The following is a 68,703-nucleotide window of genomic DNA, read 5'->3' on the forward strand; positions in this document are numbered from 1 at the left end:
CCATATGGTCAAGGACTGTCCCAAGTCTTCTTCTCACACGTTGTAACAGGGAATTTATCCCAATGTCACACAGGCTCACAGGGGGGACAGTAATCTCCTGCCTGCCTCTCTCAATCTCACCAAAGGTCCTTGTGGTACGGTGCTGTATAGTTGTGGCTGTGCAGTCATGGGACTACCCCAACTACACTCGCCAATGTATGTACATGAAAGAATGAAAGAGCACTGTTTTGTAGTGCAAGGGTTTATCCCTGCAACAGCATCTAAGGCCCGTTCGGCCCAGACCGAGGAGCAAGGATCTGCTTCCACAGAGGCAAAAAATTAGTCCACACCCCCATGGACTCCACATGGACCAGGGGTTGCAATTCTTCCCTCCATGCACTCAAAGAAGTGCGTTTAAATGCGTCTTCCATCTCCGACTTATCCTCCCTCCATATTCCCATTTCCTTTTCTCTTTCAAATGGTCTATTTTCTCCTCTCAATGTTGACCCTTCAGTTAATGTTCTACCCGTTGTAGATAGTGTTGCTGATGTACCACTCTCTCCTCCTCCCCCTCCGACTACTTCCGTAGATCGATCCACCTCTCTTTGTTTCTCTTCTTTATCTTCTTTCTCTTCTCCTGTCTCTTCTTCTCCTCTGTCCAATGATAGGACACAAAATAAACTTTTCCGCACCTATGAGAACATACCCACACTCATAGACTCTGGGTCTTCAGACTGCTTCATCGATGACATATACGTAAAGAAGTTGGCCTTGAAGACATATCAGATTCAGCCCCTACAACTATGCCTTTTTGACAGTAGCACCAACTCAATCATAACCCATGCTGTTGATATTCCCCTCCACTTCGCTTCCGGAAACATCACCCCCATGACTTTCTTTGTCACATCACTGGATGGATCATGTTCCCTAGTCCTAGGACACAACTGGCTTACCCACTACAATCCATTGATTGACTGGGTCTCAAGCAGTATTACGTTCCGAACTTCCGAACCTACCAAGACAGTTACTTGTCAGGGATCAGCAATGACCCTGGACCCTATGCCAGCTGCACATATGCGCATGGGAAGTATGCCGGTAATTCCCGTCTACTCCGCTTACCTAAGCCCCGGTGACCCGGATCATCTCCGGCATTGTTCTGGAACATTCTATGATCACGTGATTCTATCGGCAATCCGTTTGGTTTCCTTATTGCCGGACTCTACATGTATATAGCTGACCCTAAGATGGGGACATCCCTTTCCCCCAGCTTTAATCACAACTAGGTTATTGGAGCATCTTGCACAAGCATGCACATCCCCTGACATTACTCCAAGCTCTCCCCCGTCGTTTCCGGTACCATTGCCGTCATCTGACATCCAACCATCTGATGTTCCGCCAGCACCTCAGTCACAGGCTCCCATTCCTCCGTTACCATCTATTGAGTTCATCAGCCGTTCCGCATTCGCGAAGGCTTGTCGACTTGAAGGATCGGTATCCTTCAGCCTAACCATCCCTTCCGAGGACAGCCGCTTGAGGGCTGCCTCATCCCACATCGGTTCCGTTGACCTCTCGGCCATTCCGAAGGAGTATCACGAGTTCGCAGATGTGTTCAGTAAGAGCAAAGCCTCGACGCTGGCACTGCACCATGAGCACAACCTGAAGATCGACCTTGAGGAAGGCACTTCACCACCCTTGGGTACTATGTACTCTCTCTCTACTTCGGAACTCAAGGCCCTCCGGGCGTTCTTAGATGAACACCTAGCCTCCGGGTTCATTCGTCCCGCTACTTCCGCTCATGTGGCACCAGTCCTCTTTGTCCGCAAGAAGGACGGATCCCTCCGTCTTTGCGTCGACTTCCAAGGGCTGAACAAGATCACCAAAAAGGATCGCTACCCACTCCCCCACATCTCAGACCTCCTTGATGCACCTAGCCATGCCACAGTCTATACCAGACTCGACCTCCGGCATGCCTACCACCTGGTTTGCATTGCAGCAGGCGATGAATGGAAGACTTCTTTCCACATGCGCTATGGTTCCTACAAGTGGCTTGTCATGCCATTCAGTCTCACGAATGCACCTGTGGCCTTCCAGCGATTCATTAACACAATCTTTGCCGACCTCTTGGACATTTCTGTGGTAGTCTACCTAGACAACATCCTTACCTACTCGGAAGACATGGCTTCACATCAGGAGCATGTCCAAGAAGTTCTTAGGAGACTCCGCAAACACGGCCTATATGCCAATCCGAAGAAATGCGAATTTCAGACGGACACTACAGAATATCTCAGATACTGCCTTTCTCCCTCCAGACTCACCATGTCCATCAAGAAGGTTAAAGCTGTCCAAGATTGGCCCGAGCCCCGTAAAGTCAAGGATGTCCAGTCCTTCCTTGGCTTCGCTAACTTCTATTGGCGTTTCATCCACCAATACTCCGACATTGTGGTCCCCTTGGCGTGCCTTACATGTAAAGGAGCCCCCTGGTTATTCTCTGATGACTGTCGCTCTGCTTTCAACACCTTGAAAGAAGCCTTCACTTCTGCTCCCATCCTGACACATTGGGTACCCGATGCCCCCCTCATTGTAGAAACCGATGCCTCTGAATACACGATCTCTGGAATCCTGTCCATCTGTTGTGATGACGGAGAGATTCGCCCCATCACTGTCCGCTCTAGAACACTCTCGGCACCGGAGCTCAATTATGACACCCATGATAAGGAACTGCTCGCCATCCATGATGCGTTCCAATCGTGGTGTCACTACCTTGAAGGTTCAGGAACTCCAATCAACGTCGTCACCAACCACAAGAACCTCGAGTATTTTTCCACCACCAAACTCTTGACCCAGCGGCAAGCCCGCTGGTCAGAGTTCCTCTCCCAGTTCCACATGACTGTCCGATTTCATCCCGGAAGACTCAGAGTAAAACCAGATGCGTTGACTAGACGCTGGGACATCTATCCCAAAGAAGGGGATATGGACTATGCTCGCGTCAATCTGCAGAACTTCCGACCAGTCTTCACTTCAGAGCAGCTCACTGTGTCCCTACGAGCCACGTTCCTAGCTGCCACAGTAATCCGAGCAGCTGTACTCGTCGACAGAGGCTCTCCATCGAGACATTCTAGCCTCCCTCTCCTCCAATACCACAATCTCTCCTCATCTCGCTTCCCCCAACCTCCCCAATTCCTGCTGGTCCGTTGATGCTGAAGGCCTGTTAAGGCTGGACAACCGCATTTACGTTCCAGATTCAAACGATCTCTGTCTCCGCATTTTGCAAGACAAACACGACCACCAACTTTCTGGACACTTCGGTCAAAACCGGACTCTGGATTTAGTACGTCGTGAGTATACCTGGCCGGGCATCCGTAGCTTCATCAAGAGCTACGTTTCCTCCTGCACTTCTTGTGCCCATGCCAAAGTCCCCCGTCATAAGCCTTACGGCTTGCTCAAACAACTCCCCATCCCCGAACGTCCTTGGAACTCCATCTCCATGGATTTCATCGAACAGCTACCCTCCTCTTCCGGATTCACTTCCATCTTGGTTGTCGTGGACCACCTGTCCAAACAGTGCATTTTCATTCCTACCCACGATACCATCACCTCTCCGGAACTGGCCAAGCTCTTCCTCCTCCATGTGTTCTCCAAGCACGGAGTTCCTTCCCATGTCACCTCCGACAGGGGTCCGGAGTTTGTCTCTCATTTTTTCCGTTCACTTGGTAAGGCCCTCGACATCTGCCTCCACTTCACCTCCGGTTATCATCTGGAAGGAGACGGTCAGACCAAACGGATGAACCAGACGCTCAAGCAGTACCTGTGCATCTACAGTAACTACCAGCAGGACAATCGGTCCGAACTCCAACCTCTCGCGGAGTTGCATACAACAACGCTCCGAATGCCACCACAGGCGTCTCTCTGTCCTTCGCCAACAAAGGCTACCATCTGAACATCACTGTTCACCTGGAGCGAGACCTAACATCAGTACACACCCAAGAGTACTCTGTAGATCTCGACTCCCTCCATCACTTCCTTCGCAAGGAAATGCACCTCGCTCAGATCCGTTATCAGGGCCTGGCAGACTCCTGTCAGACTCCTGCCCCAGCTTTCAAGGTAGGAACTTCGGTCTATGTAAAGGCCAAGTATTTCCGCTCCACCTGACCTTCCAAAAAGCTCTCTGAGAAAAACCTCGGCCCATTCAAGATCATTGCCTGCATCGGAACCCACTCCCTCACCCTCTGCCTGCTGGAAAACATGCAAGCCATTCACCCAGTATTCCATGTCTCGCAGATCGAACCCTCTGTCCCGAACATCATTCCAAACCACCACCAGCCACCTCCGCCTCCCATAGAAATCGAAGGCGAGTTCAAGTTCAAGATCAAAGAGATACTTGACTCCAAGATCAACTGACATAGACTCAACAAGTTGCTCTACCTGGTCAAGTGGCTAGGCTATGAAGGGACCGATGAGGAGACACAATGGCTCCTTGCCAGCGAACTCGATCACGCCTCTGACCTCGTTGAAGCGTTCCACTCTCGGTGTTACGGGGATGGGGGGAAATCCCCATTCCTCGATCTGTTCTTATAGCGGGATGATGAATGTCGTATCTAGTCTGTACCATAATGGGATATGTAATCGATGAATGATCCCAGTCTTGCATGGGAGTGGACGATCGAATTCCCATCGATCATGATTGGTGATGTAGTGAGCTATTAAGGGATTGATGGTAGGTAGTCAGAGACGTCAGGATGGATGGGTCAGCCACGGGTACTTGGCACTCCTCAATGGAGCGTACCATGTGCGAGGTTGCGACTCGTGAGGTGGGTGAGAACTTTGTATAACTGCCATCGGGTACTTGGCGTTTGCAGCGCGAACATACCGGTAGCAGGTTGATATCATGAGCGTGCAATGAGGATTGACTAACAGGGCCTTCAGTGACTTGGCGTTCCCAAAGGGAACATACCGTTGGTGGGGGAATATGATGACTGACGAAGGAGGGAACAGACGGTGGATGGACGGCTACTTGGTGTTCGCATAGCGAACGTGCCGGCATCATGGGAAAGTGGACCTCAGAGTATTCACAATCTCCAAGATCGTGATGTGACATCGTCTGTCGAGCATTGGGGGGAGAGTGGAGCGACGAAGTCCTGTAGGGTACAGATTCCATAGGATGATACACATGTCAAGAGTCTTCGACTCGCGACCTCGAGTTCTCACGGCGAGGACCGTTAGAGGACTCGACATAACCAGACTTATAAGACATGTTGTGAGTTGTACAGTCACACAGGTTCAGTTGAGTCACAGGAAGGGTTGTTACAGAAGACGACACACAAGACAGTTGTAGAGAGTAGTTGTTAGTTAGCGGGAACCGCCTTCAGTGGTTTCCATACAAGACATGTGACTATCTACAAATGGTAAGGTTGCGGGAAATCCCGCAAAACACAAGTAACCTCGGCCAGCACCAAAACCCCAATGGGGAAAGCTTTGCACGAGGGGGGGGAAGGGGTAGAACGAGTAAGGAGGGTAGGGTATTGGGATAGAGGGTGAAAGGGAGAAAGAGGGGGAGCGATAGAGAGGAGAAGTCTTTGACTATGCGACAGATATGGTCGTTGGAGACTCCGTATCCATAACACTCGGTATCCAGACAAGCCTGGACCCGAAGCTCCTTAGGAACCCTGACTCCTCTCCCATCTCTCCCTTTCTCTCCACTCCTCACTTCCGTCTTCTTTTTTCTTTTCTGTAAGTACAGCTCCCCTCACCTTACTAATTCTGGGCCTTCAAGGGTTCAGGCCTAAGAAGGGGATACTGTCATATCCATCCATGGCCATTGACTTCCACTACCTCCGATCTCTCTGGACTACCTCTGCTCCTTCTCCACTAACCTTGGAGCTCCCATATTCCGCTATCACCTTGGTATCCCTTGATGGTCACCACCCCCTCTTTTCAATTTATTACCTACACCTCCCTAAGTACGGAGCCCCGAAGGCTTCCAGACAGCTCCAACATCCGCTAGCGCACTCCCACCTCCGCTGGGCAATACATTCACTTGCCCTGCAAGCCCACCTTTGGGCCTATCCCTCCTTTCCGTTTCTGGGTTATCACCTACCATTCCGCTAAACCCGTAACCCAGTTTGTCGGTAATATTCAATCAGCTAATGTTTAACTCCATTAGCTCTGCTCCGCTTGGCCCCGCCATTTACAGGCCCACCCTCATTGTAACTATATATACTCAACTTGTACATAGGTTACACCTCTGTAATAAAATCGACTAGAGTTTACCCCCTTTTAGTTCTGGTTGCCAGTTAGTAAGTTAGGGCACAGACGTGTTACTTGGCACAGCGCTCCTGGCATAAGTCGCTGAGGCTGAAGCCCTCCGCCACAGAGACCTTCCTTCATCTTGACCTGGTCTCTGACACATAGGTAATATATTGAAAAGAGGGGGTGGTGACCATTGAGGGAGGCGGAGGCGATTGCAGAATACAGGGGCTCCGAGGTTAGTGAAGAAGGACCGGAGGTAGTGGAAGATGATGGCCATGGATGGATATGACAGCGGACTCAAGTACATATGCTTCGAAAAGTTGAACATGCTGGCAAATACTACTTGGGAAGCAATGAGGGCATTGGGCATGGGTTAATACTTAACTGAGTTATACCGATGCACTAAACACCTGAGAACTTCAGGTACGATGATGGCAAGGGGGGATGACCATAACACAATGATATAATATAACAATAAATTTGGACAACTCCACTACAATACAGCTAAGGTCATAACTGAAAAGCTAGACCTCATTGACCAATCAAATCTTAACCAAAACACCAAGAAACAACTCGATGATCAAAACCGGTGATGAACCAAACCACCACCAGCTGCCCTCTGAACATGCCCCCATATATGACCAGCCAAATGGATAAATGCAATGTGCCAGATATGAGACAAAGCAATCACCACCCTATCTGGAAGTGATGGGAAATCCCGCTTTAATAATGGAGTATGGCCCAAAAACCATCTATTCCACCCATGGGGCCAGGATAAAGCGGAATTGTCAGATAGGAGTGAAGGAATTGCCTGACACACCCTGCCACGAACAAGTAAAGGGATGTCCTCCTGTGATGAACATGTGATGTCAGCCAAAGTGGACACTTGATAGGCCTTGAAAATAGGGCAGTCACAGAACAAATGATGAGGAGATTCCAAACAATTACAACCATTCCAACACTGCCCACTTCGACTCAGTCCCCTGAAAAACATCAATGAATTAGAGGGCAACTGATCAGATCGAAGGTACAACTGGACAGCAGCAGAGTAGCCAGCATTGGATCTCACATATGGGAATGGTGGGCATGATGGGAAGTTGGGAAGTTGGGATTGGGCAGGCAAAACTCGGGTGTCGCAGACAATGCATGGTGGGACATTGACACAAACCAAGATGAGAAATAAGAGAGCAGGTTTGAATCAACGTAGCCATGACCTGGATGCCACACCACAAAGTCATCCATCGAAAATGAAGGTAGAGAGCCAGTGGTGACTGCAATGGGTCGAAATGAGCTTGAGCTGCCAAGCAATCAGCAGCATTGTTCAACCTCGAAGCGACATCAAGCTCCTGAGTATGAGCCTTCACATGATAGATGGAGAAATTCTGGTTGTTTGCCACAATTTGTTCCAACCACCGATACCAAGGTTGAGCAGGCTTGTATGACCAAAAATTTGGAGGCAAAGTGCCTGCATGAATATCTTGTATTCAACAGATCAAGTGCAGGTGGTCGGAGAAAACCGCAACAGCAGTGGGAGTGGGGTGTGACAAGACAGCTGCCATAATAAGAGCCATTACCTCACCATGGAGGCCTGAACCATCACACCCAGTGATCCAAAGCAATAATGACAGAGGACCCACCACTGCACAAGAAATTGAAGGGCACAAAGAGCTGAACCATCAGTGGCCCAACAGTTGTCACTTGAACACTCCATCAAAGACTGCTGGCCAAAAGTCCAGGCAGCTGCACAAATACAATGATACATAATTTTGTTGAATGGTCACATGCTATTGGGAATCACATGAGAAGTAAATGTAATATAAACACATTTTTCCCACGCAATTGTGGGTTTGGAAGTGACCTTGCAAGCAAGGTAATCACATGAGAGGAGTACAAGGTCTCTGATTCTGTCATTTGCTGACACGCATTTCCTCTCAATCCATGACGGTTCAGACACCAAATTTGCCTCGCTCCTGTCACTAATGTCCCCTGCATCAGCAAAAAATTGTTATGCTCCTGAGTGCTCTGGAGTATCGAGAGCACTGGGAGAATCAGGAGGAGATTGGCCGGTCCAGGAACAGCCCATTTCCTCCAGAGTTGGCTAGGTACTCCAGGGCACTCCCAGGAGGGCCTGGAGCATTGCTTTGTGCACAAACATATCCAGTAAATACAATTTAAATGCTTCAAAGTGTATAAGGGTGAGAAGCTTCTGGGAGCTCCTGGAGCATTTGAAAATGAAAAGGAAAAAAAGAGGGAAGATCCCCCATGAATACCTCCTACCACAAGACTAACACAACAAGACACTGCTTAACATTTAGATCAAACACTATACTATATATCAAGGGCACTGAGACTCACCAATACACAATCAAAATTTATGGCCTGATATATGATTAATCTGGCAACTTAATCACTTTTGGGCTGGCAGAATATGGGGGAGGGGGAAATGGGGGAGAATGAGGGGGGGAATGAGGGGGGGAATGAGGGGGGAATGAGGGGGGGATATAGAGGGAAATGAGGAAAATTTGAAAAATAGGGACTTCTAAAAAGTTGAAAAAAATAATTAGGGAAAAAATCAAAAAAAAATCAGGAACTGTAGTGCCTTTGAAGTGCTTTCAGGATATATAATTATTTGCAAAATCGAGGAAGAAATGATGGAGAAAAATGGAAAATACTTTCGGAGACCCAAGAAATAATGAGAACTGAATTGATGGGAAAGTCTGAAAATTGAATAGGGAAGTGAGGGGAAGACTTGTAGCATTGTTATTTTCTGCTGTTCTAATTTCTCCTGATTGTTCTTGGTCTCACTCCCAGCTGCTACTGGATACTTGTCACGACCATGCATTCCGGCCCGTTAGCCGCCCGTCCCGATGCCACCCGAGCCTATTCCCGCTGTGCAAGTGCGAGCGCGAGCCCCGACCTCAGCCCTATCCTCCCTGAGGGCTCCCTGCTCACTCCCCCACTTGCCCCTAGGCTCCCCTACACTTGGCCGACTCCCCCACAGCCACACCGACCTCCCTGCCCCGAGTCCGCCTCTGGTACCGACCTAGCGTGACTCCGCGACATCGCCTACTCCGCTATTGACACCATCGCCGCTATCGCGGCCCTACACCCCTTCGTTATTTATCTGTTATTGTTTGTTTTGACCCTCGGTCATTGCCAGCCGCGGTGCGGCCAACCCCGCTCTTTGTTCCTATTTGCTTCCGGACCCTTCGGCCTTCGGCCCGGGTCCGCTTCTATTCATTCCACCTTCATATATATATCCTGTATACTACATTATAGTACCTTAGCTCTAATATCGATGTGACCACGACCCCTAAGTCCTGACCCCAACAAGGCAACCCCAGTGAGTCCGAAATGAGGGCCAAGAGACAGCTAGGGGGCACAGCACTCCCTTTAGAGTTGCTGAGGCCAAATGCCCTACCCCCGGGCCTTGTCTGAGGCATCGCGGCCATTGCGGCCAATAGCGGCCCGCATCGGCGACCTTTGGTGCCGACCCTGGACCAGTGTCTAACAATACTCCTGGATACTCCTGGAAGCTCCTGGGAGGGTCCAGGAGCAGCTAATGGAAAATACTTTTGGAGACCCAAGAACTGAATTGATGGGAAAGTCTGAAAATTGAATAGGAAAGTGAGGGGAAGCCTTGTAGCATTGTTATTTTCTGCTGTTCTGATTTTTCCCGATTCTTCTTGGTCTCATTCCCAGCTGCTCCTCAATACTCCTGGAAGCTCCTGAAAGCTCCTGGGAGGGTCCAGGAGCAGCTGGGAGTGAGACCAAGAACAATCAGGAAAAATCAGAACAGCAGAAAATAACAATGCTTACAAGGCTTCCCCTCACTTTCCTATTCAATTTTCAGACTTTCCCATCAATTCAGTTCTCATTATTTCTTGGGTCTCCAAAGTATTTTCCATTTTTCTCCATCATTTCTTCCTCAATTTTGCAAATAATTATATGTCCTGAAAGCACTTTAAAGGCACTATAGTTCCTGAATTTTTTTTGATTTTTCCCTAAATTTTTTTTTTCAACTTTTTAGAGACCAAAATTTTCCTCCCACTGCTCCTGGCACATTACATACTCCTCACCACTCCCAGCTGCTCCTGAACCCCCTCCCAGGAGAACACTATTGGCTCCAGGAGTGCCCAATCTGCTGTTTTGTCTCCCACATGCTCCAGCCACTCTTGATGCTCCGGAGCATAACGGACTTTTGCTGATGTGCATCCCCCGATTCTCCAGCTGTCATGTATGGCAATGAAGACACAGATTGATGTATATTTAATCCATGTGTTCGGTTCGCGTCTGTGCTCAGGGCGATCTATCTGTATTATCTGCGGGTCTATGTGAAGGCCGCTCAACTGGGAGTGCCACATTTATTTATTTTATTTTATTCTATTTTCAGGAGGTTCACGGTACCATTGGGTCCGCCGACTTCCTTAAAAAAGCTCAAAATGCTGCCAGATTCGGCAAAGAAGGGGTTCCCTCGATCTCTCTTGATGAGATCCAAACGGCAATTTTTTTTGGAATCGGCTGTAGCACACACTGTAATTCCTACTTGAGTTGCAACATGCCAACTGCCCCAGATCCTGAGGCCAACTTCCCTTTCTAGTTGCACAAGCTCGACGCACACCACACCCAATCGGAATATATACAATTTTCGTAGGGTTTATTCGAGCACGCCGTGATGACCGCGGCCGGATAACAAAGCCCGGTTTCCCCATCCGAGCTGCGCCATGTTTGGTTGTTGAGAACCGTAATCCAAGCACCGCAAGCCGTCATAGTCATTCCAGGTCCAGGTTGCACGCCCTGACCAAAGTACGAGGCCGTTGCACCTACACAACCGTCTATTGGAAACACATCGGTTTACCAAGAACAAAATTCATTTCAGATCTCGACTCACCTAGGTTCCACGGGATGATGACCCCAAACTCGGCTTCCTGAGCCGCAGTGTTTGGCAGGGACAGCGTGCAACGGGCTGAGCCAACGTGGAAATCAGCTGCAGCTTTGGGAAGTAGAGAGATTGTGAAGGCAAAGACACTCCAGAATCGCATCGGGACTTCTGGAGAACTGCTGAAGCTACTGGGGGGCGGTTGTACGTGGCGGTGTGAACAGAGCACGGGTCAAGGAATTCCGACCTAATTCTCGAATGCATGCCCCTATATAGAGGGCCGAGAAGAAAAGGAAGCCCAGCCCTCTGTAGTCCCACAGAGGTATAGAAAGCTGGTGTTGGGTTCTTGATCTGATCGCGCCCGAGAGCCCTGGTACTATGGTTACAGGAATGACCCGAATGGCCAATGGCGAAGAACATCCCGGGAGCCCACGTAACGGAAGGTCTCACCTTCATGCACCGCCGTGCTAACCAGGACATCAAGTAACGAAGAACAAAAAGAGGTGGACATGCGAAGACAGCAGGCAGGAAAAACCTACGTGATCAGCCCGAGAAGATCCGCGACAGCAGACGATCACTAAATCAGCATGAGCGCGGCGTATCAGTAATGTGAACAGGCCAACAGCGGGTACGGCACAGAGAGTGAAACACATCACGTCAAAGCGTTCAGCAAAAGGCAAACACATAAGTGCCAGGGCTCCTGGCACACAGCCTAAGTCTAACTTAATCTCGCACCTCCATTAAATCGCAACCCATTATGGGCACACTTTGGTTCTTATTCCATGCTCCCTGTAACACTCCTGCATAACCCGCGATCGCAGGAAAACGGCAATGTCCACTGCATTGCAGGTACATCTGTCTACACCCCAAGGCCATATCTCTTCATACCGCATATAATAGGCTACATTATAATGTAACACATGAGGGGGGTGGCTAAAGAGTGGACACGCTGCCAACACGAAAATTAAACTTCATGCGCACGAGGATGGGCTAGCGCTCAGGTCGCAAGCATGAGTAAGGGTGGACGACATTTATACGTGATAGAACACAGCAGCACAGAGCGCACAGTGTGAGGTTGCTAATCCCACCGGGGATGATAGCCCTAACGGCAGCCAGTGTAGGCCAATACTTGGACCTGCTTCCCCCCAAGAGGGCAGCCGCAGCACCAGCAGTATCGCTGGGCGATACAGTAGACGTTCCAATCGTGGGTGTGGGCACCGTATTGCTACCGAGTTCACGGGCTGCCGAGGAGAGCTGCGCAAAGCCTACCGAAGGAGACTTGAACACAGACATGACGTTCTTCTACGGAGTTGAACGCAACGCCCATGTCGAAGGGCGAAATCAGCATTTCAGCCTCGCATCATAAATGAAGTAAAGTAGAGTGTAAACATACGTATTGCTGATGATCCAAGGGGGTGACGATCCAGTTGGATCGATCTCAAAAAAGGCGCCGAGACAGTCCGAGTTCAAAATTTGCTGCAGTTGGAAATCGGCGGGAGCCATCGACCAATCCTTCCCACCTCCAAACGCAAATGTCACATTGACGGGCATACTGCATGCTACAGGAAACGTCAATTCCATAAAATCGTGCGGGAATGCACGATAAATCCGGTATCCTTGGTAAGAGTCCGATCCTCGGGTGGAACCCGGAATTTGGCTGAATATTCGCAATGTCGCTTGGTGGCGTTGTACCAGTGTCGATAGCCGCCGACACAGTTTCGTTCAGGACTGAATTTCTTTGCACCTTTATCGCTATGCACGAAGCATGATTATCATCAGCGAACAAGTAAAGATGACAAGGACTATAGTCGAAGGCAGTCGAGGATGAATGAGAGATGACCCACAAGTGAGATCAATAACGCCGGATCCTCATTTATATTCGGGTACTCGATATCACCCGTGTACAGCGATGAATTCAAATATACCATAGTGAAAGGTTCAAGCCTCTGCGCCGTGGTGTCATCCAGAAATAAAACACAACACATCCCGTGTCATTCACGAAACAATAAACTTTGTAAGGACGAATGACATAAGGGGACTCGTCCAGCTTCCACCAGCCACTAGCGCCTGCCAAAATGGTGTGCTTCCCGACGCAGCAAGTGACTTCCACGCAAGACCCATCAGTCCTGATATCGGACTAAATAGCAAGTCTTTCGTCATTTGGTTGCATGAAGCTGCAACAAACATCATAAAATACATTGCGAGATTCAACCCTCAAAAACAAGCACTGCGAAAATAGCAACAATAACAAAACACTCACCAAAAACCTGCTTAGGGTTCGAGAAACCAGCCATTTGAACGCTGTCCTGAACAAGATGCCCCCCCGCAGCGCCCGATCCGTATGTAACGAATGGTCGTAAGGTTCTTCAATGTAGAAGAGTTGAGGATGAAAACGTTGAGAGACCGTCGCAACCTGTCTGACACTTCGAGTCGGCTAGTCAAAGGTCACTGCTTCCACTAAGAAATAAACATGATGAGATGTACAAAACATGTACGGGATTGCTCACGTATCAAGAATAATATTGTATAAAGCCGGTGGAGTATCAATCGCCACCGAACCAAAATATGATGTATCTCGGTCCTAATTGCGCCAGAGGAGGACTTAACATGGGACCAAAAGATAAGCGGTACGCACGATGTTGACAAGGAGATTCAAACCTTCAGCGCGCTTGGAAGTCGCACCATCCGAATGAGCCAAGCCATACTTGGATCGAGCACCTTGTTCAGCAGCCCATGCTCCTACTTCGGGCTCCGCATTGAAACGTCTTGGTGCACGATGAGCAAGAAGTATAGTGAGCTCCCGTTGGACAGAACCATCTGTAGGATGACCGGTAATAAGTAGACGGAATAGATTCGAGCAAGAGAGTAGTGACGATGACAGGGAGAGCAACAATAAGTAAAGTATAATCCACAAAGAGCAGGCTGGCTGCGTCTCCCTCTTGGACTCCAGTAGATCCAGTGCAGTGTGCAATGCTAGGGACGTCACGGCTACATATGAAGGGAACGGCAGGTATTTAAGTCTGAAATATTTCAGGGCAGGACGCGACCGATGAATGCATCGGTAGTTCCCGGTGCAATTGGCGACGACACAACACATGTGTTCAGACGTTTTCTTGCACTTGCAGGGCGCTGCTTTTGTGGGGCGATCATTCCGGACCCGACTTTAGAATGGTGTTGGACAGGGGGAGTGGAGGGGGGTTAATGCGCCCCACTGAGATGTCGGAGACCGCCTATTGGTTGGGTATCCGCATCTGCAAGCTTCGCCCTTAAATACATGCGTAAGTGGCAACAGTGATACGTGAAAGACAAAGGGAATAAAATGAGACAAACTACAAAGGTAACTGGACGCTTTGTGGTCCAGTGCCAAGTTGCAGGGGCGCCCCGACGCCTCTCCCAAAGCTCAACTTGTCCGGTCCGAGCTCCTTCAATCCGGTGGCGACGTGCCGGGTGGATTACCGCCCCTGACCGCCTGTGGCGTTGGACTGCTAACGCACGGCAGTGATTCTCAGTTACCTTCCTCCTGGACCGGGGGACACAACCCATGGGACGCTAAATGAGCTGTCGACGGCAAGGGCGCCCCATCGTTGCGTATCAACTCTGAGACTTGTGAAAATTCACTCATGCTCCAGCTTTCTTCTTGCCCTGGGCCGCTGCATCCTGTTCTGTTAAGTGAGATCCTGCGTCAATCTATCATCATGGTGTGGTTCTGCCGTGTCGGAGTTTGGCCCCGGTCAGGAACCACCACCTCCTGTGGGTGCAGTACTCGGCAGATGAAATTAACCTCACATGACTTCGTCAACAACAATGCCCGGTCTATTCGCTCTAGTAGATCTGCCAATAGATAGTGATTCAATTATCAAGAGGCCCGCGTGCAGTGTCGCCCGACAAACTGCCTATCGTCATCATCGTGATGGTTAGAAAGCTTGTCCGAGGTCCCTAACGAGGTTAGCCATCGCGGCTGCCGTTTTGACTATCGTCGGAGAGTATCAAAAACATTGACAGTAGGTTGTATATCGATAGTCTCGTACCTGCCGCACATTCGCACGCGGTAGGGCCAGGGTGGCAGTTATCGGTGCATCAAGCGGTGTCTTCATGCGTCTCGTTGCAGAACTTGATCCTTACCGCGTGCGCTGGTGGAATGCTTGACTGAGGATTCGGTCATTGTCGCTCGAGGTATTATCGTTCACAGTGGGGCCCATCATCGGGAGACTTTACGTACAGCATTGCTCTGCGTCACAAATCGTAATGGTAGATGAAGTGATTATGCACCGGCCGTGAATGATGTCCTTCGAGTGAAGGTAGGCTGGTCCTGCAACATCAACCTAAGCAAGAAATGAGGCTCCTCCATCCAATTCAGCTCCAGCTTCAATCCCACCAATCCATGCCCATCCGCAGTTGTACATTCTCACGTTTCCTCCATCACACCACTCTGAAATTAAGCCCGCACGAATGACATCGCCAACATTCACTCATGAACTCGACAATGTCCAGATGACTTGAATTGTAACAAAGAGTCATTTCGTGCTTGATTCGCAAAAATACTGCAGACGATTCATATACACAGGATATGCTATACTCGGAGGCCCTGACGCAGGCGTCCTTATGTGAGGCTACGACACTGCAAATCACATCAGAGTTCTATTGGGCAGTTGTCAATGCAGCCAACACGATAATTAAATGCCCATGAAAACTACGCCGAACGGACGCCCCCCCCCTTGGGATGTTTCGCGAATCCACGCTAAGGAGCTCGCTCATCCAAGAGTTCCCCCAGATGAAATAGCTGCAAGTCAGAGTCGTCAGGCTTAGGAAGTTTAAACCAGAGCTGACGCGGATCGCCACCTGTGAAGGGTTTCCACTGCGTTCCCGTCTAGCCCCCAAACTACCGCGCTCCCGCCACATTCGATCAAAAGGCATGCCCACGATTAGCACGGCACCAGCAATGCTCACTTTGACAACCGCTCAGCGGAGCCAGGGATACTATCATTGTAATCTCAGATGCAGGATGCAAGTACTCGATAAGATAGGAGAAATGATAGATGGGTAAAGAGATATATGCGAGCGGTGTCAAGCGGGGAACATGCGAAATGCGTACCAAGTGCAAATTAGAGGACGGAGTGCTTGTACATAGTTTGTTTTTCTACGAGGATGGTGGCGTAAAACCTTTGACACGGAAACTCGTCCGTAACCGCACGCAAGATGTCCTACGAAAGATGAAGCAATGCTGACGACCCAGTGTTCTTGCTTCGTCTCCCCCCACCACCGATAGTCATGTTCGGTGGTCGTGATATATGAAAATTCATTAAGAGACGAACAGGTCATGATTGCCCTCGTGTAAAATTCATACAACGCGACTCCTAGATCGGGGAGAGAAGCTCTGGCCGACATCCGCTAAGCTGGACACGCCTTTAAGTTCAGCTGTCAGTCCCTCATTCCTCAAGGCAGGCCCAGTGGGACAACACACTGTTCTGCGTTTAATTTAATCCGTGAGATAGCGTTACAGCTGCTTTCAAGATAATCAACCGTTCCGATCCCAGAGAAAGGGATCCTCTTCATACCAAAATCATTTTGACCTCTGACTCAATAGTAACACGGAACTCATTAAATAGATAGATAAGAAGTAGGGCTCGTCCATTTGTCTTGTCAAGTGGGCATGTTTGAGCCTGCGGGAAACGATAGCTTGATCTTTAGGTTCTCAAGAATGAGTCTTGGGGAAATTGCTCACATCTTGGAAGCGCCTGTTAGACAACTGCTAGCCGCTCCAGCACTACTGAGATGAAACACGAACGTGTCGAGCGCTTCGATTGACGCGGCTTCCGGATGCCGATGACCTAGGCAGGCTTAGTGCATTCTCACACGCTGTAATTTTTGCTAGGGTCACAACGTGCCGACTCCACCAGATCCTGAGACCAACTTCCCCTTCTAGTTGCACAAGCTCGACGCGCACCACACCCAATCGGAATATAGGCAATTTTCATAGAGTTTATTCGAGCACGCCGTGATAGCCGCGACCGGATAACAAAGCCCGGTTGCCCCATCTGAGCTGCGCCATGTTTGGTTGTTGAGAACCGTGATCTTAGCACCGCAAACCGAGATGGTCATTCCAGGTCCAGGTTGTAGGCCCTGACCCCAGTACGAGCTCGTTGCACCAACGCAACCATCTATTGGGAATGAATCGGTTAAGCAGGAGCAAATGTGATTATAGGCCTCGGTTCGACGGGATGATGACCCCAAACTCGGCTTCCTGAGCCGCGGTATTTGGGAGGGACAGGGTGCAACGGGCTGAGCGGGAAGCACATGGATTGTGAAGGCGAGGACACTCCAAAATCGCATCGCGACTTTTGGAGAACTGCTGCTATTGGCAAGTAGTTATAACTAGCTATGAACATAGCATGAAGCGATGAACACCGACTTTGGTCTCGAGCGCACGCGCTTGGAGGACTGGAGAGAAAAGGAAGGGAAGGGAAACCCAGCCCTCAGAAATTACATAGACATAAAAAACCTGTGTCTCCGTGATCTGATTGCGGCCTTAGTTACAGAAGTGAGCGTCGGGAAGAAGACCCCGATCACCGCACTGCTAACGGTGTGGGCAGCCGGCCCAAGAATCTTCAACCGTCAAATGGTCCTCAAGTAGCAGACTCGAACCCAGTCGTCTCCGCTTCGTGAACGCGCAACTGCACAATGTTTAGAAGTCCCCTTTGTATTACAATTCAAAAATCACGTTCTCCGAACGAATCCGCAATCAAAACCGACTTGCTCTTGGGCTTTCTCCTGTGTTCAAGTGCGGAGTTTACCCTGCGTATAGCCTTGGTGCACTTATGTTTCCTATATCTCCGACACTCGCAATGAGAAGCGCCAGTGTATGCATGTATTGCTATAAAGTACCATGCCACATGAATGTATTATGATTCACTATGAAAACAGGCTATCAATAACTTCCAGGCCATCCTGTCAGTTCTTCCGGGGTACCCTGTCAGACTGCGCATGTTTGATAGGAAGCCCCGGCACTCGAACTCTGATGGTTTGCCCGGTCAGATAGTAATGGGGCTCCCTACTACCTAGCAGGGCCGGTACCGGGGCAACCCTATACCATCCACCGGGGTTACTTCCCACTGTGATTTGCTGCGTCATACATACATTCCTAGGATCTTGGTCATCAATACCATGCACGTACATACAATTCATCATTTTCTCCACTTCACTGGTTCTTGAAGGCCATCAAAGAACGGTCTTAAGTTTTCAAACGCCTGCAAACATTCCTCGTCTCCTGCCCGAGGAAAGTCCTCAACAATAGTCTGAGCCGAGAGGATAGACTGGTACTGTGACTCGACAGCCGATGGAATCGCCGCGAAAGTCTCCGATATGCAACCGTGAGCGACAATTTCATAATGATGGTCGTCCCTGTGTAATTTGCTGGCAGAGCTGCGAGCGTCGTGAGGTATGTCTTTAGTAACGGTCACAAGTCCAGGCTCCCCTATCTTCCTGGCTCCAAACTCGAAAATGATGGATATTACTGCCACCTTTTCATCTGGAACAGTGGTCTGGCGAGGTACGCGGCAATATTTGGCCTCTTTCCGATTCCTGAATTGCAAGTTAATCGCTGATGTCGATGCCGGCGAGATAGACTCGGTTGGGTCACCCATATGAACAGGGATAACGGCATCGATCGACTCCTGATGATCTTTGGCTTGCAGAGCCATGCCACGCAGTAGAGCTACCGCCAAGTTTCGAGCAGAGAGCATCTCGGAATTTTTGGCCAGAGCGAAATGGGAAAAAAAGATGTAAGCATTCGCAAATGCTGTTTCCAAATTAGGGATACCCTCCCTGGCCGTCACCGAGTTGGCTTTCAATATCACAGTTTCGAATTGCTTCGCAAATAGAGCCCTGAGAAAGTCGAGGACATGGACAGGTCGATGGAAATGTGGGTCAGGTGAGTAAAGATCTGGCAAAGAGTGCTTTTGTCGGACGGCGATATCATGTGCAATGGTCACAAGAAGTCGGCCGCAGATTTCCCCACGCACTCCCTTCGCAAGAAGTCCCTTTGTGCAAGCCTGAGCTAGGATTTCTGGGCCTTGAATTTCTATTCCATTGCCATCCGAAGGGCCATTCAGACGCCTCGCTGCTGCCTCAGCCAGTATAGGCTCAGAGGGCGATCCGGCACGCATAAACTCACGATGCTCGGGGATGGCATAAACAACACGCATGTGCGATTCGACGAGTTCTGATTCCATGGTCTTCGAGGCTTGAGTGGTAGTGTCGAAAGCTATCCCGATGCGAACCCCCAGAGCAGCGATTAAAGAGTGGAATACTCGCGCTTTGTTCCCTTGCGCGAACAGTTTCTCTCCGGCGAACGATATAACGGGAAATCCTTGATGATCCAACCAGGCTTTGTGGTGGACATACCATCTATTACGAGTTTAGTCGATTTTGCCACAGATATAGTGGGCACCTACAGGGCCCGTCCAAATCCTGCCATCACACTCGTTTGGCCCACGTTTTCAAGGCTGAAAAATTTCCCCTGGCTTTTCAAAGTTTCAAATACTTCGCCCACAAAGATGTCGAACGGCAGCTCGGTGAAAGGAGGGAGGCCCTGAGCAATGCGAACTGAGGGATGGCTGGCGGGCGAGGGAGCGAATGTCTGGAGATGAGAGCTCGTAGATAAGAAAATGAAGAAAACGGGGAAATCGATTAGCTCAGATAGCACTATGCCAAGGTTGTGATAGGGTGAGCGACTCCTTGCGTCGGTCTTCCTTCCCGGTGGGATGGGTTCGGTAAGCTGGTGAGCTTCGTCAAAATATACGATGCCTTTGACTTCTTTTGCTCTCCCTTCGTAACTAGAGATGGCCTTGACAAACTTGCGGCACGAGTCCTGCATTCGGTTTATGGAGTCGTCCAGTTTCGTTTGGGCTGTTTTTTGATCTTGCTGTAGAAGGCCTAGCTCCACTAATTGAAGCTTCCCAAGAAAATTCAGCATGTGGCAGCAATTACTAACGCATCTAGACGTCACCTGGTATGCCCGATTCGCCACAGAATCCAGAAACTCGTTCCTATTCGTACCAGCTTCGATATCAGTCTGTCCATCGTCGAGATAATCAGCCCATTGGCTCGCTAGCGCCGCTCCTGTTTCATGTTTGAAAATGGGTTTCTCAAGAAGTTCGGTGGCCTTCGTGAACAGCACGCTCAATAGAATTGCATACTCTGCCTGCAGCCGAATATCGCTTTTTACGTCGTGTCCGTGAAAATAGTCGCGAAACTGCCTGTCCGGAGGGGGATAGGCTAGCGGTAAAAATTAGCATCGTCGATCGCAAATATGGGATTCACGATGAACTTTTGAGATTAGGGCCCAGCTCCTCACGAATATTGATTGGAATCGTAAATACGGAGAGCGCGGCTTCATTGACCATTCTGGATTTCCCCATACCCGAAGACTGGATGACTGATAGAGACCAATTGTATGGTCTCTGGCTTGGTTCGATCCCGACACTCGACTGCCAATACTTGTTCAATACCTTGATAAGCAGCTTGTGCGCCTTTCCTCGGTAGGGTTCTTGAAATGCTGATTGAAGACCTGACGCAACTTTTCAGGCAGATGAAGAGCTCAAGATGAAGAGGCGCTTACCGCGAACACTACGATTGGTTGGAAGCCCGCCACTCTGATGACGGTTAAGACCCATTAGAGGCCGCATATCAACTAGTAATGAAATCATGTACACGATAATACTGCCACAGAGCGAACATAACCTACCATCATACAACAACTCGAAGAAAGAGTTGTCGCGGTATGCTTCGGCAAGCTTGGACGATAAACTTGGGGTAACCCAAATATATTTACCACATGCCTCCTCATCAGGAACGTTGGTACCAGTGGGTAGAAAAGTTGAAAGCAATATTTGTAGCAATTTGGGTAGTGCCTGAACTCCTTCGAAAGCTTGAGTGCCGTAGTCATCGATCGCCTGGATGACACGACTATTGAACGTTTGCGGATCGTCTGTGGCAGCCCCGCCTTTCGGGTCAACGTCCATTGGAGTACTCATGAGGAATCGATGGATATGGATGGAGTCTATTGCAGTCGGAGGAACCAACTACAGTGCAACTGTCAGAAATCCCCGTATCAATATTATTTTGGTCTGAACGACTGAATGGTGGAAGGAGTTGGCGACCCAATTGAATGGGCACACCCGGCTGGTTTCGCCGCCTTCGCCGTTCAGTTTCGATCAGTGGTCCATTTCGGTTCCGACGAAAAATAAGACGTAAATTTAATTAACTTACGTACAAACTGCCACCACGCACGTCTAGCCAACTCAAGTACGTTGCCTCCGAAAACCTCGGAGAAATCATGTGGGTCACTGAAAACCATGAAACCGACTTCTTCTTATCACCTGGCTGTACTATCCTAGGAAACGTGGCGCTTCGATGGATGGAGACGCATCACATTTCAAACTCGCTGCACCGCACTCGAGACACGTAACGCTCGTTCATTACGCGGGCGTCACGTCATCGACCCTATGAGCTCACTCGCCTCTCCTCACCCTAAACAAGTAACAAGCTATGCCGTGTTAGCGAAAGCACTCGTCAGCGGTCCTTCCGCGCTACATATCAAGTAGGCAAGTTACTAGCCTCTATTGGAATACAGCTATCAAGTCATCTTTACGTCTGATTTCACTTTTTGTAATTTCTGTTATTCTGTAGCGGGTTTTGTGGGCTTAGACTTCTGCCGCGTCAGGCGGCGTCCACCAGTTATATACTACGTATACGTATATGTATATACTCGTCGGTAAGTTATTGTATGCACAATCCCACCGCCGCGCTCCTTCACTCCCCGTTCCCCTCTTAACATAGGGCATATCAGGCTTCTGGCCTCTCCCGGCTACACAGCAATGGCTACAACCGTGTATACATCACCATCTCATCTTTAACTTACCTCTCCCTGTAAATAAAACATTTCCACTTTCAACAAGTCCATCCATTCCTCTCCGATCTCATTTCGCCATCGGAGAGCTCTTACTTATTCCATTCTTATCCCTATACAACCAGCATCAAGACAGAATAACGTGGACGTGGACAATCAGTGAGAGAGTCTCATCAAGGAGGACATGGATCGACTCGGAACGATCATCTCTGTATTCTCCTTCTCTCCTTCTCATCCTCTGACGCCTCATATATACTCGCGCTACATACCATCCACATCCACATCTTCCCCAGCTTCTTCATATTTCATGTCTGCTTCTACCACCCAGTTTGAACGGCCCCGGCGCGTGGATGTATGGGGGGACGGCTTCGCCTGGAATTGCATTGCCGACTTACTTGCTCCCTGATCCCGCCTCTCCTTTCACTACTACTTTCCATGACGAAGAAGAGGAGACTATACTAGGGCACCACCATTCATCTCATCCATCGACTACTACTGCCAAGGCTCAAGGTAATAGGCGGACGTCAATGATCCGTCTCGCCCGGCAGAACTTGGGTCCTTGATCTCGATGAGGAGGGGAATTCGATGGGTTTGGGAGTGATGTTGAACACCAGGCACAGCAGGCGTGAGTTATTGTTTCTTTTATTTTCCGTGATATTCTACTTCGCCTCTCCCTACTTCGTAATCACTTAAATCGACATATTCAAACCATCTCTTTTCGATTTTAGATCAAGCTCTGCAGAGTCTGCACGGAAACGGTGGGATCTGTTTTCCGTGCGAGTTCATTTGGGCGTTTTCCACGCGAAGAAAAATCTAAAGCAGGGCGGTTCTTCTGTGTCATCGTCATCAACTTCTACTGCATCTCCGACGATACCTAGCTCGAATCCGGCAGGGCTGCGGTCGCCCAAGTTGGCGCCTAGTTTTCATGTCTCCTCCATCCAAGTTACTTCATTTCTAGAAGGGAGATCTCGCAAAGATGCCTATCATACTCTGCGAGCTGACTTCAAGGATGTTGACTACTAATCGCGTCGTATCTTATCGATTTGCGATGGGATATCGTATCCATCCATCTTTGACTTTTCGACCCTCAATCCCTTATCTCTTGTTTTCTTTCCATGGAGGTATGGCATGGATTTTATGCGATCTCTCGCGCTGAAGTCCTTCATATATTGCATCACGACACCGCACCCACGAAGCAAGAGCATGAACATTACGACAAGCACGAACGGCATTGTATTATCAAGCTCAAAATTTCCTAAATTACTGTATTACTAGCAGATGAGCTCGTCCTTCGTTCTTCGGATGCCTGTCCGCAGTGCAACATCTGCACTGTATCACTGATGTTCCTCTGCAACAGATCTCGGAGGGAAAACCCGATAATTGAGCTATACACTTATCATTTTCCCCTCGCGTTTCCCTGCCACTCGTCAGAGATTTGGGTATTTTCCATCCGAAGTTTCAAAGTGATCCTTCTTCTCGCTTTATATCCAAGTTCCTCTTACAATTCGATTCTGTTGTATCTTTCCTCTATCCATCCCATAGGTTCGTGCGTCTATCATGACTTTTCTAAAGTGGTTTCCTTCCCGTCACACTTGATGCCGTCTCTTCTATGCTTCCGACCTAGTTGCCCTTCTCTCCCTTTTCCATTCCCCTATTTGTTAATCTGTTGGAGTTGTTCACTGGTGTGTGGGTCACTCGAAATTGTTTTTCCTTGACGAGTCGAGTGTATACCCACCGCCACTGGTTTTAGTTTATTTGGATTGGAATGCTCAATGCAATCTACTTTGGATACCCCAACGATTAGTCGCTTTTGTCTAACTGATCACGATGAGAGAGCCGCAGCACACTCACTTGGATATGAATGATAAGGAAGTTGTATTCAGAGGGAGCCCGGGTGTGAGTGTGGTGACTCTGAGAATGGTTTGTGGGTATGCGGGGATGTGGGGGAGACATTAGGATGAACAGGCAATATGCCTGCGCACGACATCAGAGGACCAGGGATAGCGCGTTAGATCCAAGACGATAGGGTGACGATGTCAGTCCCTAATCGTGATGTGGTGGGGCAAGCGGCGGAGCAGCGCTGCCGCTCGGTCCTATGATGACATCCGTGACGCAATCAATGTCAGGAACGTTAAAGTGTATTAAGTGATCGTGGGGCGCCCCGCTCTCTCTCGGCCATACCGTTAAGTGGAGTGAAGATGGTGAATGTCAGACGGAGCAATTGGCGCGCCTGCGAGCGGACGTCACTGGAACCAGACCAATAGCGGCCAGGATTGTTTCGAATCATGAAACGTCGATCGCGAATGTGGTGTTGACCTGAGCAGGCAGATGCGGACTTCGGAGACCAGACAAAGATGGCTTTGATGGATGAGATTCCCACTGAAGCAGACATCGCAACGGCCAGATGGATCCCCCCAGCTATCATTCCGCGATTTCTATGTGCCTCTTTGTCATCGTACTTGGGTATTGTGAGAAGCTAGCATGAATATGTGAGGAAGATCGAGAGACGATCTTTGGCAGGAGTCTGTGCACAAAGTTCTGTCATATCGCAGCCAGGGTGACATTCAAAACCACAGTCGGTCCCTGAACCCAAGTCACAGAGTACGAGATTGTATTTTACACATGTACTGGCTCCTCATTTAGACCGTCGGGATGGGCGCCTGTGTGGATGCGAAGAACTTCCTGTTTAGTGTTGTGCACGAGGTTGCAACGTGTTGATCGTGTCATTGTCAATCGTCCGTATAGTCTGTTCAACATGCGAAAGTTCCTCAAAAAATTAAAGGGGAAATTCTCGACGAAGGGAGCTACATCGTCGCCGGTTCCAGGTGCTTCCTCTGCTGAACCCGCACCACGGTCTTCCTCTGTTGAGTCAATAGTGACACCCGCACCTGCACCCGCAGTGGTAGCCGAACCTGAAGTGGCAGCGGCACCCTCAAGTAATGCGGGTTTCAGTACCGTTTGGAACGGTGTTCTGGACGTGCTGCGTATTGCCCAAGCAAGTCTAGATAGTGTCCCTGTTCCTGGGCTCAAGAGCGCGATTGGAGGCTTCCTTGAAATAGTTCGCCAGTTGGACGTAGGTTCTGTAACCGCCGCGGCGGGGACGTAACGCTAATAGTTGCGCTCACAGACAGTCGGCGCAAATGTGGATGCGATTCGTCAGCTTGAGGACACTGTCAAATTCTTCAATCAGTCAGTATCGAAGCCGCTTGAAACATACGAAGGGAAACCCTCTGTTCCTTCCGAGCTAAGCGAAGCCATCGACGCTTTATCGGGGTATGTTCAGATATCCTGAGAGTCAGAGTAGTCTGACTGTCCCTTTTAGTGAATTCGTAACGGCTACTTCGCCTTTGGAATCGTACAGGGACAAGAGCGGTGTCTACCGATGGGCGAATCATCAACAAATTGCAGCCGAGGTGGGGAAGGCTGGGGGAAGGATACACAATGCTGTAGCGGCCTTTAATGTAGATATCCTTCCGCTACATTTATGTATCACACCGGAAGCGCTAATCTATGGACATAGGTTGCACAAGGGGTCCGACATTACTTACAGATTGAAGTACGGTACAGCTTTCACTGGCTTTCTCAGAGCTCCAAGCTGACTAATACCCTAGCAACTTCGCGAGGGGATCGAGGAGATTAAGGTAGTTTTTCGACCGTGTACGCATCATAGGTGCTGACTATTTCCAGGCGCACAAACGCGACGAAGCCTCGGCCGAAGAAGCGAAGCAGTTAGATTCTCTTCTCAACACGCTTCCGCGTACTCTCAATGCCGGCTATGACACCAACCGGCCTGGTGCTCCGTCTAACTGTTTTCCCGGAACGCGAAAGGCAATTATTGAGGAGGTTAAGCAATGGTTGCACCGACCTATCAGTGATACAACAAAGCCGGTGTTCTGGTTGAATGGTCTAGCTGGGATCGGCAAGTCGACTATTGCACGCACCATTGCGGAGTATGCCAAAGAGTCTGACCTCCTTGGATCAACCTTCTTCTTTGTCCGTCAACATGCCGAGTTGTCTAATGCGAAGCTCTTCTTTGGGACGATCGTGCGGGACTTTGCCAAGAAACTTCCGAAATTTGGTGCAGCTGTCGCAGAGGCATTGAAGGAGGATGACAAGCTTTCTCATGCCTCCCTTGCCACCCAATATTCCACCCTCCTCTTCACCCCCCTGAAAGACCTCAAACTCTCTTCACCCCTCCTCTTGATAATTGATGCCCTAGATGAGTGTGAGCGAGATGAAGTGGATGGAGCAAAAGAGTTGCTCCGCCACATCCTTCGCTGTTCTGGCATTCCTGGTCTCCGTATACTCATAACAAGCCGACCAGAACGTCATATCACTACAAGTTTCGACCAAGCCGTGAATATTGACAAGATTGTGATTCATGAAGTTGATAAGCTTGTTGCTTCAGATGACATCAAGTTATATCTTCAGTATGAACTCCAGTCTATTTGTGAACGATTTAGGGACACTCTTCCAAAGGGGTGGCCTTCTCCAGATATGATCTTGGCTCTTGTGGGGAAAGCTGGCCGGCTTTTCATCTGGGCTGCCACTGCCATCAAGTTCATAAATGATGATGATGAGGGTCCTGTTTATCAACTGGACTCCATCTTGAAAGGCAGTCAGGAAGCCGATGTGGGTCCCCATGCTGAGCTTGATAAGCTATATGAAACTGTTTTGTCTGCCTGTGTTGCCAAAATCCGGCAAGACAGGCTTGTGGAGCTCCATTGTCTTCTACAGACCATTGTCCTGCTCAAGGATCCATTGACCCTGAAAGGGCTGGGTGCTTTCACTGAGGTCTCTGATCCCAAGTTACTCCTTGCACGCATCCAATCCATTGTGCCACTACCACCACATCCAGAAGACAGAGTTAAAGTCTATCACCCTTCCTTTCCTGATTTTGTCTTGCAGCGATGCAAGAATCCTCAGCTCAGGGTTGATGTGGAGAAGCATGAGCAGTGGATGGCTCTTCGTTGCCTGAACCTTCTCATTGCTGAGCTAGGACCAGGGAGTTCACTCAAGGTGGACATGAAGGATCTAAGTGTCAGGCCCACTTCAGTAGTTAAGGAGGAAGTGCAGTATGCATGCTGCTTTTGGACATCCCATCTATGCAAGCTGCAGTCAGTTGATGAAGAAGTCAGGGATACACTGGAGAAGTTCACTGGTCAAGGTGGTGGAGTTGAAGGGGGAGTTTTACTGCAATGGATGAAAGTCCTACGGGTGATTGGGAAAGTGGATCATATTGTTCAAGGATCAAAGGAAACTCTTCTCTTCATGGTAATGATCATGCTGTTTACATCAGGTTCTTAACATTAACCTTTAAGATAGGGAGCTAGCTGCTTAGCCCACATTCAGCCTGTTGTGCATGATGCCTATTCAAGGCTTTCCTGGCTTAGTGACATCCAGCAGTGGCAGCGGCGGTGGCAGCGGCAGCAGCAGCAGCAGCAGCAGCTGCAGCTGCAGCAGGAGGAGCGGTGGCAGCAGCAGCAGTGGCAGGAGGGGTGGTGGCAGGAGGGGTGGTGGCAGGAGGAGTGGTGGCAGCTGCAGGAGTGGCTGCAGGGGCTGCTGCAGCAGCAGCAGCAGGGGCTGCTGCAGCAGCTGCTGCAGCAGGTACAACACCAGCCACAGCTGGTGGAGCGGCAGCCACAGTTGGTGGGCTGGCTGCAGCTGCTGATGGAGCATGAGGAGCTAGAAATAGATCAGGAGGAGCTGAAAAGAGGAGTACAGGAGTGGTGTGATGAGCTACAGCAAGTGTGGTGGCAGGACATGGAACAGCACAGCTACACTTTGCCTAAATAACACTGATCAGAATTTTCCTCACATATGTATTCATGACCAATCTGCATGTTCAATTGGCAAATGATGTTGAGGATGGAGTGAGAGCATGAGTGGAGTAGCCTTGGCCTCAGTGACTCAGAGCAGAGCACTGTGCCAACATTCAGTATGCTGGTGTGTGGCTCTTAACTTACTGTCAAAGAACACAAGTCTGTATGTGTGAGGTCTCAGTGGGTAGCTCAGTGTTAGAACTGGGCAAGGGCAGACAATTCCAGAGGGGAACCGGAGACTTAGCAAGGAGGGACCTTGGCCTCAGCGACTCAAGTGGAGCGCTGTGCCATTGCTGTTTGTCCATTTGGTCCTTAATTTCATAGGCAGCGAGCAGGAAGTCTCTAGGGGGCATTTCAGGTCGATTTTAGACTAAGGCCTAAAACGAGTATGTACAAGCACTGATATATATAATGGAGAGGGCAGAAGCACAAGGAAACAAAGGGGATCCAAATGGGAACAAAGGGATGACAGAAGTGGAGTGGTACTGAAGGTCATAGGGCTGAACCTGTGGTACATCCGAAAGGAGGTAAGGGGGGCGAAGCCCAGAGGGGCAGGAGGATGAGGGGAAGTGGGGATGATGACTAACTGGCTAGAATGGGAAGAAGCAGCAGTCCAAATAGGGATGAGGGGGAAACGTGAAAGATACATTCACTGCATTCAGAGCCAAATTATCCCGTGTACTATTCTGCACTGTAATAATGCACAAGCTGTGTCATCCTGTGCTATTCCCTGAAAAATCCCAAGCCTCTGAGCAGGCACCAGTTTAACTTACGAGATGTGCAAAATCACGCCTGGGTATTTGCCAGGAATATAGCAGGGCTGAGCATGTGCCTGCACTATCCTCTGTCCTATTCCTTGTTTCTGCAAAATCCGTGTTCTATCCTGCATCAAGCACTAGCTCAGGCCTATTCACTATTAATATTTGTTTTAATGATGTTTGGTTTTGTGGTGAAAATCTTACTCCGAAGGTCTTTCTTGTCTGCGTCCACAGCTGATGCTTGCTCCAGATTGATGAGGATAATCGACTCCATCTCATCCTTACTTGCACCAACCTTACTGTCAGAGACGGGCCAGACCAGGACCACACTGGAGCCTCTTTGCCAAAAGGCTGACGTTGACTGACCACTCAGTCAACTTGGATCCTGGTATTTATACAGGTGCTAAGATGCCACTTTTGCACTAAGGACTCCGCACCTAACAACCTTTGGCCTACGACCGGTCTTCACCTAGGATTTTCGCCGCGTCGTCCTGTCAACCACCGCACCGCTTTAGCCTGGAGCAAGCCCGTGCGTGACGACGATCCTCCCTCACCACCTGGACATCACCCCTACCCACTCCCGACCCTTGGTGCCTGAGCGTACACCCCTACAGTCCTCTCCCGACCTCATAGGTCAGTCATTGCAGAAGGCCTAGTATGGCCGACTCCTGCACTCAACCCCCAATGACCCTTGAGTCTGTATCTGCTGATACAACACCACCGGTTCCGTACCCACCTGGCCGGGTCCTCATAACCCAGTTGAGGACGAGTTGTCCTCCTCCACCCGCGCCTAGGTACCCCGCTCCGAGCCTGTTTGGCTCCCCCAGTTGACTCCGATTCCCCAAATGGCCATAGGACTCCTTCCTGTCAATCCCGCTATCGCCGCCTTTGCCGTAATCAACATAGCGACATGGAGTACCTCCCTGTGCCATCGCCGAATGGGATCCCGAGTCCTTCGTCCCCGTTCTCCTGGTCACGCCGTTGCCACTTAGCCGAGTTTTCATACTAGATGCCGCAAATCAGCGCATTCCTGGCTCTTGGCAGGCTAACCACCTGAACACCCTGAGCGAGTCTACCCTCGGCCTGTGCTCCAGCACCCTGAGGACCTCGTCTCAACTTCACCATTTCCTTCCGTGATGAGTTCGCACCATGCCACAGCAGTACCACACCTTGTACTGCCGCACCGCTGGGAACTTTATCACACTCTGTTCCTTCGGGCACTATGAGAGTCACTTGTGTGGTCTCCCATGTGTCATCATTTGACCCTTCTGCTTGCAGCTGACTTGTGAGTTGACTTCTGTCCTCCTTGCGCCGCATCCCCGAACTCTGCGGTCATGTTGAGTGGACTCCTGTCCTCCATGCACCGCACCTCCAAACCTTTGGACATGATGTGAGTTGCCCAACCAGCCTCCATCTGTCGCCTCCGCACCTCGGGCCGATTAGGCCACTTCACTTCCGCCACCCGGACCCCTGGACTCATAGGAAGCATGGTAGGAAGGTCAAGTTTGAGTTAAGAGACAAGTACACCAGCTTGTTCTCCTCTGACCTTCTAACCCATCGTCACCGACTCCTTCTCCGACTTCCATTTTGAGTACCACACCAATCCCGTGCCGACTTGATCACGACCCTAAGCCCTGACCCCAACAAGGCAGCCCCAGTAAGTTCGAAATGAGGGCCAAGAGACTACTAGGGGGCACAGCACTCCCTTTAGAGTTGCTGAGGCCGAATGCCCTACCCTCGGGCCTTGTCTGAGGCATCGTGGCCATCGTGGCCCTTAGCAATCCGCATCGGCGACCCTCGGTGCCCGACCCCGGATCAGTATCTAACACTTACCCTCTAACCCTTTATGCCTCCTGGTGGCTTTCTAGCACAGAGAACCTTAATCAATATTACCAATCATCAGGCAATGCACTGCTCTCAATCGCACCATAATCGCACTTCGCACTTGCATATTTTTTTAGGAATTGTCGAACTGTGATCTGGTCCACTTGGCTTTGAGCAAGGTGAAGTACTGCTCCACGGCATCACGAACGTTGTTCTCATCAATCATTCCTTTTTTGATGTGGATCTTAATTGTTTGTGCCAGGAATCAGCGGTTTTGCAAAGGTGTGTCCACTTTCATGTACCAGTGTTCCTAAGCTAATTCTCACCACCTCACTGCCTCACTAACCACTTATTGGCGCCTTGAACCCCAACCACCAGTTTGGGGTAAGGCCAGGCTCTCCATCTGCTCTGAGTTGCGGTTGGAGCATCATCTGGCAAAGGCGATGGTAGAGGGTTTTCACATCAATGCTTTCTATGTTGAGTCCTGGGCATTCAACACTAGATCAGTAAGCCTGACCCACATTCCATGTTATGGGGCATGCGACTCACACATGCATTGGCAGGCCACTTGTTCTTTGTCTTACCTCTCACACTGTTTCTGCCGTTCAGGTGAGTGTCTGCAGTACTATTAGCAGATTTTAGCTGCACTTATTGAGTCATCTGCCCTATGGGAAGACTATTGCTACTTTGGCCAGTGGAGTAGTGTTCCATCACTTCAAGTCTGATGTTGTGGGTGTGCTGAGAATGCTGGTTCTGATTGCATTACCATGGAGATCTAGCTGAGGACCAGATGGAGTTTTGCACATCAGCGAGGTGGACAGCATATCGCCTTCAGGACCTTGAAGTCCATTGGGTGTATTTATTGTTCTTACAGCACTACTATCTGAATTTGCTCTAAAAGTATGAAGCACAAAGAGGATGCGGAAAATGAGTGGAAAATGAGCAGTACTGAATATTGTTGGATTTAAGAGTCGTTTGTATGTGCATGCAATGGACCTCTATTCTGTGTGCAATATTCTGTGAAATATTCAGTAACGGATACTGCCAGGACCTAGCTGGTGCCCTGCAAATCTGGTCAGCGAAATCCCTGTGCTATTCTCTGTCCCAGTGTGTGGGAGTTCTGAACTATTCCTGACATATCCTGCGATCATTCTAGTGTGCAATATAACAGAGAATATCACAGATATCCCTGTACTATTTGGCTATGGATAATCTTTCTCTAAACACAGTGATTACAAGTGGCGAAAGTGCCGAAGATGATCCGTGGAGCTTGGAGGTTGCAGAGCTTATGGAGGTTATGGAGGTGGGGTTGAAAGTCCGAGGAATATTGGCAATGGTGTTTACGTAGTATGAGGTCACCAATGCAATGGACTAAAGCCGAGGTGGAGTCAAAGTCCGAGGTAGGAACTATGATGGAGACTTGGAGCGAAGGTACGAGCAGTGCCCAAGTACGAGGTATGGGACAGTGGCAGAAGGTTGTAACTTGGCGGGAGGTCAGCGGAAGAGGGCCAGAGGGAAGAGAGAGGAAAGAGGAAAGAGGAAAGGCATGGAGGAGAGGAAAGGTGTCAGGTCCAAAGGTGAGTATTGGAGCGGACGGATGAAGGGTAGGAGAATGACGGAAGGGTGGAGGTGTTGTGAGGAGGAAGCAGAGGAGTGGGAGGAGGAGTAGGAGGAGGGTGGCGAGAGGAGTGGTGTTTGGTCCGAGGTGAGTATCAGAGTGGACGGAGATAGGACAGGAGAAGGATGGAGGAGTGGAGGTGGCATGAGGGGTGAGAGGAGGTGTGGTGTCAGGACTGAAGGTGAATATCGGAACAGACAGTGGTAGGGCAGGACTCCGGAGGTGGTGAAGAAGGAGGTCTGGGAGTCGGGTCGGGATCGGGTATGCATGGATATGACACCTAGCAGGTCAGGGGTTGTGAATTAATTGGTGGTGATGTGGATGAAAATAACTTCCCAATTAGTTTCCATGTCTCATCAAAACAAACAAACACTGGTGCATGTGATGCTAACCTTTTGTCCACCTGCTGCCTGACTAGCTATTCATTGGACAGGGACAACCTCATGAGGCCAGGGTGGTTAGGTTTACACAGAGAAAAAACTCTGCATTATTGCCATTTGCAAAATTCGAGGCAAACTCCGAAATTCAAAATTCCGCAAAATCTTTCGCATCACTGCTCACTCAAAACTGGGCCGATTTTGGTGATTCAACATGCGTTGGAAAGCGTCCGAGTAGCGCATGAAGCAGGTGCAAACCAAATTGTTTTTAAACAAAAATTTTTTTTCTCGTGTTTTCCGTGCTGAGAGGTCTTGAAAGTCTGAATCAGCCCTGCCCCAGGTTACACAAAGAGCGTATGACTTGGTTTAATTCCTGGAAAGCCAAAGGGAACAACATAGCAATGTGTAAGCGTAATATAATTTGGACAACTCCTAATATCATAGTCACGAGAGCAAAGCCACCGTTGTTGAACAAACCTGCTAGACCATGGACTATCCTCTGAGTGGCACTGTCCCCTGTGCACCTACAAGTGCGCCTACTGTTTTGGTGACTTCAGGTGTCCAGAGGATCACTGAGGAACGTGGCAATGTTGTTGCAAGGATGTTGGCACTCCATGTCCATCCTGAACAGATTGCATTGGTAGCTGGTGTGAGCTTACGGACAGTGTATCGTGTACGTGAAAACTGCCAGGCGAATGGTGGCGCATTCAGAATTTCACATGGGCCATCCAAAGCTGGTCGGCCACGCCTCATAGAAGAGAATGATATCAGCGTAAGTATTTTTCCAATCACTATATTCCTGGCCTCTCTAAGTGCATAGGTTAGTACTTGTTAGGTCTGTTGGAATTCCGCAAAGATTTTTACCTTGAAGAACTCCAAGCTCACCTGCGTGAGTTCCGGGATCTTGATGTATCCCTTTCCACCATTTGGCGTGCATTACAGAATGCTGGATTGACATGGAAAAAGGTGGCTATTTATACCCATTTCCCTTGTATTTATTAACCATGATTTCGTGACAGATGACGAAGGTGGCAATCGAGCGCAGCGAAGTCAAACGGGCCAATTTTCTACTCGAAATTGGACAATATAAGCCAGAGCAGCTAGTTTTCATTGATGAGAGTTCATTTGATAAGCGTACTACATATCGGGATTATGGTTGGTCTCTCCGTGGGGAGCGTGCGACAAAGCGCTGCCACTTCATTCGGGGTCGAAGGTATGAATAATTCTCATCTTTTGTGGAAAATAATCTCATACAAAGGCTCAGATACTCCGTCTTGCCAGCTTTATGCCTCGATGGCATTATTTGGCTGAAGATTGTGGAAGGCTCATTCACTGCCGAGCTATTCACCGATTTCATCAATGGGCTACTGGCGCAAATGAGCGATTTTCCTGGGCCGAATTCAGTTGTCGTGATGGACAATTGCCGTATTCACAAAGGGGAACACATCAAGTCAATGATCGAATCAAGGTATATACATGTCTACTTCTATTTCAACAAGTGACGCTAACAAGTCTTTATTAGTGGCAAAAAAGTTGTCTATCTTTCACCTTACAGCCCTGATTTCAGCCCAATCGAACCATCCTTTGGTTGGCTGAAAGGTTTGACTCAACGCGATGAGGTGCTTCGTGAGGATATGTGCATCACTGATAATGATGATGCCAAAATCGCGACAATCACCCGTTTGCATGAATATATTTTCCGTATCACACCTGAACTTGCACATTCATGGTTCCGTAAATGTAATTACATTTTGTAGAATGTTCAAAGGCAATTACGTTTCTCAACCTCCTCGATGAGCTCATCAATGGGGAAAATCCCGATAACGGAGGTGAGAAGGCTTTTGATAGTCGCTTCATCGCAGTCAACGTCCAGGAGGCCACCCACAACCTGAGGCATGCGGGCCGCATTGACGCACTGAACATAAACCTCGATAAACTTGACCAATCCATTTTGATAAAGATAAAGAACAAAATCGTGCACAAAGTCGAAGCGATCGCAGACGATGATAAGCGGGAGTTGATCGGAAAGTTTCACCTCCTTGAGGAAATTCTTGACTTTTTCTGGATTGTAGTAATTGCTCTCACAGCAGATTCGTTCAACCTCGCGGATCTGGCCAGTCCGAGTAGCGGCCTGGATGTACTTGAAGTGAACCTTGGAGTCTTGACTGAGATTTACGACCGAGCCAAGGTAGTAATATAGCCCCTCAAAGCTCTTATACAACTCGAATAACTCGATGAGTTTGACTGGACCAAGAATGTCGGAATACTTGGTTGCGATCTGGACCACCACCTGAAGGTTTTCGCGCATATTGATCCGATCCTCGTAATGCTCGAGAGCCTGCGGAATCTTGGTCAGTGAAAAATAGTCTAACTTTGAGAATCGCATACACACTGCAATAAGCCGGCCTTCTCGCACAAGTTGGCAATATGTGGTCGGTCGTAATGGCTGAGCATCTCATTTCCGAGAATTGCATCTGCCACCTGGGGAGCATGAACTAAATTCATCTCAAGGAGACGAGTCTGAAGATGACCCTGCTCAGGTTTATTATCTTTGAGGGCATCGAGGAGGAAGGACATGGTGGGTTGAATAAGGTTCTGTGACATGAAGATGTCTATGATGCGTTCGATATCTACAAGGGGCCCATTCTCATCGTTTACGAGCTGGGCTGCAAACTCGGCACCCTTCTCAGGGTTCGCTCGCATAATGTGCTGAAGAAGCACCGCATAATCAGGGTGGTAGCTGACTTTCTTTGTGTACAATAGAATCTTGTCGAATTGGCCCGTCTCGGCGAAGCATGCGACAACCTTATTGGGGACGTTGGCGCAAAGATATACCGAGAGAGCGAGGGTCATGTTGTGTAAGCGAACAATGTCGCCAAGTTCTTCTGTGCATTCAAGCTGGAGCAATTTATGTGGTCAACCTCTATGCTCACGCTGGATGAGGAGTTGTTACCTTGTTCTCTTTGAGCCATTTCTCAAGCAGTTGCTTACGGCCCTGGGCAAGAACAGGGCGCGCCAATTCAAGTGACTCATGCTTGTTAAGCTTGCCTTTCTTGAGTAAAATACCAAAGGGCGAAAGAGTGCCTGGTTGAACAGGAACTTGCTTGAATTGCTCTATGGTTTGCGGTGTATGAAGAATGCCCTGAGAGCAATCGTCAGTGTGTAACAACATAAGAGTGTCGAATTATCGCTCACTCTTGGCGAATTGGCCGCAATCTTGGCAGCTTCACTATATTGGCCGGAGGCGAAAAGCTGCTGATACTGCTGAACATACAGCTCGTCAGCACCAGGTAAATTTGCCCGGCTAGCTAATTTGACCACCAGCTCGGTGTTGTTCAGAATGGTAAGAATGTAAGGGATGACGGTCTGCTCGTCAGCGCTCACACTCAACACCGGGCCCTGCTTATTAACCCCGATAATACCGTTAGTGGCCTCATGTTCTGCAGTAACGAAGACAGTTTCGCCGCTGATACGGTTCATGTAGATGCATGTGCCAGTTTCGAGATCATATAGGTGAATGAAACCGGCAGTGGTTGAGCTCCGCTTCCTGAAACGGGACGTGGGATACGCACTGTTGCTGTTGCTGAGATGGAGCCCGGGATCTGGTGTTGGCTTTGAGTTGGGGCTAGGAGTAGTCCTAAAGAGCCAATTTTGGCTCGTTGAAGGCGACGCTGGGGTGACAGCTCACGAGAAAGATGGCTCTGGTGTTTTAGGTGGTTGGTAAGGGATGCTGGTACCGGAATCGACAGAAATGTCTCCAGCAAAATCTTTGCTGGTCTGAGAAGATCCACGCGATCGCCAACGTTTCACGGAGCTGATACGGGAAAGCAATGGGGCTTTTGTCGGTGGAGATGATGGCGTTGGAACCGGAAAAGCAGCAGGGGAATCGTTGGACATCAGTTGGAGACTCGGAGACTTTATTCGCACCGGTAATGGAGTGATGGTACCCGATACACGCTCCTCAGGAATATCATCGAATAACGGTTGATCTTGATCTTCATCGACACAGCTGAAGGGAGTGTATGAGCGCAATCCTGACGAATCGCCAGAATAGGAATTCGCAGCATTGGGGTCGAAATCTTGTGGACGCGACTTCTTGCACAAATGCCTACGAGGGCGAGGCGGAGACGTAGGGGGAGGGGTAATCAATGGGCGGGATGAGGTTGCAAAGCTAACCGCCATGTGAGACGGACTTGAAAACGTCGACAAGGTGGGTGACGTGGCTAAGGGAAGAGGATCTGGGGTATGAGACCGGTTTCGCAACATAAAATGGCTAGTTAGGTTTAGCGATGAAGAGGACGGGGTCTGGTAGCCTTTCAAGTGGTGACGGGAGCTGGTCGATGCTATGGAGGATGAGCGGGCATGAGCTATTGATGAACCCGCCTGTGTGGCACCTCCGAACTCATGGCCATGAAGGCTATCGCCCATCCCATCAGGGCCTGTGTGATACATGATGTGAAATGGAGGATGATGGCTGAGGTGGTGTGGAGTTGTGGCTCCGATGTCCCCTTGCTTGTGACAGTGCGCAGGCAAGGCTTGTAACACGTGATTGGTCATAATTACTAAACATCATCCGCCACCTGGGGAGCACGAACTAAATGAGAAATGCAAGGTATTTACATGAAAGGTATATATTTGCATGGGAAAAGAGTGTGAATGGGGAACTGAGGGTGTGAAGCGGTTGTGAAACCAAGTACTAGATGAGAACCGACCTATCGCCAGACAAATAAGCATCTTGAGTTGTACTTCATCCTTCGCACGCCATATAATGCATACACAGGTCGCAAAGGGGGGTTTAGGCTCAAGGAGTTCACTGAGTACTTTGGGGCTGAGATAATCGGTATCAGTCAAATCGTAGATGGTGCGAAAGCCGTGTGATGCAAACTGCTCTTTGTACTTCATCGCGAGGTGAGATTTTGGCGGCAGTTCTTCTTCATCAAGCACTTCAAGGAGTCTTTCAATTGACATGTAGCATAAATTTAGCGCTATAAACAGAAGCAACAGTGAGCAACACATGAGATCATCCTAAAATGCGAACTGACGGATTGGAATTGCACCGGGATTTACACCTGTGTCGTGACTTGCATATGCCTGAGGCACAGCGGTATTGAACGGTGCAAATCCTGTGGGATATGGCCACATGGCACCTGGAATTGGTGGTGGAGGATAATGTCAGGGACGCGTCCGGGGTGGAGGGGGCCCGGCTGTAGCGCCCGGCAGAGGGACCCTCTCGGGGGACGAAGCGGGCGTGCGTACTGACGGGCCCGATCTGGGACTATAGTCCCTGGCCACTTAGACTGAAGTGGAAAACGTGAATTGTTATTAAAAGGAGGAACTACACTACTTACCTGAAGTGGAAAACGTGAGAAGAAGGTTACTTCTTCAGTTCCCACTTCAGGTACATTTATGTACATGCGGCTTGGGTCACGTGACGGGTGCCACGTCATCCGCGGAGAAGGCTGCAGCCATCCGGGTATCCCCGCGGGGGATCCCGAGGGCATCTGCGCATGCTGGGCGTAGCGGGAGGTCGCCCGGGGTGTCCAAGCCGGACGGGTCAACAGTACAATGATACAAGGGAAGGTGGTCCGTGTAAATAGAAAGAATAAACAGAAAGGGAGAGTGAAATAAAGGAGGAAGAGAAAAGAGGGAAGAGGGAGGAAAGGGGAAGAGGGAGGAAAGGGGAAGAGGGAGGAAAGGGGAAGAGGGAGGAAAGGGGAAGAGGGAGGAAAGGGGAAGAGGGAGGAAAGGGGAAGAGGGAGGAAAGGGGAAGAGGGAGGAAAGGGGAAGAGGGAGGAAAGGGGAAGAGGGAGGAAAGGGGAAGAGGGAGGAAAGGGGAAGAGGGAGGAAAGGGGAAGAGGGAGGAAAGGGGAAGAGGGAGGAAAGGGGAAGAGGGAGGAAAGGGGAAGAGGGAGGAAAGGGGAAGAGGGAGGAAGGATGGGTAGCGGGAAGCGGGTGAGCGGGTGAGGTGGGCCCAGGTGGGCCCGGGTGGAACCGGGTCAGGCGGGTGTGCCCTGACATCACCCCCTCCTTAAGCCGCTTCGCCTCGAAGCGGCCAGATGGTTCTCTCTTTCTCTCCCTGGGGCTTGGGGGTGCGTCCTGTGGAATTCCTCGATCCGGTCGGGGGCATGGGCTAAGTGGTCCCGTTGGAGCCATTGGTTCTCTGAGCTTGGCCAACCAACGAACTTTACCAGATACCAGAGTTTCCGGCGTAGCCACTTAGAGTCCAATACCTTCTCCACCTCGTACTCTTCTTCTCCATCTACAAGTTCCGGACCTGGGCGGGGTCAGTGGGTCGTTCTGGGATATCGTCCGGGCGGTGTGGTCTGACGTTCGTTACGGATACAACCGGGTGGATTCCTTTCTGGCGTGCGGTAAGTTGGAGTTTGACGGCAGCAGGGGAGACGACTTTGACGATTTTGAAGGGGCCGAGCCATTTGTGGTCCAACTTTTTGGTTGGGCGGTCAGTCGTGTAGTTTTGCGCGCTGAGCCAGACTCGGTCGCCTTCTTGGTACTTTGGGGCTGTTTCGCGGTCTCGGTCGTAGTAACGGGCCATCTCGTCCGCTGCGTGTTCCAGTGCGGCCTTCGCCTCCTCTTGCATTTTCATCATTCTCGATGAGAACGCGTCAGCAGCTTCCACCTCGGACGTGCGTGTGGGCTCTGTCCCCATCCTGGGGTGTTGGCCGGTGTCAAGTTCGAAAGGGGTTCGGTGGGTGGATGAGTGGATGCGGTTGTTGTAGGAGAATTCCGCCAGCGGAAGCCAATCGGCCCAGTCGTCTTGTCGGTGGTTGACGAACACCCGGAGATAAGCTTCGATCTCTTGGTTGACCCGCTCAGTCTGTCCGTCCGTCTGGGGGTGGTAGGGCGTCGAAGGGGTCAGTTTGACGCCTAGAAGGTCCGCGAGCTCTTTCGAGAAGCGGGAGACGAAGGCGCTCCCTCTGTCGCTGAGGATCTCCTCTGGGAGCCCGTGGTGCCTCCAGACATGCTCTAGAAAGAGCCGTGCGATACCCTCCGAGTCTATGGTCGTCATGGTGGGGACCGCGTGGATACGCTTGGACAGGCGGTCTACTACCACCAAGATGGCATTATAGCCTTTGGACTCTGGGAGCTCTCCCACCATATCTACTGAGATCACCTGCCAGCGGCGGGTGGGGACCTTGTTTGGGGTGAGCTTCCCAACTTTTCGTGAGGGGAAAGATTTGACGCGGTTGCAGGTGTCGCACCCGCGTACGTACCGCCCGACATACTCTGCCATCCGGGGCCACCAGTAGTCACGGGAGACAAGTTCCAGGGTTTTCCATCGCCCTGGGTGTCCCGTCGCCCGCGCATCGTGGTGTAGCCGCACAAGATCATGGCGGAGTTGGGGGTCTTTAGGGACGTACACCCTCCCCCGGTACAGAACTAGTTCACCCTGCCTCTCCCATTCGTCCGACCTTAGCGTCCCTTCTCCCAGCTCTCGCATTGCCTTTACCACCTTCTCGTCGTGGTCCTTTGCTTTGCGTATCCGCTCTAGAATTCCTACCTCCTCTCCTTCTACCGAAATTCCCTCTGTTGCACGAGCCTCAAACCAGGCTGGTTGGAGGAGGGTTAGCCCTTCGTTGTCGTCCTTCCCTTTCGGGTGGTCAGCACGACGGGAGAGTGCGTCCGGTTTTCCCATGAGCTTCCCGGGACGGTGGACAAGGGTAAAGTGGAAGCGAGAGAGGAAGAGGGACCACCTAGCCTGGCGTCGATTCAGCCTCTGGGCCATCCGGAAGTACCCCAGGTTACGGTGGTCGGTATAGACCTCGACTTTCTCCTCTGCACCTTCTAGGAAGTGTCGCCACTCTTCGAGAGCCCGGACGATCGCGAGCATCTCCTTGTCGTACACCTCGTAGTTACGCTCCACATCCGTGAAGCTCTTGGACATGAACGCCACCGAGTGGAACTCCCCATCGGGTTGGAGCTGGGAGAGAACTGCACCGGTTGCGAAGTTGGAGGCGTCACACTCGAGCCTGAAACGACCCGAGTCAGTGGGGAAGGAGAGGACTGGGGCAGTGGTGACAGCTTCCTTAAGGGCGTGGAAGGCATTGTCTTCGTCCGTGCCCCAGTTCCAAGCCTGGGTCTTCCGGGTCAGCTTGTGGAGCGGGCGTGCCTTTTCAGAGAAGTCCTTGATGAACCGGCGGTAGAAATTTACGAACCCCAGGAAGGACTGCACCTCCTTCACCTTGGTTGGGGTGGGCCAGTCAAGGACTCCACGGACCTTTACGGGGTCCATCGCAACGCTACCCTCCGAGATGACGAGGCCGAGGTACTCGATCCGGGTCCGCTCGAATTTGCACTTCTCCGGCTTCAGGAATAGCCTCCTCTTCCGTAGCGTTTCCAGGACCTCTCGGACGACCTTCCGGTGCTCCTCTAGGGTAGCCGTGAAGATGAGGATATCGTCCATGTAGCAAATGACGACCTCCTGGTCGATGAAGTCCCTGAGGATATCGTTCATCATCGTTTGGAAGGTTGCGGGGGAGTTACACAGCCCGAAGAACATTACCATGGGCTCGAACAACCCTCGGTTGGTTGCGAACGCTGCCTTCCACTCGTCTCCATCCTTGATCCGGACGTTGTTGAACCCCCAGCGTAGGTCCAGGGCGGAGAAGTACTTAGCGCTCCGGAGGCGGGCGAGGACGTCTGAGATCAGCGGGAGTGGGTACGAGTTCTTTACGGTAATCTCGTTCAGCTTCCGGTAGTCCTGTACTAGGCGTAGTGACCCGTCTTTCTTTTTGACAAAGAAGACTGGTGCCCCCATTGGGGACTTGGACGGTCGTATGCGCCCGTTCTGCAAGTTCTCGCGCAGGAACTCGTCCAGCTCTTTCTGTTCCGGCCGTGAGAGGGGGAAGGTCTTTCCCCTGGGCAGCTTGGCATCTGGTGCCAGGTCTATGGCGTGGTCCCAGGGCTTCCGGGGGGGAAGCTGGTCGAAAGCTTCCTTCGAGAACACGTCCCGGAAGTCTTGGTAGTGCTCTGGCACTAGCGTCTCAAACGATGCGGGTTCTGCGCCCGGGTCGCGGGCCTCCTGGGCCATCCGCTGAGAGGGGGTCGTGGTGGCTCTTAGGTCGTGTCCCCAGCCTGGGGGGATGATTGCAGTGTAGATCCCATCCCCCGGCTCTAGGGCAGGGTCTTGGTCCTCTCGTGCTTGTGGCTGTCTGCAGGAGGACGGGCAGCGAGACATGACGACCTTCTGCCGTGCCCAGTCCACCTCTGGGTTGTGGTGTAGCAGCCACGAGTGACCAATGATGAGGGATTGCCGCCCGAGGTTTGCGACCGCGAAGCGGGCTCGCTCTGTGTGCCGCCCGAACGTCAGGAGGGCTTCCAGCTCCTCAGTTATGGCTCCATTCTCGTTCGGGGTCCCATCGACGTTACGGACGGGGATAGGTTGCGGGAGTGGGGTTGTCTCAAGCTTGTGCTTCCGGACGAACTCGGGGCTCACGAAGTTCCCGGTGGCTCCTGAGTCCAGGAGGGCCGATACAGACACTGACGCGAGTGAGGTTAGGGTGGTCAGTTTGACCGTGAGGTTAAGGGACCGGGGGGATTGCTTGGAAAGAACGTAGATAGCGGGCGGGGATACTGCCACTTCGGGCATTCCCTCTGTGGTCCTTCTACTCTCACGGGTTGAGGATGCGGTTTTCCTCTTTTTCTTTGCGATAACTCGGTGAAGTTTTGGCATTGGCGCTGCCTTACGCACACTGCGGTATTTACACGAGCTATCCTCTACGGGCGGCCGGGACGCATCCCTCACCGGTCGCCTTCCTGAAAATCCCCCTGAGTCTCTGTTTCCGGCTCTGCTTCCTCTGCCTCTGGTCCTTCAGTCAACTGCCTTTTCAGCCCTTCCATCAGCGCCCGAAGGTCTTCAGGGTGGAGGCGTCATGCCCGGCGGACCTTGGGGTGTGGGCAGTCTCGCTGGATGTGCCCTGGGGTGTTACAGTTGTAGCACCGCCTCTGGTCAGTTCTTGAGCGGTCGAGATCCATTGGCTGTGGGCCCGCTCCCGTTGTGGGGCGGGCTGCTGGGGTAGGAGGTGGGGGAGCGGGTGCGAGTCGAGGGGCGTGGGTGTGGGTCGTGTGTGAGGTGGGGTCACGGTCGGCAGGGGTCGGGTTAACGGGAGCGGGGGTTTAGGTGGAAACGCACGCGGTTGGGTGGCTTGGAAGCGTCACCACTGGTTGTCTAGGAGGGTGGCCTCGCGTTTCCACTCTGCCCAAGTAGTGGGCATGGGGCGGAGCCGGTATATGCTCTCCCGGAGGCGGGAGTTAATGGCCTGCTTGAAGCGGTCAACCAGTCCTACATCGCCCAGCCTCGAGGCGGGCCCCAGTATCTCGAACTCTTGGATGACCTTGTCCACAGAGTCGCTCCCCTGTCGGATGGCTGCCAGCTTCTGTCTGGCCGTGGCCTCCCGGTTCGGGTCCTGGAACATGGCGTCGAGTTCGGTGTTGAACTCGTCCATGGTGAGGGAGGGGGATCCGGCCGTCAGCAACGTGATCGTGCGTTGCGTTGCCCATGCCCCTGCAGGTCCTCCTTTCATGTAGGACAGCACGAAAAGAATTTGGGAGAGGGCGGTGGGGAATTCAGCCACGCGAACGTGGAAGTAAATCCCGCACTCGGCCTTGAAGCGGTCCAGGTCCTCGCTGGCTCCTGAGAAGGGAGTGGGGGGGCGACCTTGGGTGGTTTGGGTCTGGGCGCGGGAGCGGGTGCAGGGGCTGGCGCGGGAGCGGGTGCTGGAGCAGGTGGGGGTGGGGGATGGTTGCGGGCCTGGTTCTCCACAATGGCTTGGAGCTCTTGGAAGCGAGCTAGCAGCTCCTCATACTGCTCTTCTGACACCATGGCTGGGGAGGCAGGGGAGATAGGGGAGGCGGGGGAGACGAGGTTGAAACCTTCTTCTGCTGTCAGGGACGTGTCCGGGGTGGAGGGGGCCCGGCTGTAGCGCCCGGCAGAGGGACCCTCTCGGAGGACGAAGCGGGCGCGCGTACTGACGGGCCCGATCTGGGACTATAGTCCCTGGCCACTTAGACTGAAGTGGAAAATGTGAATTGTTATTAAAAGGAGGAACTACACTACTTACCTGAAGTGGAAAACGTGAGAAGAAGGTTACTTCTTCAGTTCCCACTTCAGGTACATTTATGTACATGCGGCTTGGGTCACGTGACGGGTGCCACGTCATCCGCGGAGAAGGCCGCAGCCATCCGGGTATCCCCGCGGGGGATCCCGAGGGCATCCGCGCATGCTGGGCGTAGCGGGAGGTCGCCCGGGGTGTCCAAGCCGGACGGGTCAACAGTACAATGATACAAGGGAAGGTGGTCCGTGTAAATAGAAAGAATAAACAGAAAGGGAGAGTGAAATAAAGGAGGAAGAGAAAAGAGGGAAGAGGGAGGAAAGGGGAAGAGGGAGGAAGGATGGGTAGCGGGAAGCGGGTGAGTGGGTGAGGTGGGCCCAGGTGGGCCCGGGTGGAACCGGGTCAGGCGGGTGTGCCCTGACAGATAACCGGATGTCGCACCAGGTGTTTGTTTAGACTTGCTGGGTTTGGGTGGACGAGTATCATTCTCACTTGAAAGTTTGAGCAAGTCAGGAGGAACTGAGAGGGTTGCACAGTGCAATTCCTATGTATTCATAAGTTTTACATAGCAAGCAAACCAATATCAGACTTACGATGGAAATTGCCCACAAAGTGAGCTCTGCAATGGTCAAGTGCCGATGAGTCCCATCAGGCCGGACAAAACAGGATTCCCCTCCATGTTGATTACAGTTGCCATATTTGTTTGTGAGTTGCCGCATATACGTTGCCGATGTGGACTCGACCAAGTCTGGATCGGCACTATTGTTGAGCTTAGCACAAGAAGTTTTTGAGGCGGTTTTTGGTTTCGCGATGGTCTTACAAATTTGTTAGCATTAGTGTTGCATGAGATTCTTGAACATCTATCTACTCTCACACCTTTTTTTCAGCCTTATTTCGCCTGTCCTTAATCAACACTTTCAACGCCTTCGGAGGCTTCATCTTGGACGCCTTTTTCTGGAGGACCACCTGTTTCTCGCATTCTGAGACTATTTCTTGTTGCATTTCGGAATACTCGTCCAGTGTCTCGAGGCTGTGTGCCTTCTCTCCCGCTCTTGCAGTGCTGAGCCTATAGCCCAAGCGTAGCCGGGTCTCATGGCAGCCCATTGTCTCGGCAATCTGATCCTGGAATGTCCACCATGACATAGATATGGGTAGTCGAAGAAGTTTGACGACATCGTCAGTCTCAACTTCGAAGTCTATAATGTAGTCTATAGGAGTAGGTAAACATGAATGACACCAGTCTCAGCGGGGTGAGGAATGAGAATTGGCACTCACCTTCAACTGCCTCCTCTTGGACTAGCGCCGGAGCATCGTCTGTGCCCAGCGCACCAGTGATCTCAGATTCATCACTAGATAGATCTTCAAGTTCACTCATCATCGCATAATCGGAGTCAGGAATGACTGCGGAAACTTTCGCTGCAACTTGCAGCTTTTTGTTCTCGTGCTTGACATTTATAACTTCTTTTGGGTTAACTGCGCCCAAAGTGGCAGGACTGCTGGGTGCCTTAGGCATTTCTTGAATTATTCGCGCATTTGCAACCGCAAATGTGTACTCTGGAATGCCGATCTGCTCTGTTTGGTCAGCCTCAATTGCTTTGGCTTTAGTGCGCGGCTTTCTGGTCTTCCTCACGATGGGAGGGTCAGCGGCAGAGGCGAGAATAGGAGAAATGGGGGCGAGAATGGGGGAAACAAGGGCAGGAACCGAGGAAACAACCTGGGGCTCACTTGGTTCCTCAACCACCAGGCCCACAGGAAGGGGGTTGATGATCTCAGGCGGTGGCATTTCTTTTCGACGCCTACCATGTTGTTTCTGATTCACCATGGGCTTAGCCACAGTCACTACTGCGTGAGTGGCGGTGGGATCAGATTCGCTCGGTGGTGGCACATCCACTGCCCGTCGCATTCCTCTTGTTGTGACCATGTGGACATGTAGATGGGAGTAAGAAGAGAGGCGGAACTGTACAGTTGTGAGAATCCGAACTCAGATGATTTACCAATTTGTCGCGCATTTTGGTGGCTGTACTTCAGACTCATCCCCAGTGCCAATGTCATGTCCATTGCCTCCATAATCTAATATTAATGTTGTGATGTTCAGAAAGTGCTAAATAAAGGACATGCATGCACAACATTGCACTCAAATCACGATACTATTCCACTGTTCATGTGCAAATCGGCAAGAAAAAAAATCTTCTCATATTGCTGCGCCATCCGAACAATCATGAAGCGCTACTTGGACGCTTTCCAATGCATGTCAAATCGCCAAAATCGGTCGAGTTTTGAGTGAGCAGTGATGCGAAAGATTTTGCGGAATTTTGAATTTCGGAGTTTGCCTCGAATTTTGCAAATGGCAATAATGTTCCTTATGTTTTCTGGATTTTTTCTTTCATTTCATGTCCATTTGACCTCAAACTCGGTGTACTGGTAGTCCTAGCAACTATACATACACATACCAAAACTCACTCCTAAAAGTGAAGAAATGAGAGTGTTGTGTTGTGATTAATCATTGTTGGGTAAATCTCATTGAGGGGTGAAAACCTGCATAGAATAGCATGGCCAGACTGTCAGGGACTCATCCGGGGTCAAGGAGGCCCAGGTGTAGCATCCGGCACTGAGAGCCTGGCAGGGGGTGGATCGGGCGTGCGTACTGACAGGCCTGATGTGGGACAACAGTCTGAAAGGTTGCTTACTATTTTGGGGACGGTAACGTTCTGTTCCCCTGTTCGCCTCAGGCCTCAGTTAGTCTGTCTAAATATAAGCTTAAATGTGCTGTATATTCAACGGGGTAGAGGTAAAAGGCTACCAGGCCTTTACAACTACTCCGAGGTATATATATGTAATTTACATATCTCGGCACAAATAAATAAAGAAAGAACAGCATCACTATAATGGGAATTATAGCGATGCAACATAATATAAATATCACTATAATCGGAATTATAGTGAAGTAAGGTTAATCCCTTACACAGTCCCTGGCCACTTAGACTGAAGTGGAAAGATTATTAAAAGGGGGATGCTATACTACTTAAGTGGAAAGATGAGAAGAAGGCTACTTCTTTGGTTCCCACTTCAGGTATGTTTATATACATGCGGCTTGGGTCACATGACAGATGCCACATCACCCTCGCACACAGCCGTAACCACCCAGGTGTCTCTGTGGGAGATCCCAAGGGCATCCGGTGCAAGCATGTGTGCTGGGCACAGCAGGAAGTCACCCAAGGTGCCCAGGCTGGGTGTGTCATGGGTGTGCTGTGAATGGGTCAATGGTACATTGGTACAAAGAGAGGTCATCCATGTAGAATAAAGAGAAAATAATAGGAAGAAAGTGAGGAAGCAGGAATGAGGAGAGGGAAAGGAAAAGAGGGAGGAGGTGAGGAGGGGTGGACAGTGGGGTACCGGGTCAGGTGGGGCCAGGTGGAGCCGGGTCAGGCAGGTGTGCCCTGACACAGACGAGCTTTCGCACAGCCTGTCATATCCCAGAATCCCAACCCTGTAATCTCCCACCTCATCACACCTTCCTAACAACCTCATCATCCCCTACACCATAACTCCCCACTTCCCAAGTCACCTTCCTTCCCAACTGTCTCAGCTCCGGCCTGGTTTGTGGCACACGTTACCATGGCCACTCCCATCCCAGAAGCTCGGTCCCAAGTTGGAACATTTGGAGACTCCGGATTTGCTCCGACCTCCCGACAGATCTCCGACATCCTGTGACACACCTCTAAACCATTCCCCTCCCATTTCATTTATTGGAGTCACCCAACATCCTTCGGATACGTAACTCTGCCTTCGGAGCTACCTGCATCCTCCGGTGATCCCACTCATGTCATCACAAACTAGTCACCTTCCATTTATAGTACGACTGTTGTCTTCTTTCCATTCAGTCGGCTAACTTCCTCTTACCCATTTCTCGTTCCCATTCATCCTCCGGCCTTTACTCTGCCCTTCTTGACCCGACACCTCAGTTCCCCGTTAAGGATATCGTTCGGGACCTTTCGGTATCATTTGGCACCTTTCAGTGTTTTCCATTATCACTTGGACTTTGACTAAAGTCCTTCTCCTTCCTCCATATATAAATACTTGTAGATTAGAACCCATTGTACCCCAGTTCTAATCTCAACTAAAAGTTACCCCAAGTCCCTCTATGAGTGAATCCTGACCTCTTCCTACAAGATACCTCAGACACATAAAATATAAGGACTAACTGAGATGTAATGGAGGCACAGCGCTCCCTCCGAGTCGCTGAGGCCGTGTCCTTCTTAGAGCCTCTTGTACCACCCAGCAGACCTGGGCTTCCTGGAGAAGCTTTGGTTCACTACTGGAGCTCTTGGATCCCCTCTAGTTGAGCCCTGCCTGCATTTGGACTCACACTCTTTCCCTGTCATATCCATACAATCCCGACCTCCACTCCGGGCTCCCATAACTCCGAAACTACTCCGGGGCCCTACTTCCCTTCCATCACCTTCTCCTTGCCGACTTCCAAGAGGTTATCCCACCTCCGGCTCTGACACCACCTTTGGTCCGACTCCGGAACATTCCGGGTCCAACCCCAACCTCGACACCTTCCAGATGAGTATGCAACACCTATGCTCCTGTGTTACGGGGATGGGGAAATTCCCCATTCCTCGATCCGTTCTTATAGTGGGATGACGAGGGTCATGTATAGTTTGTACCATAACTGGAAGTGTAATCGATGAGTCTTGCCCGGGAGTGGACGATCGAATTCCCATCGATCGCGATGGGTGATGTAGTGAGCTATTAAGGGGTTGATGATATGTAGTCGGAGATACCAGGACAGATGGGCCAGCCACGGGTACTTGGCGCTCCTCAATGGAGCGTACCGTGTGCGAGGTTACAACTTGCAGGATGGACGAGAACCTCGTGTAGTTGCCATCGGGTACTTGGCGTTCGCAGTGCGAACGTACCGGTAGCGGGTTGATATCATAGGCGTGTAATGAGGACTGACTATTAGGGCCTTCGGTGACTTGGCGTTCCCAAGGGGAACGTACCGTTGGCGGGGACACATGATGACTGGCAAAGGAAGTAACAGACGGCAGATGGGCGGCTACTTGGCGTTCGCGTAGCGAACGTGCCGGCATCGCAGGTGAGGGGGCCTCATAGAGTTCGCGATCACTATGATCGTGATGGGATGTCGTATGTTGAGTACTGGGGGGAGAGCGTAGTGATGAAGAACCATAGGGTACAGATTCAATAGGACGATACACATGTCGAGAGTCTTCGACTCTCGACCTCGAGTTCTCGCGGCGAGGGCCGTTAGAGGACTCGATATACCCAGACTTATAAGACATATTGAGAGTTGTACAGTCACACGAGTTCAGTTGAGTCACAGGGAGGGTTGTTACAGAAGACGGTACACGAAGCAGTTGTAGAGCAGTTGTTAGTTAGCGGGAACCGCCTTCGGCGGTTTCCGTACATGACGCGTGACTATCTACAAATGGTAAGGTCGTGGGAAATCCCGCGAAACACAAATAACCTTGGCCAGCACCAAAACCCCAGTTGGGGAAAGCTTTGCACGAGGGGGGGGAAAGGGGTAGAACGGGTAAGGAGGATAGAGTATCGGGATAGAGGATGGAAGGGAGAAAGAAAGGAGGAACGATAGTGAGGAGAGGTCTTTGACCATGTGACGGATATGGTCGTTGGAGACTCCGTATCCGTAACATCCTGACTCCAGACCTCCGCTCCGGAATCCTGTTTGCATCTCTGTCTCTGGAACCTCCAGTCTTACCTCTGACCTCGGACTTTGACCCCACCTCCACTTATACCCATTGTATTGGTTAGCTCATTCCATTTAATTATGTTTGCCAATATTCCGGAGTTTAACTTCCGAGTTCGGACTTTCCGGACTTATGTCGGACCTTGCAACTATTGCATTGCTCCATTCAATTCCGCTATACTCCCTCATTCCTATTTGGGCTGCTGCTTCCTTTCTATTCAGTCAGCTGGCCATTCCCCACTCCCATCCTCCCTCCTTCCTCCTTGGGCCTTGGCCCTTCACTCCTCCTTTGGGAAACACCATTGAGTCAAACCCTTGACCCTCGGTGTTGTCCCTCCTTTCAGCTCCCTTTGTCTCCTTTCGGAGTACCCTTGCTCCTTTTGATTCCGGACCCCTCCTTATATACAATGTACATAGTAACTTGTAACCTCAGTCCGAAATCGACCTGAAATGCCCCCTAGAGACTTTCCCTCTGCTAGATCCGAAATTAGGGACCCCCACGACAACCAGCAATGGCACAGCGCTCCACCTGAGTCGCTGAGGCCGAGGTCCTTCCATGCTAATTCTCCGATTCCACTCCGGAGTCATCCGAATCCGCCTGTTCTAACATTCCCCTGGTGTGGGGTTTTTGACACAGCCACAGTCCCAAGGCCAGTTGAGAAGCTCTCCCAGACAGCCACCCAAAGTCCCACCCATGTGATTAGTGTTGAAATAACTACCTCAGCCTAATGGGGTGTATGGTGTAATGGCTGTGCACACTGAGTTCATGATCCAGAGGACTGGAGTTCGATTCCCAGTATGTCCAACTTTTAGGTTTCCCTAAAAGACCACGTGCAAATTCCAACAATTAGATGTCACATGGGCTAGGCAACATTGTTGCCCAGACCATGTGAACCCCACCACAGGATTGCATGCACCTCAATACACTCTTGCAGCAAATCTCATGCATGCAAGGACACCAACTTCCCCCACCACCATGAGAAACAAATGACAGAATGTCATTCTCTGGGGGAGTCAATCCCAATATGACCTGAACAAACTGCTGGAGATCAAGGTATAACAACCCAAGGAGCAAAGCTCCTCGAACCAACAAGAACATGAGGTGCAGCAAAGCACCATGAACTTTACAGCATACATGGTGCAAACCAGTGCTGCAAATCAACAACCTCCCATGATGCCAATGGGCACTGCATACCCCCAAAGAGGCCCACAACCATATGTGGTGCAAACTGCACTGATGGCACAACAATTGCTGCTGCCACCCCAGGCATACCCCCCAGGAAACTTCCCTGGCCAGATCACCCCTGGATCAGCCAATTTGGCCCAGGTCCAGCAACCCCCCCAGCCAAATGTAGGCTGGGAACCAGCTATTGCTTCAGCAGTTGCCCAAATGGATCAACCCCATCAGGAGTTGAAAGAAATGAAGTCCCTTGTAGGAGGGAGATGAGGAAGCAACAGCGGTTCCTTGTCCAAACCATCCAAATGGGCATGGTCTGACAACTTGAGAGTGTCAGATGATGCTTGTGACAATTGCACCCATTGGAGGCATGAATACAATAGAGCATGCAGAGATGCTTCGGCATCTATGCCTTTCTGAGAGATGCAGAGAGAGAAGTCATCTCCGGAAAAGGGAGATTGAGTTACTTAAATGTAAGCTCAAAGAAGCACATGCATTGCAGACCTCACTGCCAAACCCATTATGATGGGGGCCTCATGACCCTGAGGGGGGACTAGCACACCAAGGGGTGGGGCAATGACTATCCTGCCACCCTGTGGGCGGGTGACCCTGTCTGGGTTGCATAAGGGCCCACCCATGGGAGGGTGACATGTTGAGGGGATATGAGAATGGAGTCTCCCACAACTGTGAAGACCAACAGTCCATCTTGGTGGGCTGTCACTCTTCCATCATCTCTTTTCTTTGTATTCTTTTATCTTCTCCATTCTCTGTCAGGGCACACCTGCCTGACCCCACTCCACCTGGTCCGACCCCACCCAATTCCACTACCCTCACCCACTGCCCCCATCCTCCCTCCTCCCTTCTCTCCTTCTTCCTTTCCCTTCTCCTTCCTTCTTCTTTCCTTTCTTTCTCCTTCTTTCCTTTTCTACTACATGGACGACTTCCTTGCTCAATGTACCATTAACCAGACTGCGCAACATGCCCAGACCCGGACTCATGGGGTGATGCCCTACACACCGGACGCCCCTGAGACCTCTTACAGAGATACCCGGGTGGACACGGCTGTGTGTGTAGATGACGTGGCGCTCCCCACATGACCTCCAACTGCATGTACATAAACACAGCCTAAGCGGGAACTGAGAAGTAACCTTCTTCTCACACTTCCCACTTTAGGCAAGTAGCTTACATTCCCCTGCTAATAATAATAACACGCTTCCCACTTTAGCCTAAGTGGCCAGGGACCCTTGCCTGCACTGCACCCTACCGGGCCCTCAGCCCCAGGCGATATACCCAGATGCTCTTGACCCTGGGTCGGTGTCAGGGACAGCTCCGAAAGCAGCGAGGTCCCGGTGTGAGGGTGTCAGGAACGTGCCAGACGCGTATCCGGGTGACCCGCGAGGCGCGTGAAGTCATCCGGGCTCGTAAGGTCGGAGGGGCGGGACTTTAGCTTCAGCGACTCGGGTGGAGCGCTGCGCTTCGTTCTTACGTTGGTGTCCCAATTTCAGACAGAAGCCTTACGATGAGGATAAGAGCTTAGAGGGGAATCCAAGTCGATATACGAACTGAGGTACATCCGGTGTAACCTACACGCGTTATAAACACAAGTAACTAAATGAGAGCGGCCCGGAAGGAGTGGCGGATCAAGCGCGATATTAATGAATTAAGAAAGGAACAAATAATCAATATCGGCAAACTTGGTCAACAAAAGGAAAGCAAGAAACAAAAGGAAGAACAATAGTCCGCAAGCGGACAAAAGAGAAAGAACCATCCAGCCGTCTAGCAAGCCGTCCGGCTGGGGGCGGACAACAATGAAGCGGGTAACCTAGGTTGGTAGGCACGCGCGCGAGGGAGGAAGTGCGGATGAGGGTGACGGGTGGACGGATGGGTGGATGGATGATGATGATAGCGGGACGGACGGACCAAGTGGCACTAGGACGCATAGGGAGAAGTGACGGATATGTCGGGTCGTGACAGTATCCCCTTCTTAGGGCCGACGCCCCTGGAGGCCCAATTGGTGCATGTGGGAATCGTTTGGTCAATTCCGAATTTGAATCCGCGTGTGAAATCAAACATCTTTTGATCAAGTCTAGTCACTACCCAACACACTTACTCAATACCCCACCCTTCATGTCCAAAAATCTCGAACTACGCAACATCGCGTCCTGGGAGGAGGAAGACATCCAGGAGGCGACGGACGACGAGCCTGCCATGATGCAGGCGAAGCTGAATGAGCGGGTGAGGTGCAAGGCGGCCAAAAAGGCAGCCGAGGCAGCTAGGCGGGCGGCTGAGGAAAAGAAAAGGCGTGAGGAAGAGGAGGCCAGGGAGCGGGAGGCAGAGGCGAAGCGCCAACAGGCGCGGGCGGCTGGGTCGTCCAAAGGCAAGGTGAGTAGCCAGTGTCTCTCAAAAACTTACTGCCACGCGATCCTTGATGCTAACACAAGTATTTTTTTTGTTTTTTAGCGCAAGGCCTCAGTCGACCCGCCACAGGCTGCAAGGGAAAAGCCCCCTTGTGGTCGTTGCATCAAGTCCCAGCTGGTTTGCGAGCAGGGCAGGTACCAGGCGTGCACGAACTGCACGCGCGCCAGGGCCAAATGCGACCTGGTCACGATTCGAGTGGGGACCGCGATGCCCTCACAACAAAAGAAACCACGGGTGATCTCACCCAAGGCGCCAGTACACGCGTCTGAGGATGGGGAAGATGATACGGAGGACGAGGAGGACGATTGGGACGAGGATGGGGGTGACGTGGAGAAGTGGGGTGAGGCGATTGTGGACGCCCTCAAGGAGCTGACTGACGCTGTGAGGCAGTTGCCCAGCGAGGTCGCCAAGATTACGCGGGAGGAGAGGTCGAGGAAGAAGAAGGAGAAGTCGGAGGGTGGGGGAGCAGGTGACCTGCCCATGTATACTTCCCATGGTGTGGGCGCGTCGCCCTGAAGTTCTCTTTTTTTTTTTTTTTCATTTTTGTATATACCTCCACCATGCCATACCCTAGTCAAAACATGGCCAGTTGACGCGTGAGCACTCTAAGAAAAGTGAGGGCCCGGCTTGTCAGGATAAAGCGCGTGGAAGTCAGAAACCAAGTCAGAGGCATGGCCAAGCTCCGTGGCCGGCAACCAAGAAGTCTCCTCGTCCGTCCCATCATACCCGAGCCAACGTACCAGGTACAGTAACTTACAGTTACGACGCCTACGATCCAACTTTGAATCTAGTATTTCAGCAATCTCATACTCAGGTTCACCGTCAATCTCAACGGGCGGAGGCGGAGGTTGTACGCGGTTGGGGATGGTGTTGGGGACGGCCGGTTCGAGTTGGGACACATGAAAGACCGGGTGCACGGCTCTCATAGTCTCCGGGAGGCGGATGGTGCGGGAATGGGTTCCTGGCGCAGCAATGATCTCAAAGGGCCCGAGGTTCTTTTCTGAGAGTTTCTTCGAGGGTCGGGTGGATCTAAAATACTTAGCCTTAACAAAGACCATAGTACCAACCTCAAAGTCGGGTGCAGGTGAACGTCTAGCGTCCGCAGGGCCCTGATAACGCCGTTGCGCTGAGGACATTTCCTCACGTAGGAACTGATGTAAGGAATCGAGATCAACCGAGTACTCTTGGGCGCGTACTGAAGTCAGATCTCGTTCCGGATGGACGGAGAGGGTCGGATGGTATCCCTTGTTGGCAAAGAACGGAGAGACGCCAGTAGTAGCATTGGGGGCATTGTTGTACGTGAACTCAGCCAAGGGCAATAACTCAGCCCAATTGTCCTGCTGGTAGTTGCAATACACCCGAAGATACTGTTCTAACGTCTGGTTCATCCACTCGGTCTGACCATCCCCTTCTGGGTGATAACCCGAAGTGAAGTGAAGGCGGATGTCAAGAGCCTTACCTAGAGAGCGGAAGAAATGGGATACGAACTCGGATCCTCGATCCGAAGTGATGTGGGAAGGTACGCCGTGTTTAGAGAATACATGGAGGAGGAACAGCTTGGCGAGACCGGGCGCATCAATGGTATCGTGCGTAGGAATAAAGACACACTGCTTAGAAAGGCGGTCAACGACTACCAGGATGGCCGTGAAGCCAGAGGACAGGGGAAGCTGTTCAATGAAGTCCATGGATATCGAGTTCCACGGGCGACCGGGGACAGGGAGTTGTTTTAGCAAGCCATAGGGCTTGTGACGAGGGACCTTGGCACGGGCGCAGGCAGTACAGGACGAGACATAGTCCTTAACAAATGAACGGATACCCGGCCAAGTGTACTCTCGACGGACCAGATCCAACGTGCGGTTCTGACCAAAGTGTCCGGAGAGTGGATGGTCATGCTTGTATCTCAAGATCCTGAGACGAAGATCGTTTGCGTCCGGTACGTAGATACGCTTGTCGAGCCTTAATAGGCCGTCCGTGTCTAGGGACCAACGAGAGTCTGCAGGGATAGGATCAGAGAGATATTCGGCAATGGAGGGGTCGGATGGCAGGGCGGTGAGAATGTCCTTGTGGATAGCTTCGACGTCAACCATAGAGCTGGCCCGAAGGACTGGAGTGGCTAGACAAGTGGCTCGTAGGGAGGCCGAGAGCTGTTCTGTGGTAAAGACAGGGCGAAAATTCTGCGGATTGACATGGGCGTAGTCCCTATCCCCTTCTTTGGGGTAGACGTCCCAGCGTCTAGTCAACGCATCAGGCTTCGCGCCAAGTCTTCCCGGACGGAAACGGACAACCATGTTAAACTGCGAGAGAAACTCTGACCAGCGCGCCTGCCTGCGGGTCAAGAGTTTGGTAGTGGTGAAATATTCCAAGTTCTTGTGATCCGTGACAACATCAATAGGAGTGCCCGAGCCTTCAAGATAGTGTCGCCAAGAGTGGAAGGCTTCAAAGATAGCTAGGAGCTCCTTATCATGGGTATCGTAGTTGAGTTCGGGCGCTGTCAGCGTTCTCGAGCGAAAAGCAACCGGGCGAATCTCGTCATCCTCACAACAGATGGAGAGAATACCTGAGATTGCATAGTCGGACGCGTCAGTTTCAACTATTAGCGGACGATCGGGTACCCAGTGAGTGAGGATGGGGGCGGATGTGAAAGCTTCTTTGAGACGAAGGAAAGCGGAACGACACTCATCAGAGAAGGACCAAGCCACATTTTTACGGGTGAGTCTGGTCAGCGGAAGAACTATACTGGAATAATCATGGATGAAGCGGCGATAGAAGTTTGCAAATCCCAAGAAGGACTGGATGTCCTTGACCTTACGGGGCTCGGGCCAATCCTGAATGGATTGAATCTTTTCGGGCGACATGGACAAACCAGTCGGCGAAAGGATGTAGCCCAAATACTCCGTAGTGTCAGTTGAGAATTCACACTTCTGCGGATTGGCAAATAACCCATGCTTGCGTAGCCTACTTAGGACTTCCCGGACGTGATCCTCATGCTGAGTCTCATCTTCCGAATAAACCAGGATATCGTCCAAGTAGACCACCACGCGAGTGTCGAGAAGATCAGCAAAGATGGTATTGACAAAGCGCTGAAAGGCTGCAGGTGCGTTGGTCAGACCGAATGGCATGACGAGCCACTCGTAGGATCCGTAGCGCGTGCGGAAAGAAGTCTTCCACTCATCGCCCGCTGCTATCCGCACCAAATGGTACGCATGGCGGAGGTCGAGCTTGGTGTAGATCTTCGCACGGCTAGGAACGTCTAGGAGATCAGAGATACGCGGCAGCGGATACCTATCTTTCTTTGTGATCTTGTTGAGGCCCCTGAAGTCCACACAAAGACGTAGAGAACCGTCCTTTTTGCGGACGAAGAGCACTGGCGCGGCGTGGGTTGAAGACGAAGGACGGATGAAACCGGACGCCAAGTGCTCGTCAAGGAATGTATGGAGAGCCTCAAGCTCAGACTGGGAAAGGGAATATAGGGTGCCAAGGGGAGGATGGGAGCCTTCCTCCAACTCGATCTTCAGGTCATATTCACGGTGCGGTGCGAGAGTCTCTTACTGAAGACATCCGCAAACTCGTGATAAGCCTTAGGAACAGTTGAGAGGTCGACGGGGTCAGAAGAGGTGGATGTCGAGCGCAACTCTGCTAAAGTGGACAGATTTTCCAGGCAGAAAGTGACGGACCCATCAAGTCGGGCAGTCTGGGCGAACACAGCCGGACTGACGATCTCAATGGTGATTGCCTGACGGACGGATGCACACTGTGGGTCGGAGGTCGGATTCCCTTGCGTTGGGACTGGGTCCACAACTACGGGAGGAGAGCTCAGGGTGGTTGGACTGGGTTGCACAGACGTCCGGAAAGTTATACTGCTCGAGACCCAGTCAATCAACGGATTGTGTCGGGTGAGCCAGTCATGTCCTAGGACGATAGCGCAAGAGCCATCCAACGATGTGACATAGCATGTCGTCGGAGTAACCTCACCAGTGGCGAATCAGATGGGCAGATTGACGGCTTGGGTGATCATGGAGTTCATGGAGCCGTCAAATAGTCGGAGTTGCAGAGGCGCGACAGGGTACGTGGAGATGTGATGTTTATTGACGAAGGATGTATCTACAAATGTGTCAGAAGATCCTGAGTCAATAAGAGCGGAAAAGTTTCCAGACGGAAGAGAAGAAGGAAAAGACATATTTTTACGGGGTTCAGACCCCCCGGAAGAAGGAAACAGAGCAGAGCCGGGAGCATTCTCCCTTGAAGTGGAACATAGATCAGAGCCGGGAGCACACTCCCTTGAAGTCGGAAATCGACCATCATCAGAACAAGGAGAAAAAGAAATCGGAACAGAAAGAGAATGGAGAGCGGATAGTCCAGATGCGTTCAAGCACAGGACTCTAGACATACGAGGAGGGTCAGCGTGACCAACCGGTCGTATGGGGCCCGGAGGGTCACTATCTAGTTTTTTTCCTCGTCCGAATCCACCACAGAATCCGCGACATCCTCAGCCTGGGCTGCCCTAGCTTTGGCCGCACGGGAGGAGGACTTGGGACACTCTTTGGCCACATGCCCAGAGCGCCCACAGAAGAGGCAGAGGTTGTTCTCGAAGCGACGCTGGCGTTCTTCTTTGGTGAGCTTGCCACTCTTGTCAAGCTTCGAGGACAGATCAGAGTCGGGTTGCTTTCCCTTAGACTTTTTAGGGTCCTTGGTAGAGCGATCAGCGGAGGTGGAGGGGTCGGACGTGGAGTCAGGAGGGTTGGAGGACTTAGAGTACTTCGGGTTCTTGCCCGATTTCGCGTTCTGCTTGGAGGAGTCGGGTGAGGTGGCTCGATCCCTCGGACGGTGCGACAACTCGCCCTTGCACTCCCAATATCGTCCATCGATATCTTGGGCAAGAGAGCGCATGTCATGCAACGAGCGTGGCTTACCATAACGAGTGATCTCATCCTTGATCCTATCCGGCAACCCATTGTAGAAATGGTGCCTCAAGGCAACCTCACCGTATCCGGGTAACTGTGAAGCATTGCGATTAAACTCGACGACGTACTTGGCGATTCTGTGATTATCCGACATGGTCAGGGTACTTAGACGACGTTCAGCATCACCAAATGGGTCGTGCGGGCCGAAGTTCTCTTCGAGTTCTCGGACGAAGAGTTCGTAGTCGTCCATCCAACGTGGACGGCGACGCGGGTTACCATGAAGAAGTTCAGGCTCAAACCAACTCAGAGCAATCCCCTTGAGGAATGACGTAGCGTAAATAACTTTGGTACGCTCGTTGACAAACGCTTGGGGGCGGTTCTGGAAGTTGAGTTCGCACTGAACAAGGAAAGTGCGGAGTTTCTGAGGGTCAGTACCGTCAAACTGGTCAGGCTCACGAAGCTTCGTCCTACGGCTGGGGTCTGGAGGTTGACGAGCGGCAGTGGTTGAGCGGGCCAGGGCGGCAATAGCGTCCGTCAACTGGGCCAACACACGGCTACCCGGGTCATCTGGCAGCTGATCCTCAGGCGGATCATCACCACCGTCATCATCACCACCACCATCACCGTCACCACCACCGTTACCACGGCTGGGTGGGGCGTCTGGCGGATCTAGGGGATTAGCGGGATCAGGATGTGGAGTAGGGTTACGAGGAGCTTCGGGGTCATAGTCATCAGCTTGGCTGTCCGGATCGACATCTCTCTCAACAGCAGCCGCCTCGTCATGGTCTTGGAATATGGAACGACGGAATCGACGGGAGGGTGCAGGAGTGGAGGAGGAGGTAGGGTCGTCACAGTCAGCCGTAAAGCTTTGGAATGGTGGACGTTCAGAAGGGTCTAGGTCATGTCTGCGCAAGAGTTCTTCAAGCGTCCCGAGACCTGGAAGCCTAGAAGAACCAGGTTCGGTGCGCATCTGTGAACGGGTTTGATAAGCTCTAGACATAGTTCAGTGAAACGATGATAGAGCAAGGAAAAAACGTAAGAGCGATTTGAGTTCGTATATACTGTCAGGAACGTGCCAGACGCGTATCTGGGTGACCTGCGAGGCGCGCGAAGTCGTCCGGGCTCGTAAGGTCGGAGGGGGGGACTTTAGCTTCAGCGACTCGGGTGGAGCACTGCGCTTCGTTCTTACGTTGATGTCCCAATTTCAGACAGAAGCCTTACGATGAGGATAAGAGCTTAGAGGGGAATCCAAGTCGATATATGAACTGAGGTACATCCGGTGTAACCTACACGCGTTATAAACACAAGTAACTAAATGAGAGCGGCCCAGAAGGAGTGGCGGATCAAGCGCGATATTAATGAATGAAGAAAGGAACAAATAATCAATATCGGCAAACTTGGTCAACAAAAGGAAAGCAAGAAACAAAAGGAAGAACAATAGTCCGCAAGCGGACAAAAGAGAAAGAACCATCCGGCCGTCTAGCAAGCCGTCCGGCTGGGGGCGGACAACAATGAAGCGGGTAACCTAGGTTGGTAGGCACACGCGCGAGGGAGGAAGTGCGGATGAGGGTGACGGGTGGACGGATGGGTGGACGGATGATGATGATAGCGGGACGGACGGACCAAGTGGCACTAGGACGCGTAGGGAGAAGTGATGGATATGTCGGGTCGTGACAGAGGGACTCGATGGGACAGGTGTTGGCTATGCATAGTGGCGGTCCCGTTGCGGGGTGAGTGTCCCCAACCACTTAGTCTGAAGTGGGAAGTTGAGAAGAAGGCTGCTTCTTCTGTTCCCACCCCAGGTGCTATTATATACATGCGGTTGGGGTCACGTGGGAGGAGCCACGTCATCCCCGCACACAGCCGCACTCCCCTGGGTATCTCTGTGGGAGATCCCGGAGGTGTGCCGCTCTGTGAGTGGGAATGCGCGCAGTGGGCGCAGCGATCAGGGGAGTGGGGTTAGGTGTGTAGTAATACATAGAGAAGGGGAAGTCGACCATGGAATGGAAATAGAAAGAAAGAAGGAAAGGGGAAAGAAGAAACAGGGAGTGATAGCGGGGGAGTGGAGTAGGGTGGTGCAGGGCGGGGTCAGGTGGGGTGTGCCCTGACATCACCCCCTCTTAAGCCACTTCGCCTTGAAGCGGCTGGGCAGTTCTCTTTTTCTCTCCCTGGGGCATGTGGGTGCGTCCGGTGGAACTCCTCGACTAGGTCTGAGGCATGGGTTAGGTGGTTGCACGTGAGCCATTGGTTTTCTGAGTGTGGCCAGCCTGTATACTTTACCAGGTACTGGAGTTTTCGGTGTAGCCACTTAGAGTCCAGGATTTTCTCTACTTCGTACTCCTCTTCTCCATCCATGAGGTCTGGGCCTGGGCAGGGGTCGGTGGGGCGTTCCGTGATCTCGTCAGGGTGGTGCGGTCTGATGTTTGTTACAGATACGACTGGGTGAATCCCTCTTTGTCAGGCAGTGAGCCGGAGTTTGACAGCGGTGGGGGAGACGACTTTAATAATCGTGAAGGGGCCGGTCCATTTATGGTCCAGCTTCTTGGTTGGGCGGTCTGTCGTGTAATTCTGGGTGCTAAGCCAGACCTGGTCACCTTCTTGGTACGTAGGGGCCACCTCACGGTTCTGGTCATAGTAGCGGGCCATCTCATCCGCCATGTGCCCTAGCACCGCCTTTGCCTCTTCTTGCATCTTCATCATCCTCGATGAGAAGGCATCAGCGGCTTCTACTTCAGATGTGTGTGTGGGCTCTGTCCCCATCCTAGGGTGTTGGCCAGTGTCGAGCTCGAAAGGGGTTCAGTGGGTGGAGGAGTGGACATGGTTGTTATAGGCAAACTCCGCTAGTGGGAGCCAGTCCGCCCAGTCGTCTTGGCGATGGTTGACAAATACCCGGAGGTAAGCCTCTACCTCTTGGTTTACTCTCTCCGTCTGCCCATCTGTCTGGGGGTGGTAGGGCATTGAGGGGGTGAGCTTGATGCCAAGGAGGTCCACGAGTTCTTTCGAGAATCACGAGACAAATGTGCTCCCTCTGTCGCTGAGGATCTCTTCAGGGAGACCGTGGTGCTTCCAGACGTGTTCGAGGAAAAGCCGCGCGATCCCTGCCGAGTCCACCATTGTCACCATTGGAATTGCATGGATGCATTTGGATAGGCGGTCCACTATGACCAGGATGGTGTTGTAGCCCTTGGACTCGGGGAGTTCTCCAATCATATCTACTGAGATCACTTGCCAGTGGCAGGTGGGGAAGGATTTGACACGGTTGCAGGTGTCGCATCCATGTACGTACCGCCCAACATACTCCACCATCTGTGGCCACCAGTAGTCGCGGGAGATGAGTTCCAGGGTCTTCCACCGCCCTGGATGCCCCATCATGTGCACATCATGGTACAGGCGCACCAGGTCGTGGCGGAGTTGTGGGTCTTTCGGGACGTATACTTTTCCTCTGTACAGAACCAGCTCTCCTTGTTTCTCCCACTCATCCAACCTCAGCGTGCCCTCTCCCAGTTCCCGCATTGCCTTTACCACCTTCTCATCCAGGTCCTTCACCCTGCTGATCCTCTTGAGGATGGTCACCCCTTCACCTTCCACCATGACCGCTGAAGGAGAGAACGAAGGAAGGTCAGTTGGGAGGTTCAAACGAGACCACCACCAAGCTGTTCCCTGGTTCTTTAGTTAGGATGGGGAAGTGTACTAGTGTTATTTATTGTAAATATAGTACCAATCCGAGTGTTTTGGCTAATTCTATTTTTATGGGTTAGTTTTAAAGTTCCTGGGAATTGACTTACAGATAAACCGAGCCCTGCGGAGCTGTTTCTTTATTGAAATTTATTAATTTGTCTAGGTGTAATTCTGTGTAGCGTTGTTTAATTTGGATTTAAACTTGAATTTAATCTTCTACTTGGTGAAGTTTCAAAGATTCTATTCAGTTAATGAATTTGGATTGTGTCTGGAGTGTCCCTTGGGTTTATTTTATTTTTGTCTTATTTTATTGCTTGTTTTAACAGTAGCAAGATAACTGTTTTGTGTTTACACTTTGAAATCTGGAGTGTTAACCAGCTCTCCTGTTGAAATATCTACCTAATATTTCTCTCCTTAATTGCTGCCTTTTACTACAGTGGCAATCTTAACTGTATATCACTTTTTCGCACTGGAGTGACAACCAGAAATGCTTGAGAAAAATAATACTCTATTTTCTTACTTCTCTAAGGGGGGCGAAAAGTCACAGAAAGGGTCTCCCTTTTATACTCCTTGGGTCGCCTTCCTTTTTCACGCTCTACCTTCTATTTACAGGATTTATTTACAGTGTATTTTTCTCAAACTGAATAAAAATGAAATTTTCATGCTATAGTTCCACTGCGCCTAGAATTCTTATTGTCCTCCCTCGCCTAAGCTATTTTAATGGTTAATTGGAACTTGGCTGCGCTGCATTTGCCGCAGTTACCTATTTCAAATTCCCTATATATACCATTAAATTTGCTATGACTCAATGATTCTGAATTCAAACTTCGCATTACTATGCGTACGGCTGTGCTGAGACCTTCAGCTGATTTATTCCATTTTTATTTAGTGACATTTAGTTAAAATGAGACTGAAATGGTAAATGAGTGAATTATTCAGGTTTAAAACTGAAAGAAAAAGTTGCTAGTAGTCAAGAATTACTCAAACGAATGTGTTATAGCTCTCCACTTCATTAGAATATCATTCCCTAAAATTCCCACCATGGTCCGTTGTAGTTTAGTGGTTTTCGTGAATTTTGTTCATATTCCCTGATTCCCCTTTGTATTATCACATCCTAATCCTCCATATGTATTGTTCGTTGTTATAGTAGGTCGTCCTTGAAGATTTCATATTTTTATGTATTTTATTTAGGACTCTGGACCTCTTGAAGCTGTTTTCCCGCGTGTTTTCAGGTTTCTAACTTCATGTCCCTATATCTCATTCATTTCTGGATGTTTTCTCACGTTCTTGGTATCATAAATTTTCATTTATTCCCACCTTTCCAATGGTACTAAGGTTGTGTCCTATTTCCTGGTATTTGTTGAGTTAGCAAAAGTTCGCATGCACATTCGGTAATCATGTGCGTCATTCCCATAGTCGTTCATATGCGGGTGCCGTTTCCGTTTAATTGTTTGGGATTTATGATATGCGTGGGTGTTTATTTCTTTCATATGGGCTTCTGTGATTTATTTCAGATTTTTCCCTCATGATCTAAGGTTGATTTGCACTTTCCGTGCTTTGTTTTGACTGGGCTCTTCCTTATTTGGACGGAAATTGGTCTTCGTGATCTGCCGAAGTGCGGATCTCGGTTCCGATGGCCGGTTCCCTGCGCATCGCCACCCTCACGTGTCATTACACATGATGCGGATTTCTATATTCCCGTCATGGGTATAACTTCACAACGGCTGGACTGTTTGGGCTGAAACTTTGCATAACTATAGTTCCCCATTTTTAATAATTTTCTTGTAAATTTCGTTGTATGTTTTAATTATGGATCCTACGCAAACATCGTCTTTTCCCTGAGCTTGGACTTTTGATGTCGCTATTCCCGTTATTGGATATCTCATTAACGCTTGATCCTTTTATTATGAAACTTTGGGAGGATTAAGTTTTGATCCCTTCCTTTCTAATGGGCTATCAAGCTTGTCTGGTCGTTACTAGTTAATCTTTGCGCTTGCTTTTTAGACATTGTCCTCGTTTTGCAGGAGTTTTAGTCATATCTCCGTCGTTTATGGGTAGTTTCCCCTGTAATTACTCTCATTGGGTCCGTTTGGGGGACATCTACATTTCCTATTATAAACACGACTTTGACTTTTGCATTAGTTCCTGAGGAATCTTTGTTCCGTGGTACTTCCATCCTTGGCTATGTGTGCGGACGTGGGAAAGTAGTTTCCGTGGAGGTTCTCTGGTTATTTTTATAGTCAAATCTTGGTCGATTGTCCTGGTTCTTGGTTTAATATTTGCTATAAATTCCCCCGAGAATTCCGTCTCGTTGATGGTGAGCTTGAAGTATTTTTGCTATTTTCCTTTCTTTCGATTTATCATGTATAGTCATAATAATTCGTAAAATTCGTTAAAATTCATTAAAATTCAGGTCCTTCTATTTTCTCATATCTACTTGTCGTATGAGGTTTTGTGATTTATCTGACATATTTCCATAATGGGTTTCCATAGCGTGGCCGTTATTTCTCCTACACTGCCTCTGCCATGCGGGCCTCGAACCAGGTGGGTTGGAGGAGAGTCAACCCGTCATTGTCATCCTTGCCTTTCGGGTGGTCAGTGCGGCACAAGAGCACATCGGGTTTCCCCATGAGTTTCCCTGGGCAGTGGGTGAGGGTGAAGTGGAATTGGGAGAGGAAGAGTGACCACCGTGCTTGGTGCCAATTCAGTTGTTGCATGGTGCAGAAGTACCCTAGGTTGCGGTGGTTGGAGTAGACTTCGACTTTCTCCTCCGCTCCTTGTAGGAAATGCTGCCACTCCTCGAGGGCATGTACGATCGCGAGCATCTCCTTGTCGTACACCTCGTAGTTATGCTCTACGTCCGTAAAACTCTTGGACATGAAAGCTATGGGGTGGAACTCTCCGTCTGTCTGGAGCTGGGATAGGACCGTGCCGGTCGCGAAGTTAGAGGCGTTGCACTCAAGTTTGAAGCGACCTGTATCAGTGAGGAAGGCGAGGACCAGGGCGGAGGTGATGGCGTCTTTGAGGGCCTGGAAAGCGCGGTTTTCGTCAGGTCCCCAGGTCCATGACTTGGTTTTGCGGGTCAGCGCATGGAGGGGGCAGGCTGTCTCAGAAAAGTCTTTGATGAACCGGCGATAGAAGTTGACAAACCCCAAGAAGGACTGTGCTTCCTTGACCTTGGTTGGGGTTGGCCAGTCAAGGACTCCGTGGACTTTCATGGGGTCCATCACGATGCTTCCCTCGGAGATGATGAGGCCGAGATACTCGATCTGCTTCCACTCAAACTTGCACTTTTCCAGCTTCAAGAAGAGCCTCCGCTTCTGCAGCATCTCCAGGACCTCTCAGACGACCTTCTGGTGTTCTTCCAGGGTGGCAGTGAAGATCAAGATGTCATCCATGTAGCAGATGACAACCTCTCGGTCAATGAAGTCTCGGAGAATGTCATTCATCATTGTTTGGAACGTCGCTGGGGAGTTACACAAGCCGAAGAACTGTCAGGGACTCGTCTGGGGTCGAGGGGGTCCGGGTGTAGCGTCCGGGACCGAGAGCCTGGCGGGGGGCGGATCGGGCGTGCATACTGACAGGCCCGATGCGGGACAGTGGTCCCTGGCCACTTAGACTGAAGTGGAAAGTTGTTATTGTCATTAAAGGAGAGATATTCATGCGGCTTGGATCACATGATGGGTGCCACGTCACCCTCGCACACAGCCGTGACCATCTGGGTGTCTCTGTGGGAGATCCCAAGGGCATCCGGTGCAGGCGCGCATGCTGGGCACAGCGGGAAGTCACCCAAGGTGCCCGGGCCGGGTACATGGTGGGCGTGCTGCAGATGGGTCAATGGTACATTGATACAGAGAAAGTCATCCATGTAGAATAAAGAGAGAATTGTCAGGGGACGACTCCCGGGTCCCCATGACCCTCCCCTATGGTCCACAGCCTGACCTATGAACAGCCCTATCCAGGGCAACAACTACTGTGGGTAAGGAGATGAATAGATAAAGCAGTAGGTAAGGTACACTTGCCTACTGTGGATAAGGAGATGAGAAGGAAGCTAACTTCTCATCTTCCCACAGTGGCCACAATATCAGCAAAACTTCCGGGGATACCCGGAAGTCACATGAAGGGGTAGGAACCGGGTCCGGAGCATGCAGCGCGCAGAGTGTGCACGCGTGTGGGAAGCGCGGCAGGTGGAAGCGGGTCCGGACGTGGGTCCGGGTCCGGGCTAGTCAGGGTGTGTGCCCTGACAAGAATAAAGAAGAAGTAAGATAAGGAGAAACTGAGGAGGGAAGGATGAGGGGGGAAGAAGGGAAAGGGGGAGGAGGTAAGGAAGGGTGGACCAGCGGGGTGCCGGGTCAGGTTGGGCCAGGTGGAGCCGGGTCAGGCGGGTGTGCCCTGACAAGAACATGACGGTAGGCTCAAATAATCCCCGGTTGGTCGAAAACACCACCTTCCACTCATCACCGTCCTTGATGCGGATGTTGTTAAATCCCCAGTGCAGGTCTAGCACTGAGAAGTACTTAGCGTTTCGGAGGTGTGCAAGAACGTCCGAAATGAGTGGGAGGGGGTATGAGTTTTTGACCGTGATCTCGTTGAGCTTTCGGTAGTCCTGGACTAGGCACAAAGATCCATCCTTCTTCTTGACAAAGAAGACGGGGGCTCCCATTGGGGATTTGGATGCTCATATGTGCCCGTTCCACAGGTTTTCACACAGGAACTCGTCCAGCTCCTTCTGTTCTGGTCATGACAGGGGGAAGGTCCTCCCTCTCGGGAGTTTGGCATCCGGTGCCAGGTCTATTGCGTGGTCCCAGGGCTTCCGGGGGGGCAGCTGGTCGAAGGCCTCTTTCAAGAACACATCCCGGAAGTCCTGGTACTGTTCTGGGACTAGCGCCTCAAACGGCGCAGGTTCCACTTCTGGTTTGTGGGCTTCCTGGGCCATCCGCTGAGATGGCATCGTGGTTGCTCTCAGTTCGTGTCCCCACCCTGGAGGGATGATGGCAGCGTAAATCCCGTCCCCAGGTTCCACCGTTCCAAGTTGGTGTGTCCTCGCGCCGACTGGCAGGAGGATGGGCAGTGGGACATACTGACCTTTTGCCATGTCCAGTCTACCTCTGGGTTGTGGTGCAGCAACCACAAGTGTCCGATGATGAGGGACTGTTGCCTGAGGTTTGCGACGGCGAAGTGGGCCCATTCCATGTGCCATCCAAATGTCAGGAGTGCCTCTAGTTCCTCAGTTATGGCCCCATTCTCATTTGGGGTGCCATCGACATTGCAGACGGGGATGGGTTGGGGGAGCGGGATCGTCTCGAGCCGGTGTTTTCTGACAAACTCAGGGCTTACGAAGTTCCCAGTGGCTCCCAAGTCTAGGAGGGCTGACGCAGAGACAGTGGCAAGGGAGGTCAGGGCAGTCAGCTTTACAGCTAGGTTGAGGGATCTGGGGGGTTGCTTGGACAACACGTAGATGGCAGGTGGCGGGACTGCTACTTCGGGCGCTGTGCTTGGTGTTTCTCTGTCCTTACTGATCGAGGATGCGGTTTTCCTCTTTTTCTTGGCGATGACTCGGTGGAATTTGGATGTCAGCGCTGGCTTAGGCGCATCACGGTATCTACACGAGCTAGTACTATCGCCTACAGGTGGCCGGGGCGCATCCCTCACCAGTCGCCTTCCTGAAAATCCTCTTGGGCTTCTACCTCTTGCCCTTCTCCTCCATCTGTCTCTGTCCCTAGTTCATCCACCAATTGCCTCCTCAGCCCCTCCATGAGTGCCCTGAGGTCCTCTGGGTGCATCCGCCTGGCTTGGTGGGTTTTTGGCTGTGGGCAGTCCTGCACGATGTGCCCTGGTGCATTGCAATTGTAGCAGAGGCTGCTTCGTCTTTGGTCTATCCTCGAGTGGTCAAGGTCCATAGGTTGCAGCCCTCCCCCTGCCACAGGGCGCAGTGTGGGAGGCAGCGGTGCGGTGGCAGGTTGGGGGCGCGGCAGTGCAGGGGCTGAGTGGGCTTGTGGGAGGGTGGTAGGGAGTGGGAATCTCGCAGGTGGGAGCTGGGGCCTGGCTGGGGGGAAGCGGGGTTGGGTTGCCTGGAAGCGTCGCCACTGGTTGTCAAGGAGGGTGGCCTCGCATTTCCACTCGGCCCAGGTAGTCAGCATGGGGCGGAGGTGGTAGATGCTTTCTCGGAGTCGGGAGTTAATCGCCTGTTCGAAGCGGTCTACTAGCCCTACATCTCCTAGCCGTGAGGTGGGGCCGAGGATCTCGAACTCTTGGATGACCTTGTCCACCGAGTCAGTGCCTTGTCGCAAGGTGGCCAGCTTCTGCCTGGCCGTGGCTTCGCGGTTCGGGTCTTGGAACATTGCGTCGAGTTCCGTGTTGAACTCGTCCATGGTAAGCCTGGGGGAGCCCGTTGTCAGCAGTGTGATGGTACGCTGCGTTGCCCATGCTCCTGCAGTCCCTCCTTTCATGTAAGACAGGACAAAGAGGATCTGGGAGAGGGCATTGGGAAACTCTGCTGCCCAAACATGGAAGTAGATGCCACATTCAGCCTTGAAGCAGTCAAGGTCTTCGGTTGCTCCAGAGAAGGGGGTGGGGGGGGCAACTTTAGGTGGTTTGGGTTTGGGGGTGGGTGTGGGTGCGGGTGTGGGTGCGGGTGCGGGTGCTGGCGCCGGTGTGGGCACAGCTGGGGGTTGGTTCTGGACTTGGCTCTCTACAATAGCTTGGAGCTCTTGGAATCGGGACAGCAGCTCATCATACTGCTCTTCGGTTACCATAGCAGGGGGGATGGGGAGGCGGGGGAAATGAGGTTAAAGCCTTCTTCTGCTGTCAGGGACAGCTCTGAAAGCGGCGAGGTCCTGGTGCGAGGGACTCGATGGGACAGGTGTCGGCTATGCGTAGTGGCGGTCCCGTTGTGGGGTGAGCATCCCCAACCACTTAGTCTGAAGTGGGAAGTTGAGAAGAAGGCTGCTTCTTCTGTTCCCACCCCAGGTGCTATTATATACATGCGGTTGGGGTCACGTGGGAGGAGCCACGTCATCCCCACACACAGCCGCACTCCCCTGGGTATCTCCATGGGAGATCCCGGAGGTGTGCCGCTCTGTGAGCAGGAATGTGCGTGGCAGGCATGGCGATCAGGGGAGCAGGGTTAGGTGTGTAGTAATACATAGAGAAGGGGAAGTCGACCATGGAACGGAAATAGAAAGAAAGAAGGAAAGGGAAAGAAGAAACAGGGAGTGATAGCGGGGGAGCGGAGTAGGGCAGCGCAGCGCGGGGTCAGGTGGGGTGTGCCCTGACAGTCAGTCCCTGACACTGACCCGGCTCCACCCAGCCCCCACCTGA

General features: G+C 51.2%; 12 protein-coding genes and 1 non-coding gene across 13 annotated transcripts; 4 read left to right on the forward strand and 9 right to left on the reverse strand.

The window, feature by feature from the left end:
- Positions 1–6,805: 6,805 nt before the first annotated feature.
- On the reverse strand, positions 6,806–7,219 carry EI90DRAFT_2927615 (uncharacterized protein; the record flags this gene model as incomplete). The annotated part of the gene is made up of 2 exons (XM_039054944.1): positions 6,806–7,046; positions 7,110–7,219. 2 exons carry the CDS (start codon positions 7,217–7,219, stop codon positions 6,806–6,808), a joined length of 351 nt encoding a protein of 116 aa, XP_038913709.1.
- A 3,510-nt stretch (positions 7,220–10,729) lies between these two features.
- Positions 10,730–11,888, reverse strand: EI90DRAFT_3066730 (uncharacterized protein). The gene is made up of 2 exons (XM_039060965.1): positions 11,117–11,888; positions 10,730–11,060 (listed from the first exon to the last, which is right to left on the reverse strand). Exon 1 carries the CDS (start codon positions 11,582–11,584, stop codon positions 11,117–11,119), a length of 468 nt encoding a protein of 155 aa, XP_038913710.1. The 5' UTR covers positions 11,585–11,888; the 3' UTR covers positions 10,730–11,060.
- On the reverse strand, positions 11,860–14,201 carry EI90DRAFT_3017974 (aspartic peptidase domain-containing protein; the record flags this gene model as incomplete). The annotated part of the gene is made up of 8 exons (XM_039057170.1): positions 11,860–12,005; positions 12,193–12,406; positions 12,494–12,663; positions 12,797–12,856; positions 13,159–13,278; positions 13,365–13,468; positions 13,612–13,685; positions 13,740–14,201. The coding sequence occupies 8 exons, from the start codon at positions 14,199–14,201 to the stop codon at positions 11,860–11,862; spliced, it is 1,350 nt and encodes a 449-aa protein (XP_038913711.1).
- A 2,642-nt stretch (positions 14,202–16,843) lies between these two features.
- Positions 16,844–17,636, reverse strand: EI90DRAFT_1676861 (uncharacterized protein). The gene is made up of 2 exons (XM_039052017.1): positions 17,514–17,636; positions 16,844–17,456 (listed from the first exon to the last, which is right to left on the reverse strand). The coding sequence occupies exon 2, from the start codon at positions 17,432–17,434 to the stop codon at positions 17,024–17,026; it is 411 nt and encodes a 136-aa protein (XP_038913712.1). The 5' UTR covers positions 17,435–17,456; positions 17,514–17,636; the 3' UTR covers positions 16,844–17,023.
- A 387-nt stretch (positions 17,637–18,023) lies between these two features.
- EI90DRAFT_3066737 (uncharacterized protein) lies at positions 18,024–20,769 on the reverse strand. Its single transcript, XM_039060966.1, has 5 exons — positions 20,721–20,769; positions 20,430–20,669; positions 20,109–20,377; positions 19,555–20,054; positions 18,024–19,507 (listed from the first exon to the last, which is right to left on the reverse strand). Exons 2-5 carry the CDS (start codon positions 20,518–20,520, stop codon positions 18,286–18,288), a joined length of 2,082 nt encoding a protein of 693 aa, XP_038913713.1. The 5' UTR covers positions 20,521–20,669; positions 20,721–20,769; the 3' UTR covers positions 18,024–18,285.
- A 1,591-nt stretch (positions 20,770–22,360) lies between these two features.
- On the forward strand, positions 22,361–23,033 carry EI90DRAFT_3126714 (uncharacterized protein; the record flags this gene model as incomplete). The annotated part of the gene is made up of 3 exons (XM_039063942.1): positions 22,361–22,520; positions 22,584–22,635; positions 22,739–23,033. The coding sequence occupies 3 exons, from the start codon at positions 22,361–22,363 to the stop codon at positions 23,031–23,033; spliced, it is 507 nt and encodes a 168-aa protein (XP_038913714.1).
- Positions 22,909–23,776, forward strand: EI90DRAFT_3066751 (uncharacterized protein; the record flags this gene model as incomplete). The annotated part of the gene is given in 4 exon segments (XM_039060967.1): positions 22,909–23,131; positions 23,207–23,385; positions 23,406–23,464; positions 23,476–23,776. Coding segments are annotated over 3 exon segments (158 nt in total), but the record flags the coding sequence as incomplete, so codon positions are not given.
- Positions 23,777–24,557: 781 nt separating this feature from the next.
- Positions 24,558–25,356, forward strand: EI90DRAFT_1677110 (uncharacterized protein). The gene is made up of 3 exons (XM_039052018.1): positions 24,558–25,083; positions 25,142–25,283; positions 25,333–25,356. Exons 1-2 carry the CDS (start codon positions 24,679–24,681, stop codon positions 25,256–25,258), a joined length of 522 nt encoding a protein of 173 aa, XP_038913716.1. The 5' UTR covers positions 24,558–24,678; the 3' UTR covers positions 25,259–25,283; positions 25,333–25,356.
- A 2,043-nt stretch (positions 25,357–27,399) lies between these two features.
- EI90DRAFT_3126716 (uncharacterized protein) lies at positions 27,400–30,176 on the reverse strand (the record flags this gene model as incomplete). The annotated part of the gene is made up of 6 exons (XM_039063943.1): positions 27,400–27,716; positions 29,327–29,454; positions 29,510–29,595; positions 29,644–29,916; positions 29,960–30,060; positions 30,137–30,176. 6 exons carry the CDS (start codon positions 30,174–30,176, stop codon positions 27,400–27,402), a joined length of 945 nt encoding a protein of 314 aa, XP_038913717.1.
- A 4,939-nt stretch (positions 30,177–35,115) lies between these two features.
- On the reverse strand, positions 35,116–35,455 carry EI90DRAFT_2852906 (armadillo-type protein; the record flags this gene model as incomplete). The annotated part of the gene is made up of 2 exons (XM_039053756.1): positions 35,116–35,307; positions 35,363–35,455. Coding segments are annotated over 2 exons (285 nt in total), but the record flags the coding sequence as incomplete, so codon positions are not given.
- Positions 35,456–35,523: 68 nt separating this feature from the next.
- On the reverse strand, positions 35,524–35,943 carry EI90DRAFT_2927769 (uncharacterized protein; the record flags this gene model as incomplete). Its single annotated transcript, XM_039054945.1, has 1 exon — positions 35,524–35,943. A coding segment is annotated over one exon (420 nt), but the record flags the coding sequence as incomplete, so codon positions are not given.
- An 8,044-nt stretch (positions 35,944–43,987) lies between these two features.
- Positions 43,988–45,487, reverse strand: EI90DRAFT_3017978 (uncharacterized protein; the record flags this gene model as incomplete). The annotated part of the gene is made up of 6 exons (XM_039057171.1): positions 43,988–44,022; positions 44,072–44,097; positions 44,202–44,293; positions 44,355–44,686; positions 44,754–45,435; positions 45,473–45,487. 6 exons carry the CDS (start codon positions 45,485–45,487, stop codon positions 43,988–43,990), a joined length of 1,182 nt encoding a protein of 393 aa, XP_038913720.1.
- A 4,453-nt stretch (positions 45,488–49,940) lies between these two features.
- EI90DRAFT_t170 lies at positions 49,941–50,014 on the forward strand. Its single transcript has one exon. It is a non-coding gene; the product is annotated as a tRNA-Met (tRNA).
- The last annotated feature ends 18,689 nt before the right edge of the window (positions 50,015–68,703 follow it).

This window comes from Cantharellus anzutake, assembly GCF_015039405.1.
Source record: "Cantharellus anzutake strain C23 chromosome Unknown EI90scaffold_39, whole genome shotgun sequence".
NCBI lineage: Eukaryota > Fungi > Basidiomycota > Agaricomycetes > Cantharellales > Hydnaceae > Cantharellus > Cantharellus anzutake.

Bases quoted from the DNA above. Each gene is read 5' to 3' on its own strand.
- EI90DRAFT_3066737 (XM_039060966.1), bottom strand. From the start codon at position 20,520: ATGGGGAAATCCAGAATGGTCAATGAAGCCGCGCTCTCCGTATTTACG. The intron at 20,378-20,429 runs GTTCATCGTGAA...TTTTACCGCTAG, and splicing joins GCTGGGCCCTAATCTCAAAA to CCTATCCCCCTCCGGACAGG. The intron at 20,055-20,108 runs GTGACGTCTAGA...TTTCTTGGGAAG, and splicing joins TGGCGAATCGGGCATACCAG to CTTCAATTAGTGGAGCTAGG.
- EI90DRAFT_3066730 (XM_039060965.1), bottom strand. From the start codon at position 11,584: ATGTCCTGGTTAGCACGGCGGTGCATGAAGGTGAGACCTTCCGTTACG.
- EI90DRAFT_1677110 (XM_039052018.1), top strand. From the start codon at position 24,679: ATGCGAAGAACTTCCTGTTTAGTGTTGTGCACGAGGTTGCAACGTGTT. The intron at 25,084-25,141 runs GTAGGTTCTGTA...GCTCACAGACAG, and splicing joins AAATAGTTCGCCAGTTGGAC to TCGGCGCAAATGTGGATGCG.
- EI90DRAFT_1676861 (XM_039052017.1), bottom strand. From the start codon at position 17,434: ATGCGATTTTGGAGTGTCCTCGCCTTCACAATCCATGTGCTTCCCGCT.